At 40.8% G+C, this 71,211-nt stretch overlaps 5 protein-coding genes across 5 annotated transcripts; 2 read left to right on the top strand and 3 right to left on the bottom strand.

Moving 5' to 3' along the window:
• Positions 1-15,463: 15,463 nt before the first annotated feature.
• On the bottom strand, positions 15,464-20,962 carry LOC115785837 (eosinophil peroxidase-like). Its single transcript, XM_030737739.1, is given in 14 exon segments — positions 15,464-15,879; positions 16,009-16,041; positions 16,236-16,450; positions 16,559-16,796; positions 18,049-18,219; positions 18,292-18,550; positions 18,630-18,790; positions 18,898-19,258; positions 19,348-19,554; positions 19,665-19,794; positions 19,992-20,124; positions 20,219-20,391; positions 20,522-20,606; positions 20,896-20,962. Coding segments are annotated over 14 exon segments (2,649 nt in total).
• Positions 20,963-43,650: 22,688 nt separating this feature from the next.
• sftpbb (surfactant protein Bb) lies at positions 43,651-47,702 on the top strand. The gene is made up of 11 exons (XM_030737794.1): positions 43,651-43,807; positions 44,048-44,100; positions 44,338-44,412; positions 44,522-44,644; positions 44,755-44,886; positions 44,998-45,078; positions 45,164-45,347; positions 45,453-45,595; positions 45,792-45,872; positions 46,201-46,311; positions 47,206-47,702. Exons 1-11 carry the CDS (start codon positions 43,756-43,758, stop codon positions 47,248-47,250), a joined length of 1,080 nt encoding a protein of 359 aa, XP_030593654.1. The 5' UTR covers positions 43,651-43,755; the 3' UTR covers positions 47,251-47,702.
• Positions 47,703-47,753: 51 nt separating this feature from the next.
• On the bottom strand, positions 47,754-54,033 carry usp39 (ubiquitin specific peptidase 39). Its single transcript, XM_030738481.1, has 13 exons — positions 53,837-54,033; positions 53,453-53,531; positions 53,262-53,356; positions 53,043-53,179; positions 51,693-51,845; positions 51,378-51,603; positions 51,194-51,268; positions 49,977-50,044; positions 49,549-49,737; positions 48,706-48,848; positions 48,415-48,550; positions 48,206-48,292; positions 47,754-48,050 (listed from the first exon to the last, which is right to left on the bottom strand). Exons 1-13 carry the CDS (start codon positions 53,895-53,897, stop codon positions 48,000-48,002), a joined length of 1,500 nt encoding a protein of 499 aa, XP_030594341.1. The 5' UTR covers positions 53,898-54,033; the 3' UTR covers positions 47,754-47,999.
• Positions 53,985-57,009, top strand: c9h2orf68 (chromosome 9 C2orf68 homolog). Its single transcript, XM_030738482.1, has 4 exons — positions 53,985-54,475; positions 55,921-56,036; positions 56,127-56,269; positions 56,356-57,009. The coding sequence occupies exons 1-4, from the start codon at positions 54,366-54,368 to the stop codon at positions 56,476-56,478; spliced, it is 492 nt and encodes a 163-aa protein (XP_030594342.1). The 5' UTR covers positions 53,985-54,365; the 3' UTR covers positions 56,479-57,009.
• An 8,032-nt stretch (positions 57,010-65,041) lies between these two features.
• mat2ab (methionine adenosyltransferase 2Ab) lies at positions 65,042-70,240 on the bottom strand. Its single transcript, XM_030737222.1, has 9 exons — positions 69,997-70,240; positions 69,212-69,289; positions 69,004-69,126; positions 68,802-68,914; positions 68,419-68,562; positions 68,075-68,293; positions 67,815-67,997; positions 67,349-67,482; positions 65,042-66,850 (listed from the first exon to the last, which is right to left on the bottom strand). The coding sequence occupies exons 1-9, from the start codon at positions 70,088-70,090 to the stop codon at positions 66,766-66,768; spliced, it is 1,173 nt and encodes a 390-aa protein (XP_030593082.1). The 5' UTR covers positions 70,091-70,240; the 3' UTR covers positions 65,042-66,765.
• Positions 70,241-71,211: the final 971 nt, after the last annotated feature.

Genomic DNA, 71,211 nt, shown 5'->3' with positions numbered 1-71,211 from the left:
CAACATACAAGTTCCTCACTTAGAACTATACTATAATGTCTATGGAGTGAATCGCTCTGCGTCCTGGAGGGGGACAGGGTGTGAAATGTCTCATTCACATTTAAAGAGACCACACCAAAACAAGTGGCTCTAAGACTTGCCTCAGTAAAGGTGTGGAGCTACTATCCGGTTGTTAAGTGATGACGTAGAATTCCATTTCCAGGTCCAAATTGTCACATGATCAATATGCTGCAATGCTGTGTCCCTGGTTGTTTTAATCGATCTGACTTGAAAAAAATACACTCAGCTGTCATTTTACTGATGAGAAAGAGAAGCGGAAATGGCTGCAGTTAGAGAATGTATGTTACAATCATGTTTATATTTGACGTTAGACTTAAAGACCGGATAGACCCTTTTACTGTTTGTAAACAATGATGATGTAGGTAATGATTCGTGTGCATTTTGGAAATGGAAGTATGGCAGAGTTCAACAGCATTTCAATCTACGAGAAGGGATTATCAACGAAAGATCGTGAAAACTAGCTGCAAAAATTAACGTTGACCACCAGTAACTGACTCCCCAATCCCTCTGGTACGTTAGCAAGTGGCCCAATATCTGTGGGTGGATATATACATTTATTTGGTGGAGAAACCCAGCATATACACCAGACAAGTTACACATACAAGTCACTGGATGCTTACAATTATGTTGTTTGCAGCCGTGTACCAAACACCAAATATCATGACACAGACTCAGAGTTTTGTGTCTTGAAAGCAGAAGTTCTTCCAAGTCAAAGACAAAGAAACACAACTGCTGTGTATGAGGCTCGGGTGTTGGCAGATATGCTCTCAATTGTGCAAAAGGCATGTTTGTTTCCTGTTGTCTACAGACAAATTATTTGTGTTAAATATTAATGTGGCAGAGGACGCCGACAGCCAATGAGGCGTGTTGTTTTTGACATGTGGTATACACTGGTGGGCATCAGGGTTATTATAGTTAACGAAAACGAACGAAATAACGAAAACTGAAATTGAAAAAACATTGTCGTTAACTGAAATAAATAAAAACTATAATTAAAAGGAAAAAACGATAACTAATTAAAACTGAATTGTGAGTTTACAAAACTAACTAAAACTAACTGAAATTATCGATAAACTGACTTTCATTTTAAGCCTTGTGGATTGATATGAAATCATTGTTTCCGCTCTCGGAGTTTAAGCTGGGAGCGCCACAGGACAACTGTGTGTGTGAGTGCGCATGTGCGTGCGCTCACCGCGCTGGTCCGCAAAGTAATTGCTGCGGTCTGCCGAGAAAGCGGCAGAGTCCCGTATGGAGGTTCTTTGAGTACAAACACCTGCACACGACCATAAGGTAATTAACACACACAATCCAGCTACACAAGCATAAATGCGGACATGAGGTCGACAACTTCCGTAGGTTGTGTACAGAGGCCGCAAAGACCCTGCAGGTTTAATTAGCGAGCATCTAACCAAGCTAGCTCCAAAACAGAAGCAGCTTCAGGTGGTGAGAACATCAGGATGCAGCTGGATTTGAGCTTTGACTCCTTCAAAGAGTTTGTTTTTGTTTAACACCACATGTAGGCGTTATTAATCTGCTGCACTGATGCTGAAGTTTATTGTGGAGTTTATTGTAGAATTTATTGAGTTTGGGAGTTCATGTTTTTCTTTGTTTCTCCCTGTTGATGTTCATGTGTGTCCTTAATATTACACAAATTTAGCATGTCTTGTGAACAGTTGGTTGTTGACTATATTTCTTTAAACTGTATCTTTTGTCAAGTTTTCATTACACAATAGTCACTTTTGCGCCTTGAATCTTGCACCTGATCAGGTATGAAAATACTAAAACTAATACTGAAACTAACTGAAACTAACTAAAACTAAGCATGAAACCAAAAATAAAAACTAATAAAAACGAGCAAAACCACTCTGAAAACTAATTAAAACTAACTGAATTAGAGAGAAAAAAGTAAAAACTAACTAAAACTAAACTATAATGTAAAATCCAAAACTATTATAACCCTGGTGGGCATGAATAAAGTTTTTCCCTCTCGCGGGAAGTTGTTTCAAGTCTGGGAAACTGATGGCTGGTGTGTTTTTATTCCTCCTTGATGATCGTCGGTAAAGTCTAGGCTTCCACGCCAGGATCTCTGCGCATCTTGTCTCTGCTAACAGGTTATGGGCCCAGTATAGCTTAGACTTGCCCAGTGAAAGTTGTCAAGTGATTTTCCACCGGAAGAAACATCGCAACTTACAGCGTGTCCGGTGAGAGTTAGCATGCTAACACCATGAGTCGACGGGTCACCGAGTCAAATAACCACTGGTCTCGGCTAGTTTTTGACGGAGATGAAAAGAACTATGAACTGTGGGAGACGAAATTTTTGGGCCATCTTTGATTGCAAGGATTGAAAGATACCTGCCAGCGTCGAGGGAGAAGAGGACACAGAGGCATATGCAGAGCTGATTCAGTTCCTGGATGACAAAAGTTTGTCTCTAGTGATGCGAGAAGCGGCGGACAATGGGCAGAAAGCGCTGAAGATCCTAAGGGACTATTATGCAGGTAAAGGAAAGCCTCGCATAATTAGTCTGTATACAGAACTGACTTCACTCCAAAAGTCTACCAGTGAGAGTGTGACTGAGTATGTAATACGGGCAGAGGCCGCCATCACTGCCCTGAGAAATGCTGGTGAGACATTGAGTGATGGGTTATTGGTAGCAATGGTTTTAAAGGGACTGCCAGATTCATTCAGACTGTTTGCTATCCATATCACACAAAGTGAAGTGACAGTGACCTTTGCAGAATTTAAAACTAAACTGTGGAGCTATGAGGACACTGAGAAAATGTGCACCGTAGCATCGGAGGATAATGTCATGAAAGCAGGAGCACGGCCGGGTGACAAATCCGCGTCTGAAATTCCAAATGACCGGGAAGCCGGGAATACAGACATTGTGTGTTTCAGATGTGGATTAAGGGGACACAAAGCCAGAACGTGTCAGCGCAAGCAGTGGTGCAGTGAGTGTAAAAGCTCTACACATCGGGACGCAACCTGCAGATGGAAACAGCGACGGGACAACGCGTGAAAAGTTTCTGAGGAACAAAGTGGCAAGGATTATGCATTCCGGACGAGCGATGAGGATCCAGGGATCCAGTCAGGGCAGAGGTTTGCTTGATCGACAGCAGGGGGCAGTGCTCCAAAACAACTCTGAGGCAGGCACTGTACATTCCTTCATACCCACAGGACATCTTTTCTGTAAAAGCAGCTACCTCCAGCGGAGCGACTGTTATCTTCAAGCAATACAAAAATACCCTACAGCACAAAGACGGTACAAAGTTTCCCATATATGAATATAACAGATTGTACTACTTGCAAACAGTGAACAAAAGTGATGACCAGTGTAACGGTTGCTATGACATGCAAACATGGCATGAAATATTAGGGCACTGCAATTATGATGACATTCAAAAATTACAAGGTGTTGTCAATGGTATGACAATCAAAGGTAAAACTGATAAATCAGCCCTACATTGCCAGGTATGCACACAGGGGAAGTTTATTCAGACTAGGAACAGGGAGCCTGATGTAAGAGCCAAGGCTGCTCTAGAACTGGTGCACACAGATCTAGCAGGACCAGTAGACCCAGAATCCAAAGATGGATATAGGTTTGCATTATCATTCACTGATGATTATTCCAGTGCACTGTTTGTGTATTTTCTGAAAAGTAAAAGTGACACAACACAAGCAACACAGAAATTTCTGGCTGATACAGCCCCATATGGGCAAATTAAATGTATCAGATCTGACAATGGAACGGAGTTTATGGAGAAGGATTACCAGGCACTTCTCAGAAAAAATGGGATCAGGCATGAGACTTCAGCACCATACTCACCACATCAGAATGGTACTGCCGAGCGAAACTGGCGCACACTCTTTGACATGGCCAGGTGTATGCTAATAGAGAGTGAGTTACCTAAGGAGTTATGGACATATGCAGTACAAACCGCAGCTGTGGTTGCGCTGCCACAAGGTTAATGTCCCCGGTTTCACTCGTGTCCGTTAATTCAAAGAGGAAAAACTTCCACAGTACTCCAATGTAGAAAGGAAAAAGAAAAAAGTTTATTTACAGGTTCACATCCTTTTACAAGAGCCTCCAGGCCTAAGTTTCCTCCACACTAAGCAAGACTATGGTAGCAAAACCGTGTGGCTCTGTCTTACGCTACAGCGCTATACTGCCCTCCTCGCTCCCTCTCCAGTGCTGCACTTAATTTGCATAAACTCACGAAGTGACGAGCTTGAACTATACCCCAGCCTTTACTCAAACCCTATTCACAACAAGATCCCAATACGAAAACATGAATGTAATAAAATAATTTTACTTAAATTTTAACCTTAACGTTACTTATTAAATTACTATTTAAACAAAATAAGGTTTACAGGAAAATAAATACTATATATATATAACCTAACTTACCTTAGCTCCCACATACCGGCCCCTAATTGTGACACAATTGCACAATTATCTATTTAAACTTGTGGAGCCAAAGTACCCAAATGTACTTCATAAACAACATGAACAAACTTAACTGTCTCTGTGAGTGATTGATTCAGCTCGATTCCTGCAAAAGGCAAATCTTTGTGATGGGTCTGTCCAGTGTACTTGTCCTGGTTTTGATTCTTACTTGACGCACCATTCCTGTCCTGTCTGAGATGGTTTGGGTTACTTTTCCTGCAATCCAGGAGTTGCGTGGCGCTGTTTCGTCAACGATAAGCACGATGTCTCCAACGGCAAAGTTGCGAGATGGACGGGTCCATTTTTGCCTTTCCTGAAGTAGTGGCAAATATTCTCTTGCCCAACATTTCCAGAATATTTCGGACATATATTGCACTTGCTTCCATCTCCTCCTTGCGTAAAGATCTTGTCTGTTGAATAGTCCAGGAGGAAGAGATGGTTTGGTCTTGAGGAGTAAGAGGTGATTGGGAGTGAGTACTTCCAGATCGTTCGGATCACTGGACACTTTAGTTATCGGACGACCATTAAGAATGGCCTCTGCCTCACACAGGAGTGTGTGTAAGCCCTCTTCATCTAGTGTCTGCAGTCTCAGGGTGACATTTAGGATTTTCTTCACCGACTTTATTAATCTCTCCCATACACCTCCATGGTGGGATCCTGTGGGAGGGTTGAACATCCACTGAACAACTTCTGTTATCAGGAATTCGGCTCCCCTGCCGGCCTTGGGTTGGCAACCATATCTCTCTCCAGGGCACTGTGTGCGGCTGCTCTCCCCCCCACTCCGCGTTGTGATTTGTGAAGCTGGGTCTGGTGTATCACGGCCGCTGATGAAATTCCACCACTATCAGCAAACTGTTTTGGCTGGAACCTGGCATCTGGCTCCACAATGCCCCCACCTCTCGTCTCCTTCTGCATCCCCTCCCGCCCTGACCTCACCTACCGCCGCTGTCCTTGCTTTACATGTGCAAATGCTTTGCTAAGGTGGTTTTTTTGGACCCTGGTATAGTGCTCTTTTTGAGCACTGTACCAGATGACTTTTTTTTTTAACCTAACTTCCCCATGATGTGTTGTTTTCTTCTCCTGCCAAAGGTAGCGCCGTAAGAAACGGCTGCATGACCCAAGGACACATATCCCCCTATGTGTGTTGTGTTTGTGTATTTGGATGGTGTTCTGTAACTGCAATTTCCAATGTGTGAACTTGTTCACCCACATGGCAATAAAACTTCATTCAACTTCAACTTCAACTTCACTGAATGCCTTGTTGTTGTAGATGGTCTTCAATACTGGACATGTTCCATTCATTAATGGCTCTCCTAAGCTGACGCTCTGCTCCAATGAAGTTAGTTCCATTGTCAGAATGAAGGATCTTTACCTGGCCTCGTCTGGCTATGAAGCGACAAAGGGCATGAATAAAGGAATCTGTGTCCAGTGAGGCTGCCATCTCCAAGTGTATTGCACGAGTAGTTAAGCAGGTAAAAATAACACCATACCCTTTTAATACACTCCGTCCACGTTTAATCTCGAATGGGCCAAAGTAGTCCACTCCAGAGCTAGTAAATGGAGGGTCGTCTGGCAGAACTCTGTCTCGAGGAAGGTCGGCCATTTGTTGCTGTCCTACAACTCCATGTGCACGTCAGCAGACAATACACTTAGAGAGTATCTGCCTTACTGCAGAGTTGGCACCAGGAACCCAAAATCTTGTTCTCAGCTTTGAGGTGACATGATTACGACCACAATGTCCCAAGTTCTCATGAATTTCTCTGAAGATAAGCTTGGCGATGTGAAGATCCTTACTTAGGATTGCTGGGCGCCTTGACTCCTCCGGTAGGGCAGCTTTACTGAGTCGTCCTCCGACCCTGAGAATGCCTTGTTCAAGTACTGGATTCCGTTTGGAAAGACTACTAGTCCTCTTCACACTTTGACCTTTAGAAACTGCTGCGATCTCTTTGGAAAATGTCTTTGCTTGGCAAAAGCGAATGATTGCTTCTTCAGCTTCTGCAAGGTTCTCCACAGTTAGTTTGTTGGTGCCCACCTGAAGCAGGCTGTGCTTGAAACCTCTCATGGCCTTTTCAACTTCAGACTGAGCTTTAACTGCGTTCAGCTCTTTCCTTTTGCGGCACAGATGCAGCAGAAGACTCTTGATTTTGAGCATCCATGCAACCGCCCTTTTTAGTCGAAACCAGGATGAGAAGTGCTGTAGGAATTCCAGCACTACTTCTTCGCATTCCTCAACTGCGTGAGCACAGACCAGTGTGTTCTTAACCTCTGGGTCGTCTGTAGTCAGGTCTCCGACGGGGTGCGTACTTTCTGGCCATTCATCCTTGGACTTAACGAGAAAGTCCGGCCCCTGTAACCATACGTGATGGTGAATGAAGCGCTCCGCCTTGAGTCCTCTTGACGCAAAGTCAGCAGGGTTCAAAGAGGTGTTGACATACCTCCATTGTTGTGGACTGGAGCACTTCAAGATGGCATCCACGCGGTTAGCAACGAAGGTGCGGAACCTACTTGTTTGGTTGCAGATATATTTAAGTACCGTGGTACTGTCTGACCAAAACACTGATGGTTGGAGTGGAAGATGCAACTCTGATGTCAGAAACTTGTCTAAGCGCGCTGCCATGGCTGCTGCAGTAAGTTCCATACGGGGAACCGTCATGGGCTTCAGTGGGGCCACTCTTGCTTTCCCCAACATGAATGCACAATGAACTTCGTTACTGCTGTTCCTCTGTAGCAAGTAGCTAACTGTACCATAGCCCTCTTCGCTGGCATCGGCAAAATGGTGCAGCTGGTTGTATACTGACTTTCCAAAGCCTACAGGTTTAAAACATCTTGGAACACTAATGCTCTCCAGTTGATGTAGCTGGGTCTTCCACTCCAGCCATCTATGAGCTAGGTCTTCTGGTATGATGTCATCCCAACCAATCTTCCGCCTGCAAAGCTCTTGCAGAATTTTCTTAGCTTGAAGCGTGACTGGTGACAGGATACCCAATGGATCGTAAACAGAACTCACAATAGAAAGAAGGTTCCTCCGAGTGGGAACTTTGTCAGGCATTATAATCTGGAATCTGAAGCTGTCAGACTGAATACACCACTGAACTCCCAAAGCTCTCTCTATGGGAAGCATATCCCGACCTAGGTCGAGCTCCTTAACTTCCGATATCCTCTCTTCTTCTGGAATAGCAGACAGCACTGCTCTGCTATTACTAATCCATTTGGTAAGTTTGAATCCACCTTTGTGACATACTGCTCTCAGTGTGTGGTACAGCTGCACGGCTTCATCTTCTGAGCTAACGGACTTTAAACAATCATCTACATAGAAATTGTTTAGTACTGTGTCAACCGCTTGACTGTTAGCCTGGTCTCGGTTGTCTTTGGTGCATTTGCGCAGAGCAAAGCTGGCGCAGCTTGGTGACGAAGTCGCACCAAAAATGTGAACCACCATCTTGTACTCCACCAGTTTCTGCATGATGTCACCAGATTCCCACCAAAGGAAGTGGAGAAGGTCAGAATCTTCATCAGGCACCTTTACTTGGTGGAACATTGCTTCCACGTCTGCCATGATGGCCACTTCTTCTTGTCTGAATCTGATAATTACTCCAAGTAGCGTACTGGTAAGATTCGGTCCTTGCAATAGCTGGCTGTTTAAGGTGGTGCCTTTGTACGATGCTCCACAGTCAAAAACCACTCTAAGCTTGTGTTTCTTGGGATGGTAAACTCCATGGTGCGGCAGGTACCAAACCTTACCATTGTCGCGACCAAGGTCTTCTTCTGGCACCTTTACTGCGTAACCTTTGGCTATGATGTTACTCATAAAAGCTGAGTATTCTTCGTGGAATGAAGCATTCTTCTCCAGTTTCCGCTTTAAATTTAAGGCACGTTGCTCGGCCACTTTACGGTAGTTGGGCATCTGTATATACTTGTTCATCAATGGCAGGGCGATACTGTAATGTCCATCCACAATGGTAGCTGACTTTGTTGCTATTTCCAGAAACTGCAAGTCCTCCCTTGACATTTCTTGCTTCTCATTTCTCTCGCACTCAGGGAAGTCAGTTTTAAACTGTTGACTCCAGAGTTCATCCAATGTGCTAACTGATATGCGGTTTGCCGAAACTTCAATCAAGCCATGTGTTGCACTTCGAGAAATGGCTCCTTGGAGGGGTTCACTGATGGTCCAACCAAGCCTCGTCTTCACAGCGTACGGACCACCATTTTCGCTGGCTATAACCTGCCAAGGTTCGATCGCTTTACGAGCATTAGTCCCTATTAGAAGTCCAATCTTTGCTTCAATCTTTGGTATAGACACCTGCAGGAGGTAGGGCCACTTGTTCATGTACTCTTGTGAAGGAATGTGGTCAACAGAAGCAGGAATGCTGTTGTGACTGTACATTTCTGGCAACTCAAAAAAGTCATTATTGTCTAAGCTGCTTTTCTTCTCCCATTGTTTTCAGCAAAATGTTCATCTTCCTGCCAGAAAGGTTGAGCTCATGTATTAACTCTTCTGTACAAAAACAAGCAGTACTGCCTGGGTCGAGAAAGGCATATGTGTGTGTCACCTTTTGACCCCTTTTAGGTTTGACTTTGACTGGAACTATTGCCAAGATGTGCTTGGTTATCTCTGCATCATAAGCGGATGCATTCGTTCCCACAAATCCATTTACGACTGACTCTGCCGGTTGTTCTTCTCTTCCACCTGTTTCCACTTCAGGCCCTGCCTCCTTGTTAACTCCACTAAGCTTTGTCTTCATGTGTAACACTGTGGGATGTGGTTGTGCACAAACCTGACAACTTGCCTTTTCTTTGCATGCATTACTAATGTGTCCCTGTTTAAGACAGCTGAAGCACAGTCCTTTAGTTCGCAAGAAATCAATCTTTTCCTTATGAAGCGACTTCCTCATCCTCTTGCATTGCTCCATAGTGTGCTCTTCACCATGACAGAAGAGGCAGGGTTTGGAAAATGCACACATCTGATTTCCGCTGACCTTTTTCTTTGCCTTAAAGTGTGTGTCCTGTGTAGTGGTGATAGTTGCAGCTGTGGTGAATCCCTTTCTGATACCACTTCTTCTTTGCAACCTCTCATCCACTTGTCCTTTAACTTGGACCTTTAAGGTGCTGTAATTTATGTCACCAAACAGTGGGTGAAAAACTTCTTTGGCCTGCTTATTGATAAAATCCACCAGATCTGCAAACTTGACTCTTCGTTTTTCCTTCTCCAATATGCCACAAGCAAGCGTTCTCCACCTTTCCCTCAGTTTGTATGGGAGCTTGGCAATGATAGTACGCATGTTGGCTGTGTTATCCAACTCCTCCATGTACTCTACTTCTGCCATGACATTACAGCATCCAGTGAGGTAGAGACCAAAAGCATGAAGAGCCTCCCCGTCGTCAGACTTGATGGTTGGCCAATTAAGAGCCTTGTTAATGTATGCCACTGCTATCTTGTAGGATGAACAGCCGATACTCCAATGGGTCCCCGTTAAACACAGAAATGCTCTGCGGGGGCAATGTGGCTAACTTCTGCTGCTTTGTTAGAACTTCGACCACATCCTGTAGGGCACTGGGTGTCTGTGGTGACTGGGAGGTAATGCCGTGTGCTTGTTGTACATTTTGGAACCTAGTATTGTTTGGTATTTGTCTCTCCTGCACGTGGAATGAACTATTTGACTGCTGTTGAACTAACAAATCTTCAACTCTGTGTGACGCCACATAAGAATTCATTCCATTCCGTTTGGAGGTACGACTGGATGCCTTGGATGCGTGACCTTCATATTCTGAAAGGATCTTGATCTTTGCCTCATTTGCTGCCAGAGCTGCTTGTATTTCTAGCTCATCCTTTTCAGCTTTGAGCTTAGCCTCTCTTTCCTCCAGCAAGCGTTTCTGTTTCAAGGATGATGCCTTAACCAACAGTGCAGCTCGTTCCAACTCTATCTTCATCCGTGTGGAAGATGCTGTCGATGATGCACGAGAGCCTCATTCACCACCTCTGGAGAGTGAGGCATTAGACACGGTGTCGGATGGCTTAATCTCCTCGTCGCATTTTTCAGCCTCTGCAATGCACTTAGCTTTCTCTTCAATCCAAGTCAAAGCCGTCTCCGCAAAAGCCTTAAAAGAATCAGCCTTAGGTTCAAACCATTTTTCTTGATCACTATTTAAATCCTCTTCTGACGTATGTTGGAGCAGCTCCTTAACCTTTGTGTTCAAACCACAAAACTCTCCAAACAGCTCATTAAATTCTGTCATTAACTGCCCTGCTTCTGTTAGGCTGGTATCACCTTCCTTTTCCATCAGCTGGCACACCCGCTTTACTGTGCCTGTTAACTTGGCTAACTTGGCTTTTCGTAAGTTAATAGCACGGTGCAGATTTTCCTCCATACCTTTAGGTGTGACTTTCACTGCCCTATGTTCCATTGCAGCCATACTATCTTCATTTTCAATGTTCATGATGTTAATCTTCCAAATAACCACAGTAAAATCCTCCTTTAATCATCCAAAAGGCATGCAAGTTGACTAGAAGCTAGCTCAGCATCCGCGATGACTCAGCAATTTTCTACTGTATACTTCCATATACTCACGTTTCTTGCCGCTGCAGCAACTTGTTTTTTCTTTCATGGTTGTTTGAAATCCGTTCACGGGTGTTAATTTATCCACAACGAGTTGGTTTTGCTACTATTGTGCTGCCACAAGGTTAATGTCCCCGGTTTCACTCGTGTCCGTTAATTCAAAGTGGAAAAACTTCCACAGTACTCCAATGTAGAAAGGAAAAAGAAAAAGTTTAATTACAGGTTCACATCCTTTTACAAGAGCCTCCAGGCCTAAGTTTCCTCCACACTAAACAAGACTACGGTAGCAAAACCGTGTGGCTCTGTCTTACGCTGCAGCGCTATACTGCCCTCCTCGCTCCCTCTCCAGTGCTGCACTTAATTTGCATAAACTCACGAAGTGACGAGCTTGAACTATAACCCAGCCTTTACTCAAACCCTATTCACAACAAGATCCCAATACGAAAACATGAATGTAATAAAATAATTTTACTTAAATTTTAACCTTAACGTTACTTATTAAATTACTATTTAAACAAAATAAGGTTTAGAGGAAAATAAATACTATATATATAAAACCTAACTTAACTTGGCTCCCACAGTGGTGAGGAACAGATGTTTTAACAAACGCACAAAACAGACACCATATCTAATGTTGACAGGAAGAAGACCAAACCTTTCTAGGATGCAGAGATTTGGGACAGTGTGTTATATTTACAGACAGAACAAGAGGAAACTAGACTCGAGATGTGAGAAGGGAGTTTTTGTCAGCTATGACAAGAATAGTCCAGCTTACATGGTCTACTACCCTAACAGTGGGAAGGTACAGAAGCACAGACTGGTGAAGTTTGTTATCAGAACAACTGTAGAGAGAGAGACACAAACTCACATGATGCCAGGTGATGATGATGACTTTGAGGTACAAAACAGGACTAGCAAGACTAGAGAAAATACTGATGCTCAATGTCAGCTTCCAGTAACCAGTCACAAGAGTGTGAGACAAACCATGAGGCTGCACGTTACCCTTCCAGAGTGAGGAAAAAGCCAGAATATTTGAGTGAATATGTAACTGGTGAAGACAGTGGTGATCAAGTATTGACTAACATGGATTATTGTTACAGAGTCATGTGTAACATACCCCTAACATTCAGAGAAGCAGTAACCTCATCTGACTCCCAGAAATGGGTAGGTGCAATGGATGAAGAAATGGAGTCACTGAAAGAAAATGACACATTTACCTTAACCACCTTGCCAGAGGGTAAGAAAACAGTGGGGAGTAGATGGGTTTATGCAATCAAAAACAATGTAGATGGAACTGAAAAATACAAGGCACGATACGTAGCCAAAGGATACAGTCAGAAGATGGGTGTAGATTATGAGGAAACATTTTCTCCTACTGCTAACCTGACCAGTATCAGAGTGTTGATGCAAAAGGCAGTGCAAGAAAACATGATTTTACATCAGATGGATGTTAAAACTGCCTGCCTACATGCACCGGTAGATTATGAGATATACATGGAACAGCCAGAGGGTTATGAGGTGGAATCTGACACAGATAAAAGATTGGTGTGCAAGTTGGAAAAGTCACTGTATGGGCTAAAGCAATCAGGCAGAAATTGGAATAGGATGTTACATGAATATTTGTGTGAAAACAACTTTGGGCAGAATCCTGCTGACCATTCTGTTTACACAAGGGTGACAGAAAATGAGAAAGTGATCTTGATAATATGGGTAGATGACCTGCTTATCGCAGCCAGGGATGTGAAAGCATTGACTATTGTGAAAGAAATGCTCACAGCAAGGTTCAAAATGAAAGATTTGGGTAAACTGAAACATTTCATTGGTATAGATTTTGACCAGAGTGATGACTGTGTAAGAATGTCACAGAAAAAATATGTTGAAAGAATACTTACAAGGTTTGACATGCAAGATTGTCAAGCCAGAGTGACACCCTGTGAACAGAAAGTAAGCTACACGGATGGTGCAGAAATGATGGACAATGTCAGGAAATATAGAGAGGCAGTGGGTAGCCTGCTTTATTTGGCTACATGCACAAGACCAGATTTGAGTTTTGTAGTAAGCAAACTGTCACAGTATTTCACTGAGCCAACTGAGGAACAATGGACTACAGTAAAACATATACTGAGATACCTAAAGGGGACATCTGAGAAAGAACTGTGTTACAGAAAATGTGATGAGAAACTGAAGGTCCAAGCATACAGTGATGCAGATTGGGCAGCGGATCTAACTGACAGACGGAGCACAACTGGATATTGTGTAAGTCTGAATGAGAATGGTCCTTTGATCTCATGGAAAACCTAAAAGCAACCCACTGTTGCTTTATCTACCTGTGAAGCTGAGTACATGGCATTAGCTGCAACTGTGCAAGAGTGTCTGTACCTGCTACAACTATTAGAAGGTATTGATGGACAGCAATATGCACCGTCTAAGGTTTATGAAGATAACCAAGGTGCGATAGCATTGGCAAAGAATCCTGTTACCAGACAGAGATGTAAGCACGTTGATATAAAGTATCACTTTGTAAGGTCAACTGTGAATGAGGGAAAAATTATTTTGAGTTATTGTCCAACAGATGAGATGGTAGCAGATGTGATGACAAAACCTGCCACAAAAGTTAAGCTGGTTAAGTTTGAAAGGTTTATTTTTGGAGGTTGATTGTGTATCAGTGTATACAGTGTAAGGAAAGAAACCTCATGTTTTTGTTATTTGAAAGAATGACAATGTGAGAGCAAGTGGGGGTGTTGGCAGATATGCTCTCAATTGTGCAAAAGGCATGTTTGTTTCCTGTTGTCTACAGACAAATTATTTGTGTTAAATATTAATGTGGCAGAGGACGCCAACAGCCAATGAGGCGTGTTGTTTTTGACATGTGGTATACACTGGTGGGCGTGAATAAAGTTTTTCCCTCTCGCGGGAAGTTGGTTCAAGTCTGGGAAACTGATGGCTGGTGTGTTTTTATTCCTCCTTGATGATCGTCGGTAAAGTCTAGGCTTCCACGCCAGGATCTCTGTGCATCTTGTCTCTGCTAACATCGGGTCACAAACAAATATAAACAAATCAGAGAACTACGTCCTCACAGCGTATTGTACCTCCATGGCAGTGTGAGTACTTCGTCAAATTGCTTTTCTAGCTTGCTAAGAGTTTTCTGGCTGCAGATATTATTGATTTACAAAGGAAAAACTATATATACTGTTCCAGTCAAAAGTTTGAACACATTCAACTATTCATATGTGAGTCTGCTCATACTTTTGACTGGCACTGCATATTGTAATCTATAGTGCGATTAAATATTAATTTAAAAATCAGGACTCTCTGAGTCCTGTAAATAGCCAGCCACACTACAGTTTAAAAGACAAATAACTTACCAGCTAATGCTGTTTACTTTAGATTTTAATATTTATCTAAACCTGACATCTCACTATAACCAGATTAGATAAATAACTTTACCTGATATAAAATAGGCGCTTCAAACGCGAGCATTTCTGATCATGTCCTCAGTCTATTTTTATCAATACATTTGATGGCTTACAATCACAGACACCCCCGTTTTCTCTCAAACAGCCATGATCCCGTGGTAATCTGGTACAACTTCAGTCCACTTTTGGTAGAGTAGATATTCTAACAGCCAACCATGCAACAGCCAGACATTTTGATGTTGATATGGCTTTTAAATCAAGTTTAAACGCTGTGCAGTCTCATTGCTCTTATTGATTTGAATGGAGTAGCAGTTCACTTCCATTGCCAAAATGCGCATGCATCCTTTGATGACGTAGGCTGTAAAAGGTTCTATAACAAGGAATTCAGACCAAAACATTACAGTTCTACTTTATATACAGTGGGTAGATCACAACTGAATGATATACATATGAAAAGGAAGGATTTAAAAGCATATGTGCCCTTTAAGCTGTGATTTTCAAAGTAGGCAAACAACCAAACAAAAGAACATTTAAAAAAAAAACAAAAGTAAAAAACTTGCTTTATATTATAATCTCCTGCATCATCATAAAATTCACTCAGAGACAGAGGTCTGCTCATGTTCATTTATTAGGAACTCAAAGGCTTACACTTAAACTCTATATAAACAAAAGCATGAATCCAAAAATCATTTTAAAACTAAAAGTTTACCTTATTTCATTACCAAGAAAAGGCTAAAAAAATCACATTTAAGAATTTTTGATTAACTAATCAAACGAACATAGAAAACCTTCCTTATTGTCTTACCAGTGCAGGTATCAGTATCATAGAGTGGGGTGACTATAGCCTTAGTAATCTAACTAACAGCAGCTAACTGCTGGCTAATAATCATAACCTACAGGCAAGCTGCACATTAGAAAAAATAAGTGGGGAAAAAATTATTTTGTTTCAGTGTTTCGAAGATGTTGTGTGTCAGTGGACATCTTACAGTTAAAACAGCAGATGCCCGTTGAAGTAGCTGTCACTACTGATGATATTACCACCCTGGTTTATAACCAGCCAGACCTTGTCGCTCTTGCTAAGCCGAACATTAATGCTGCCACTGGCAATCAGGTAACCAGTATGCTTTGTGGTGTATGCGTGCAGAACAAGCTGTCCGTTTTTCAGCAGATCAACAGCAGCAGCATTCTTGTTGATTGTGAGGCTGAAGTCAAACTCATAAACACCTGGCTGATTACATGTAAACTGCCCATTCTTAGTGTTATAGCTGTTCTGTCCATTGTAGATTACATCACGGAAAATGATCGGTGAGTGAGCTTTGGGGGAGCTGCTGCCGAGTTTCACTGAGAAAGCAGCTTTCTGTTGGTTGGCAGGAGGTCCAGTGTGGCCCTCGGGGCCAGGTGGTCCTGTTCGTTAAAGAAGACTTCAGCATTATTACTTCAAAAGAACCTTTCCACTGCAGTATAACTTAATAGTAATACATTTATATTAATTTAAATATGTATGGACAATAGAACAAGAAATGGTAGATTTACCTTGAGGCCCTGGAGGTCCACATGGGCCTTGTGCTAGAAAAAAAGAGATAAAAATTAGTATGTTCAAAATGTTTCTATTAACATGAGCTAGAATTACAGGAAGCAGTAGAGTTACCTGGCGCTGGTTGCGGTACTGGGCCTTGTGCTAAGGAAATGAAAGGGGAATCATTATTTCTGAAATAATCCAATACCAGCACTGACTTTCTTGAGTCTAACATGTCAGAAACAATTTCAGAACTTACCCCCCTCCTTCCATGGACTGAGGTCAAAGGCGGGAATGCAGTGGCACTGGGTGTAGCCAGACCCTCGAGGCCGGTACAGGAAAGGTTTTTCAGGGACTTCAGTGATACCAGTGTTGTCACAGATTATACGGGCAAGTGATACGTTCCTCAGTGAGCTCTTCTGAGCCTCAGTAAAGACTCCTTCATTCTCCCACCAAAGTCTGAAATGGGACAGTGTTTTTAAAGTTTAAAGCCTGAATGTAACAGTGTGGCAAACACAGATCTCTGAACCTCAGCAGTGTTGGCTGTGTAATCTCCTGTGTGCTTACCTGTCTCCCTGGCGAATCCTTTGGAACTGATTTGTAATCAGGCAAGCAAACAGGGGTCCCACTCTTCCTCCATGGACAAATGGCTCTGCTACGCCTCCCAGCCACACATCAATGTTGTCAGGGGTGCCATAAAGATGCAGGAGCTTCCTGGCCAGATCTGTGTTTTTCAGCACTGTAGCCAGTTCATTAAGATTTTGTGGCTGTGACAGTCCACAGAACTTGCGCCACTGGTTGTAACCTTAAAATGATCAACACAGTTTAGGAGAGTTAAGGCATGTGCAGTAGAGCCCTTAGATGTGTAACCAAATTCAGAAATTATGGGAATAATAGATGCAATGCTAGATACAATATAAAAAGTTTAAAATGGCAAAAAGTAAAATAAAATAAAAAATTCAGATGAGTTACAGTGAAAAACGGAAATAAATGTAAAGCAAGCAATGGTGATAAAGCATACGCAATCAAATGCCAGGTTAAAGAAGTACAGGGATCCAGCCAACGGTTGATTCTCCTGCGCTGTGCTATGCTGTCTTTCACCAGATTGAGAATTTCAACAATTTGCTATTGGAACTGTTCTATCACTGCAATTAGCCAGCAGGCATGCACCTCACACGCCACCCCATCGCCAGTACCAGACTGATTTTTTTTTTTTCCTCTGGATAGATCCCTGCACTATAGTATTTTTCACCACATTTTGCAATTTACCACCAGGGATGGCATGTGCGATCATGCAACGGTCCTATTCATGCTCGATTTTGCAGGGCAAAATGGCAACCAGCATGAAACAAAGGGGGAAGTAGAGGACAAAGGAAGCATAGGACAATTTTAGGCTTCTTATTAAACGTAAAATCCCAGGAGCTTGTCTTGTTTCTTGTCTTTGTAGACTCACAAGGAAAACACACTAATGTGTTGCTTACTGAATGTTTATTACCAATAGCTGCAGGTAAACAGCATTTTATTTGCAGAGGATTATAACACAGACTAGAGGGATCCACAGAATTAGCCATCTGTTTACCGTCAAGGAATTAGCAAGCTGGCACAGCATTTAACATTTAGCATTAGCAAGCCAATGGGATTTTAAAATCAAGCTGACATTGTGCCAGTGTAGGGATCTTAAAACAGGTCATAATAAGAAGCCTTTGAGAATACTCTTCACTGAATTGCTTGAGATGACTTGGTGAATCAAGAAGAAGTGTGAAGGGAATCAACGCATGACTACAAAAAGAAATGCTTATGATATCTAAGTGCATTCTTATGTCATTGCCTAGTTTTAATTAAGAGCTATGGTTTGGCCATTAAACAGAAAAAAAAAAATTTTAATTTACTGGTTAAACTTCTAAAATATATTAACTGAATATGTATCTATTTTTCAAAAAGTTTACTTTACATGGATACCTAATGTTGATTGGATAACAATATGGTATCCGTGTTATGTTTCATTAAGGACGACAAACTCTAGACCTGAATTATATGTACAAAGATTAAATTAATACCAGGGAGTCCATGGTCTCTTCCTCTCTGCATGTTCAGCGAACCCAGATCCAGAGCCAACCTAGCGGAGAATTTAAACAGCCTGTCCCTCAGCTCATCGCTCAACAAGTGCTGCTGAGTCCCCAGCTTAGCTGGGCGACCCACCAGTCCTCTTAAGATAGGGTCCACACCACCTGACAAACAAACAATATCATTTATTCACTCTGTCTATGATAGAACTGAGAAGGTGAAGGTTTAGGCACTACCTTCAAAGATGACCCTCCATGGTGCATTGAAGGATTTGTGCAGCAGTGGGCTGGGGTACTGAGGGTGATCCTGGTACATCTCATTAAGACGGAAAATGAAAGGCTGAATCATGATGTGAGCAAAACGGTAAGCAGCTGTGGCAAACACGTTGGCGATGCTGGGATCCACATTGCTATTATAACCGGGGTAGGTGGACAACTGCCTGGAAATGAAGTCTGGGCCTACAATGTGGTGTAAGAAGTCTCTGTATGTGATCACCTGAAAGACAAAAATAAACTCAACAACTCCATAAACATTTTGAATATGATAATTAAGATACTTCACGCTCCTCTCTAACCTGCATATATCCACCCACGATCTTGCGGGCCTCCTGGTAGAGTCTCTCTCCATTCCACTGTGGATTGAGGAGGACCAGAGCGCGTGCCAGTCGGTTGTGCTCACGCAGCAGGAGTGTGTGCAGAGAGGTCAGTGCAATGTTCTCATTTGAGCGGTCATCACCTTAAAAATCACATAAAAAAAATCAAACTTCTGTCAGCTCTGTGCAATGCTTAGACTCAACTGAAGACTTTAGAAATGTGAATGTCAGTAAATTTGATAGTTCTTACCAGCGACAAAGCAGGGCACCTCCTGGGCAGTGGTATCATCGGTAATGCGAGCTCGGGTGGCACACGGATTGGTGCTCCCTGTGGCAAAGGGCAGAAGCTCACGGCCGTTGTCATTGAATTGCCTGTTGACTCTCAAAAGACCCTCATCTGTGGAGAAGTCCCGGAGGGAGCGAGCTTTGGCATCATCTGAACCGTAGACCTGACTTGCATCAACGAAGGCCGTGAGAGTGTTGATCTGCTGACGGACAGTGCTCGCGCCGAGGTTCAAGCAATTGTTTCCGGAGCCACACGCTGGTGCTGACCGAGTAAAGGGCAAGCACTCCTTTGAATTAATGCCAAACCGGGGGTCACTGCTGGGAATCTGTTTGGATGACAAGAGGCACTCAGTACTCACCCTGCATGCATTTGTATGTAAATGTGTCTTTTCCTGAGTAATGCAATGGCACTGACTGGAATGGGGAAGCAGGGGTCTTTGCGCACACAACTCATTTCACAGTTGATGCCGTCACTGAATGTGGTAATAGATGGAGAGGTAGGGGTGAAGGTCAAATCGTGGTCACTGAGCTGGGCAAAAATTGTCACCAGGAAAGTGTAGAGTGGGTCGTTCTCCACTTCAGAGTTCGCTGTTGCCAAAATGCGGTTGGACACGTCTCTTACCTGTGGATAAGGATGTGGAAAATGAGCACTTTGGTGAGAGGATTTGTGCACATATTTTCCAGAGCATTTCGCAGTGTGACCAGGAAGGATATTATTCTAAAGTGTATTACCAGGGGAAGAACATGACCATTGATAGGACGCTCAGGGGTCCAGCCTTTAGGTGTAGAAAAACCATTCTCATACACAGGAGGGAGCAAGCGGAGAAAAGGTATGTTGGAGGCCCCCCAGCGGGTGTTTCTCCTAAGTGAGAGGAACAAATACACTGTATTCTATGGTTTGAAAGGGACACAGTGTGCAACAAAAGTCATCATCCAAGACCCAAATAATGGATATCATAATTAGTACCAAATAGGGATTTGACTTGCTCACTCAATGAAAGCTCACTGTGCAGGCAGATATTCTTTTATAACTTGAAAAGTTAGAAATAACTGCCTCACCTGTTGTTGCAGACACCGCTTGCACTGTGATACGCCTGCAAATTTTGAGTCGTCTCACAAGCAGGGATGCGCTGACGTGGAGAACAGCCTGTCAGACCAATGAGGGTCTGCAGATCTTGATCAGAGAGCAAATCTGAATAAGACAGCCAAGGTATATAAATTAGTTTTAAGGCTACATGTATGGAAAATGTAAAAAATAAATAAAAAGAAACATTTCAGATACACACCTGTGGCATTGATGGAGCGTTTGTGACGCCTTTCAAGATTATCAGTGATCATTTGCAAAGAGGTAGCCAGGTAATCAGCAGAGCGCACAACAATGCGGGAGACTCCTCTGGGCTGCTTCATTAGCCGCACGACATCCTCGTAACGTGCGTCCCTCCTCACACGGTCCACGCTCCTGTGATGTGTGGGGAGGTCACATTTATAAAATCATTCATTAAGACTATTCTACACTTTGATAGATTTTTGCTGCTGTGTCCTTCAGGGGCTGAAGAATGTACAGTAGTTTAAGAGATCTGTGCACTCACTGTTGCCTTGAATACCGATAGGCTGCGTCCACTTTGGCCTTTGCTGCCAGCACAGTTTTTTCAATGTAGCTCCGGCTCAAATGTGCTGAAAAAAGAGAAAATGTTTTGTTTAATTTACTCCTTGATTCACTTTTAATGTCGGGGGACAATGACACTACACTTAATTCATGAAAATGTTTATGTTTCACATAATTTCTGTATTTTACACAAATTAAAATTAAGCCAGCATAAAACATTTACATTTTTAACATCTAATCAATTATGTAGAAAATACATATTGCAGATGGTAGAAGAATGTGATTATTTAAAATAATTTTAGTGATGAATGCATCAAAAGTTATTTACAGCTTTCAGAAGACTGAGTTGAGGCTCACCTTCATTAACCTGGCATTGCAAGCACAGGTAGAGGCCTACAGCCAGTAGGCACAGAAACCGATTCATCTCTGCAGAACAAAGACAAATACTTGCCATCACATAAATACTAGTAGAAAGATATATATATATATATATATATATATATATATATATATATATATATATATATATATATATATATATATATATATATATATATATATATATATATATATATATATATATAAAATCCAAATGTATATAATATAATTTTATATATATATATATATATATATATATATATATATATATATATATAAATCTTTTAAAAACTGATTATTTATATATGTGATGCAAAATAACAAGAATTAACCTGTGAGAGTAAGGTATCTGTATTCTTTTTCTCTTCTGAGTTCTAATATCCTGGCGCATCCACCTTGATCTTCCAGCTGCTGTAGGAAGTCTGAGCTGCTCAGATTCACGGCTCATTTTTATAGAGCCAGCAGCAAAATGTAATTTCATCTGTAGAGAGGAATTCTGCTCAGATAAAACATGAATTTTCTCCTTCCTTGTTCCTCCACTGGAGCATCTTTGCTGGAAATGTCTTTTTCCATTGATTAGTCATGGCAAGAAAGAATATTTTTGACATAATGTAACTTATAGAATGTAATTTTGATTTAATCAGGGAAAAGAACATCTCAAATATAGTGTTATAATTTCAATCTATTATTCTTGAATTCATACATTTGTCTGTTTATTTATGCACTTGTAAGCGAATTCTGCACTTAAATTGAAGTTTTAGATTACTGTGGATATATTGTATCAAGTGTAATCTTGATGGACACAGTTTCTTTCTTCAATCTTTACATTTAGATCGGTTGTTTTTACAGAACCACAAAAGATGATAATGTTTGCATATCCCTGCATAAACTGCAAAAGTTCTGCTCTGTAAAAATATAATTTACGTATTTTCTTTTTGAAAAACTACTTTTAAACTACTACTTTTATCTCATTTTATTTTATTTTTATTTTATTTCAGTCTGTGGTTGTTATTATCTACACAATGCTCAACAAACAAAGGAGCACAGCAATGTCACATATGTAGGTGTTGCTGGGTTCGCTGAAAAGAAATATTGTCCAGATTTTATGACAAGATGCGCAAAGGATTGAAATTCCCATCTTGTGCAACCACTTAAGGAAAAAAAGTTCTGCTTAAACTCATTGTAGCTCTTCCTGTTAAGATTTACATCAAGCCAGAAAATTTCTAAACTGGCAGAAGACGTGACTGAATGTAGGTTAGCTTTGTGGATTTAAAACGGTGTTGCATACTCGCATTCCCATTTACATTAGTGTTTTTCATCCTAGTTGCCACTGTCCGACAAAACATAGGAGAAAATTGTGTCCTGGTGAAACCACATTTCATGTTGTATAGTTTACAAACAAGTAACCTAACATGTAGTTGTGACAACAACTGTTCTTCTCTGTGCGGAAAAATGTTTTTCAGCACAAACAGCATTTTTATACAATTGACATTGTAAATGTCTTGCTACATATAGGCTTCTTACTCTTTTCGCACTCACACAGCCACATAAACTACACCAAAACAATACCTATAAATGAATAAGTAAAACTGGCTTTTATAAAGAAAGTAAATATGATCGTTTGCTTCGATAATTGCACAACTGTCTATGTGTTAACATGGTATCGTGCATCTTTGGCTGCCAGGATCTTAGAAAAACACAGCTTTGAACCTGTTGCAAACTCCTGTATGGGAGGCACAGCTCAGACATCTCAAACTGACAGTTTGCGTGATCCAGGAAACTCGTGGAATGCGTGTCTTGAAAAAAAAAAGTGAGGCATGTCCGTAATGTTCTTTTCATCACAATTTCCCTATTTGGCAATGAGATGATGGTTTAAGGTGTCTACACCTTGCCAATGAACTGAATGTGAAATATCATTATTACTAATAATAATTCCAAGGCTTTTAAATGTATCTTTATCTTCCATATTATATTCACTGGCTACAATAAAGCATGAACATGAGTGATGCTTTACTTTTACATTAAAGAAAGTTTTGACCTATAGATCTGTGATCTATTGTAGTCACTTCAGTCATTTTGGTCACTTCAAATAGCTTAATAGAGCTGCTGTTATATTTGTTGCAATTTCTGCTGCTGTCTTAGACAGACTGGCCTTGAAAGACTCTTCAAAGTCCTTCCGCACAGAATCTCTACAGACAGGTATGCAAAAACATGCACCACAAGCTAAAATTGTAAATCTACATTAACTTGGTGAGGAACTCCTGCTGCCCACACACAAATACACACACAGAGACAGAGAGAGGATGCAACACCGACATGAGGAACGCAGTCATCAGGATCCACAGACACTAACACTAATTTAATTTTTTTTTTTTTCCTCAATTTCTTTATTAAAGTTTTCCAATATAGCAAAGTTACAAAAATAGATAAAAAGGGGAAGGGAAAAAAAGGCACTAAAAAGACAAAGAACAGTGGACAGGTAAACATTTGGCAACTAGTCGAAATTGACATATGCAGGTGGACTGAAAAAAAAAACAGGCAAATAAGGCACTAGTTGCCCCCACCCCCTATTCCCCTATATTGTAAAGAGAATTATTAAACATGAATGAAACCTATGGAACATATAAATATACGTAAACAGATAAAAAAAAAACAACGCAAGAACATTCTACACATCCCTCCTCCTACGTACTACACACACACACATACACACATATATGCACGAAAGTGCACATACATACAAAAAAAAGAAGGTAAAGTAAATAAATAAGTTAAAATTAAAATAAAATAGGAAGGGTCACCCAGGTTAGACAGGTTGGTCACAAATAAATAAACAATACATAAACAATAGACATAGAGATAATCTCGCCCATTCACCTCCCCCAACTAGTCTGGAATGATATCGTACTCCCCTATGTGCCTGAGAACATGCAGCCATGTTTGGTTAAATGTCTTTAGAGAGCCTGTCCTGAGTGCACGCAGCTTCTCTAGCTTAATGCAATTCAGGATCTCACGAAGCCACCAGTTGTGGGTGGGGGGAGAGGAATATTTCCATTTTAGAAGAATTGCACGCCTGGCCAGCAGGGTGCAAAAGGCCACTACATGCTGCTTTGAAGATGGGATCGGGGGGCCAAAGGAAACTCCAAAAATAGCTAGAGAGGGATCCAAATCTAAAGTAATCCCCAGTGCCCGACCAAGTATAATGAAAATATTCAATTCAATTTGAATTCAATTCAGTTTTATTTATATAGCGCCAAATCACAACAAACAGTCGCCTCAAGGCACTTTGTATTGCGGGTAAAGACCCTACAATAATACAGAGAAAACCCAACAGTCAAAACAACCCCCTATGAGCAAGCACTTGGCGACAGTGGAAAGGAAAAACTCCCTTTTAACAGGAAGAAACCTCCAGCAGAACCAGGCTCAGGGAGGGGCAGTCATCTGCCGCCACCGGTTGGGCTGAGGGGAGAGAAAAGACATGCTGTGGAAGAGAGCCAGAGATTAATAACAATTAATGATTAAATGCAGAGTGGAGTATAAACAAAGTAAATAAGGTGAATGAAAAGAAACAGTCTATTGTGGGAACCCCCCCAGCAGCCTAGGCCTATAGCAGCATAACTAAGGGATGGTTCAGGGTCACCTGATCCAGCCCTAACTATAAGCTTGATCAAAAAGGAAAGTTTTAAGCTTAATCTTAAAAATAGAGAGGGTGTCTGTCTTCCGAATCCAAGCTGGAAGCTGGTTCCACAGAAGAGGGGCCTGAAAGCTGAAGGCTCTGCCTCCCATTCTACTCTTAAGTATCCTAGGAACCACAAGTAAGCCAGCAGTCTGAGAGCAAAGTGCTCTGTTGGGGTGATATGGGACTATGAGGTCTGAGATAAGATGGGGCTTTATTATTCAAGACCTTGTATGTGAGGAGAAGAATTTTAAATTCTATTCTAGATTTAACAGGGAGCCAATGAAGAGAAGCCAATATGGGAGAAATCTGCTCTCTCTTTCTAGTCCCTGTCAGTACTCTAGCTGCAGCATTTTGGATCAGCTGAAGACTTTTCAGGGAGCTTTTAGGACAGCCTGATAATAACGAATTACAGTAGTCCACCCCAGAAGTAATAAATACATGGATTAGCTTTTCAGCATCACTCTGAGAAAGGATGTTTCTAATTTTAGAAATATTGCGCAAATGCAAAAAAGCGGTCCTACATATTTGTTTAATATGTGCATTGAAGGACATATCCTTGTCAAAAATGACTCCAAGATTTCTCACAGAGTTACTGGAGGCCAAAGTAATGCCATCCAAAGTAAGTATCTGGTTTGACACCATGTTTCTAAGATTTGTGGGGCCAATTACAAGAATTTCAGTTTTATCTGAATTTAAAAGCAGGAAATTAGAGGTCATCCAGGCCTTAAAATCTTTAAGACATTCCTGCAGTTTAACTAATTGATGTGCGTCATCTGGCTTCATTGATAGGTAAAGCTGAGTATCATCTGCATAACAATGAAAATTGATGCAATGCTTTCTAATAATACTGCCTAAGGGAAGCATGTATAATGTAAATAAAATTGGTCCTAGCACAGAACCCTGTGGAACTCCATAATTAACCTTAGTGTGTGAAGAAGACTCCCCATTTACATGAACAAATTGGAATCTATTAGATAAATATGATTCAAACCAATGCAGTGCAGTACCTTTAATACCTATAGTATGCCCTAATCTCTGTAATAAAATGTTATGGTCAACAGTATCAAAAGCTGCACTGAGGTCCAACAGGACAAGAACAGAGATGAGTCCACTGTCAGAGGCTCTAAGAAGATCATTTGTAACCTTCACTAATGCTGTTTCTGTACTGTGATGAATTCTGAAACCTGACTGAAACTCTTCAGATAAACCGTTCCTCTGCAGATGATCAGTTAGCTGTTTTACAACTACTCTTTCAAGAATCTTTGAGAGAAAAGGAAGGTTGGAGATTGGCCTATAATTAGCTAAGACAGCTGGGTCAAGTGATGGCTTTTTAAGTAGAGGTTTAATTACAGCCACCTTGAAGGCCTGTGGTACATAGCCAACTAATAAAGACAGATTGATCATTTTTAAGATAGAAGCATCAATAATTGGAAAGACTTCTTTGAACAGTCTAGTAGGAATGGGATCTAATAAACATGTTGCTGGTTTGGAGGAAGTAACTATTGAAGTTAACTCAGAAAGATCAAGTGGAACGAAAGAGTCTAAACAAATACCAGCAGTGCTGAGAGCAGCCGAACATGAAGATAAATCTTTGAGATGGTTTATGTCTGTGTAGATTCTCAGTTATCCAGGTCATAGTAGTCTCTGGAGCTTGAAAAAGGCGACTGGACTTCTTTTTGTTTCTTGAAGACGTTTCACCTCTCATCCGAAAGGCTTCTTCAGTTCTCAACCAAATGGTGGAGAGACCCAGGTATTTAAACCCCTGTGGGCGTAGTCCCCTGGAGGTGGTTATGACCCTCTATTGATCATGTGCTGGAACACATGTGCCCAGGTGTGAAGGGGGCGTGGGTCATATTTAATCAGTGGTTTCAGTTGAAACCAACTTAGGACTCCGCTCCATTGTTTCCTGTGGCCTATTGAGGTCACTGGAACAAAGGTGTGAATGGGGGTTGAGACGTCTGGGAAGGGAGCTCAGGACAGCACTGTAAGCGGGGGAAAGTTGGTGACGTAATCCACCTCCTCTGTTCAATGATGGTTGTTCACAGTGGACATAGATGGCTTCTTTCACTCCTCTTTCAAACCATCTGTTTTCCCTGTCCAGAATGTGGACATTGGCATCCTCAAAAGAGTGCCCTTTTTCCTTCAGATGCAGATGTACTGCTGAATCTTGTCCTGTCGAGGTGGCTCTTCTATGTTGTGCCATTCGTTTGTGAAGAGGCTGTTTGGTTTCACCAATGTAGAGGTCCGAGCACTCTTCACTGCACTGAACAGCATACACTACATCGCTGATCTTGTGTTTGGCGGGTTTGTCCTTGGGATGAACCAGTTTTTGTCTTAGGGTGTGACTTGGTTTGAAGTATACTGAGATGTCATGCTTGGAGAAAATTCTTCTGAGTTTCTCTGACAAGCCTGACACATATGGGATGACAATGTTGTTCCTCTTGTCCTTCCCATTCTCTGTAGTTTGTGTTTGGCCTTCATTCCTGTGCATCTTAGCTGATTTGATGAAGGCCCAGTTGGGGTAACCGCATGTTTTGAGGGCTTTCTTAATGTGTGTGTGTTCCTTATGCTTCCCTTCTGCCTTAGAGGGAACACTTTCCGCACGGTGTTGTAGGGTCCTGATCACCCCAAGTTTGTGTTCCAGAGGGTGGTGGGAGTCAAAGAGGAGATACTGGTCTGTGTGTGTGGGCTTCCGGTAAACTTCAATGTTGAGGCTTCCATCTTCCTCGATAAGCACCGCACAGTCCAGGAATGGTAACTTGTTATCTCTGGTGTCCTCCCTGGTAAAACGTATGTATTTATCCACTGAGTTAATGTGACGAGTGAAGGCTTCTACTTCTCGGGTTTTGATTTTGACCCAGGTGTCATCTACATATCTGTACCAGTGGCTAGGTGCCGTCCCTTTGAAAGAACCAAGAGCTTTACTTTCCACTTCCTCCATGTAAAGGTTGGCTACAATGGGAGACACTGGGGAGCCCATGGCACATCCATGCTTCTGTCTGTAGAATCCATCATTGTATTTAAAATATGTTGTGGTAAGGCAGAGATCTAAAAGTGCACAAATCTGATCTGGGGTGAAGCTGGTTCTGTTCAGTAAGGAATCGTCTTCCTGTAGTCGTCTTCTGACGGTCTCCACTGCCTCAGTTGTAGGTATGCAAGTGAAAAGTGAAACCACATCAAAGGACACCATGGTTTCATCTGGATCCAGTACAAGATTCTGGACCTTGTTAGTAAAATCTGTAGAGTTTTCAATGTGGTGGGGTGTGATGCCAACAAGCGGGGATAAGATGGTGGCGAGGTGTTTGGAAATGTTGTAGGTGCGGTTACCCCAACTGGGCCTTCATCAAATCAGCTAAGATGCACAGGAATGAAGGCCAAACACAAACTACAGAGAATGGGAAGGACAAGAGGAACAACATTGTCATCCCATATGTGTCAGGCTTGTCAGAGAAACTCAGAAGAATTTTCTCCAAGCATGACATCTCAGTATACTTCAAACCAAGTCACACCCTAAGACAAAAACTGGTTCATCCCAAGGACAAACCCGCCAAACACAAGATCAGCGATGTAGTGTATGCTGTTCAGTGCAGTGAAGAGTGCTCGGACCTCTACATTGGTGAAACCAAACAGCCTCTTCACAAACGAATGGCACAACATAGAAGAGCCACCTCGACAGGACAAGATTCAGCAGTACATCTGCATCTGAAGGAAAAAGGGCACTCTTTTGAGGATGCCAATGTCCACATTCTGGACAGGGAAAACAGATGGTTTGAAAGAGGAGTGAAAGAAGCCATCTATGTCCACTGTGAACAACCATCATTGAACAGAGGAGGTGGATTACGTCACCAACTTTCCCCCGCTTACAGTGCTGTCCTGAGCTCCCTTCCCAGACGTCTCAACCCCCATTCACACCTTTGTTCCAGTGACCTCAATAGGCCACAGGAAACAATGGAGCGGAGTCCTAAGTTGGTTTCAACTGAAACCACTGATTAAATATGACCCACGCCCCCTTCACACCTGGGCACATGTGTTCCAGCACATGATCAATAGAGGGTCATAACCACCTCCAGGGGACTACGCCCACAGGGGTTTAAATACCTGGGTCTCTCCACCATTTGGTTGAGAACTGAAGAAGCCTTTCGGATGAGAGGTGAAACGTCTTCAAGAAACAAAAAGAAGTCCAGTCGCCTTTTTCAAGCTCCAGAGACTACTATGACCTGGATAACTGAGAATCTACACAGACATATTGCCTTGCACTTTGGGAGGAACACCCTTCAATTGGTGCGGGAGTATGAAAGGGACTCAAGAAAGCTAGCGGACTACAGGAACCACCTTCGTTTCAACTTGAGATGCAGACAGTCCAGACTGGTTCCCAAGAGTTTGCACCTTGGGTCCACAGTAAAAGGACATAGAGCTGACCAAATTCTATGGAGAGCACAGAACCACCTTTTAAGTGAAAGGATAAGACAGGTCCATTTCACCATAGATGCACTCCAGAACAAAATCCACCAGACTCAGCAGAAACTCTCATCACTCTTACCTCACACCATCGCAGAAGAAGTTTCTACATTTGTGGACAAAGCCCAGCTCGCACAACACATCAAAGGCAAGGAAAGACAACTACGTAAATTTCAAACTCTGCAAACCAAGGCATACCATTCATCTGTTAACAAACAGGACGACACGATAAGCAATGGAAACCAAGGAAAGTGGGTGAAGAACCTATCAGACAGGGTCCTCACCAAACCAGAAGAAAATGTGCTAGCCAAAGGACTCAACTTTGCCATAGCCCCACAACAGCTTCCTATAGTAGACGTCATCACAGCAACAGAAACCGCTATAAGGAATAACAAACTTTCTCATCCTGTAGCAGAACAGATCAGGATGAAAGTTTCAGCCACTCTTTCCAGTGCAAGACTTCCTCCATCCAACCTCACCATTCAGGAGAAGAAGGCCATCACAGCCCTAAGCAAGGATCAAAACATCACCATACTGCCAGCCGACAAGGGGAGGTGCACGGTTGTGCTGAATTCATCGGATTACCACAACAAAATTACTACACTCCTCAGTGACAACAATACTTATGAGGTCTTGAGACGTGATCCCACAAGCAACTACAAGAAAAAAGTTGTTTGCTGCCTGCAACAACTTGAAAAGGAAAAAGCCATTGACCGCCCCACTTACTACCGCCTGTACCCTGGAGAAGCCACTCCATGCATTTATGGACTCCCAAAGATCCACAAAGAAGGAGTCCCACTTCGACCCATTATCAGCAGTATAAACTCGGTCACCTACAACATTTCCAAACACCTCGCCACCATCTTATCCCCGCTTGTTGGCATCACACCCCACCACATTGAAAACTCTACAGATTTTACTAACAAGGTCCAGAATCTTGTACTGGATCCAGATGAAACCATGGTGTCCTTTGATGTGGTTTCACTTTTCACTTGCATACCTACAACTGAGGCAGTGGAGACCGTCAGAAGACGACTACAGGAAGACGATTCCTTACTGAACAGAACCAGCTTCACCCCAGATCAGATTTGTGCACTTTTAGATCTCTGCCTTACCACAACATATTTTAAATACAATGATGGATTCTACAGACAGAAGCATGGATGTGCCATGGGCTCCCCAGTGTCTCCCATTGTAGCCAACCTTTACATGGAGGAAGTGGAAAGTAAAGCTCTTGGTTCTTTCAAAGGGACGGCACCTAGCCACTGGTACAGATATGTAGATGACACCTGGGTCAAAATCAAAACCCGAGAAGTAGAAGCCTTCACTCGTCACATTAACTCAGTGGATAAATACATACGTTTTACCAGGGAGGACACCAGAGATAACAAGTTACCATTCCTGGACTGTGCGGTGCTTATCGAGGAAGATGGAAGCCTCAACATTGAAGTTTACCGGAAGCCCACACACACAGACCAGTATCTCCTCTTTGACTCCCACCACCCTCTGGAACACAAACTTGGGGTGATCAGGACCCTACAACACCGTGCGGAAAGTGTTCCCTCTAAGGCAGAAGGGAAGCATAAGGAACACACACACATTAAGAAAGCCCTCAAAACATGCGGTTACCCCAACTGGGCCTTCATCAAATCAGCTAAGATGCACAGGAATGAAGGCCAAACACAAACTACAGAGAATGGGAAGGACAAGAGGAACAACATTGTCATCCCATATGTGTCAGGCTTGTCAGAGAAACTCAGAAGAATTTTCTCCAAGCATGACATCTCAGTATACTTCAAACCAAGTCACACCCTAAGACAAAAACTGGTTCATCCCAAGGACAAACCCGCCAAACACAAGATCAGCGATGTAGTGTATGCTGTTCAGTGCAGTGAAGAGTGCTCGGACCTCTACATTGGTGAAACCAAACAGCCTCTTCACAAACGAATGGCACAACATAGAAGAGCCACCTCGACAGGACAAGATTCAGCAGTACATCTGCATCTGAAGGAAAAAGGGCACTCTTTTGAGGATGCCAATGTCCACATTCTGGACAGGGAAAACAGATGGTTTGAAAGAGGAGTGAAAGAAGCCATCTATGTCCACTGTGAACAACCATCATTGAACAGAGGAGGTGGATTACGTCACCAACTTTCCCCCGCTTACAGTGCTGTCCTGAGCTCCCTTCCCAGACGTCTCAACCCCCATTCACACCTTTGTTCCAGTGACCTCAATAGGCCACAGGAAACAATGGAGCGGAGTCCTAAGTTGGTTTCAACTGAAACCACTGATTAAATATGACCCACGCCCCCTTCACACCTGGGCACATGTGTTCCAGCACATGATCAATAGAGGGTCATAACCACCTCCAGGGGACTACGCCCACAGGGGTTTAAATACCTGGGTCTCTCCACCATTTGGTTGAGAACTGAAGAAGCCTTTCGGATGAGAGGTGAAACGTCTTCAAGAAACAAAAAGAAGTCCAGTCGCCTTTTTCAAGCTCCAGAGACTTTGAGATGGTTATGAATAATTTTTTCTCTAATGTCTAAAATTTTATTTGTAAAGAAATCCATGAAGTCACTACTAGTCAAAGTGAAAGGAATACTCTGCTCTACAGAGCTCTGACTCTTTGTCAGCCTGGCTACAGTGCTGAAAAGAAACCTGGGGTTGTTCTTATTTTCTTCAATTAATGATGAGTAGTAAGATGTCCTAGCTTTACGGAGGGCTTTTTTATAGCGCATCAAACTCTTTTTCCAGGCTAAATGAGCATCTTCTAATTTAGTGAGACGCCATTCCCTCTCCAGCTTTCGGGTTATCTGCTTTAAGCTGTGCGTTTGCGAATTATACCACGGAGTCAGGCACTTCTGATTTGAAGCTTTCCTTTTCAGAGGAGCCACAGTATCCAAAGTCGTACGCAGTGAGGATGTAAAACTATTGACGAGATAATCGACCTCACTGGGAGCAGAGTTTAGGTAGCTGCTCTGCACTGTGTTGGCACTGAAGAGCATAATAATGAAGGAATTAGATCCTTAAACTTAGTTACAGCACTTTCAGAAAGACTTCTACTGTAATAAAACTTATTCCCTACTGCTGTGTAATTCATTAAAGTAAATGTAAATGTTACTAAGAAATGATCAGACAGGAGGGGTCTTTCAGGGAATACTGTTAAGTCTTCAGTTTCTATGCCATATGTCAGGCAGTGTTGATTTTGTTGACGAAATATTTTCGTCATAATTTTCGTCGACGAACCTTTTTTTCATGACGATAACGGGACGATAAGTAAATAAAAACTACCTAAAATGATGAAAACGATAACGAAATTAATCGACACTTTCATCAACGAATGAAAACGAGATGAAAATGCTTGGCGGGGACGAAATCCAATCAGAACTGATTACATTTTGTGAAAGGGCGGGTTAAGTTAGGAAAACATCCAATCAAACGCACAGATGCACAAATTTGCTCTAAATCAGTCGTTCCTTCCGATTGAACAAAGTTATGTAAACAATGTCAGCAGGGAGAAAGAGAAGAGCCGATGTATGGACACATTTGTCTTTTGATACCGTGACAAACAAAACCATGTGTAAACCATGTGGGGTGACAATCTCAGGTAAAAACACGACAAATGCAAAGTTAAGCATTTTAATGTCATGCAGGGTAAAGTGTTTTTCCCAGTTTAGCATTTGTGTTTAGAGAAAATCTCCACACCACGGTGGATTAGCCTTTCCTAATCTTAGTCCTGAACACTGCCCTGTACCTTTCAGAGTGTGTCCTGCTGTAAAACGCTCATATTATCTCAGTAAGGTGGTGTTAATGATCAGATGTGTGGGAAGCAGGTGAAACGCTAATGTTAATGTTATTAATAATATTGCATAACTTTAAAAAAATGTATAATTTTGTGTGTGTATAATGAATAATTCAAGGGAACTGAAGAAAAAGCATTACATTTTACATCCTTTATATTTTAGTCGACTAAATCCACTGTAGATTTAGTCGACTATATTCTTACGATAATTTCCTCGACTAAAACTAAAACTATTCAGATGACTAAATTATGACTAAAACTAAATTACATTTTCGTCAAAAGACTATGACTAAAACTAAATCAAAATTTGCTGTCAAAATTAACACTGATGTCAGGACAAAATCCAGAATTTGATTAAAGTGGTGGGTGGGCTCCTTTACATTTTGAGAGAACCCAATTGAATCTAATAATAGATTAAATACAGTGTTGAGGCTGCCATTTTCAGCATCTACATGGATATTAAAATCACCCACTATAATTATTTTATCTGAACTGAGCACTAAATCAGATAAAAATTCTGAGAAATCAGACAAACTCCAGGTGGACGATAGACAGTAACAAATAAAACAGGTTTTTGAATTTCCCAATTAGGGTTTACAAGACTAAGAGTCAGGCTTTCAAAGGAATTAAAACTTTGTCTGGGTCTTTAATTAATAAGCTGGAATTGAAGATTGCTGCTACTCCTCCTCCTCGACCTTTGCTTCGAGCATTCTGACAGTTACTGTGACTCGGGGTGTTGATTCATTTAAACTAGCACATTCACCCTGCTGTAACCAGATTCCTGTAAGGCAGAATAAATTGATCAATTATTAACTAATTTACTAACAGGGACTAGGAAGAGAGAGACCTAATGTTTAATAATCCACATTTAATTGTTTTATTCTTTGGTGTAGTTGATGAAGCTATATTGTTTTTGAATTTTTATGCTTAAATAGTTTTTTTGCTGGATTTAGGTTTGTTTTTTGGTGGTCTGGGAGCAGGCACAGACTCTGTGGGGATGGGGTTTTGGGGGGATGGCAGGAGGAGAGAAGCTGCAGAGAGGCATGTAAGACGGCAACTCTGCTTCGTGGTCTCAACACTGGGTAGTCAGATTTTAGGAGAGTTAATAAATTTGGCCAGATTTCTAGAAATCCATCCAAAGTGGGATGGATGCCGTCTCAACTAACCGGGTTTTTCCCAGAAACTTTCCCAATTATCTATGAAGCCCACGTCGTTTTTTGGGCACCACTCCCGACAGCCATCCAGATAATGGAAAGATACCCTGGGTATCTGAAGAACTGATGAAGCCTTTTTCAGCCTGAGAGGTGAATATTATCAAGAAACAAAAAGAAGGCCAGTCACCCTTTTTTCAAGCTCCAGAGAGTTCTATGACCTGGATAACTGAGAACCACACAGACATACCCTGGGTATGTTGAAATCATTTCTCTGTCATGTTTCAATCTCCCTGTAGCTTCAGTTTACCTCTTGTGACAGCTTTTGTGCTGTTTTTTTTATGTTGTGGGCTCATGTGACTCCTAACTTTCGTCTTTGCACTGGCTCTTCACGAAGTTCAGACTTCATTTTAAGATCTTGGTGATCACATTCAGAGCTCTGCATGGTCAAATATTTGTTTACAGTAGTGAACTCCTGCATCCACATAAGACACGCAGGTCACTGAGGTCTTCTGACCAAAACCTGTTGTGGTTCCTCGTTCTAGACTGAAAATGTGCATGCATTAACTTGTCAATTAGGCATGTGTTATGATGTTGAATTATTATCTATATTCTTGTGTACCATTGCTGTATAACTGCACTGATTGTGAAGCCTAATGTTTGAAAAAGCTTGCTGTCTAAAGAGCACTTTGATTTCTCCTCTGTAGAGATACTTACATCTACATGTAACCTGGGGAGTGAGACAATTACCGAGTATATTTTTGTGGAGATTATCAATTAATTGTCTTAATGTTTTACTGATTGTTGACCTTCAAAAGACCCTCATCTGAACTGTAGACCTGACCTGCATCAATGAAGAATGTGAGATTGCTCATCTACTGACGGACAGTGCTCTCGCCGAGGTTCAAGCTCTCATTTCTGGAGTCACAAGATGGAGCTGAGCAGGTGAAGGCCAAGTACTCCCCCAAAACTGGGGGTGATGGGTTTGGGTGACAAGAGGCACTCAGTATTCATCCTGCATGCATTTGTATGTAAATATGTCTTTCACTGAGTAATGCAACGGCCCTGGCTTGAATGGTGAAGCAGGGGTGGCGTGCACAACTCGTTCCACAGTCGATGCCATCACTGAATGAGGTAATGGGTGGAAGGTAGGAGTGAAAGTCAGGTCATGATCAGTGAACTGGGCAAAGACTGTCACCAGGAAAATGTAGAGTGGGCTTCTTTCCTAATCAGAAAACCAATATGATTTTCTGTGAGGGGTTTTTTTCTCACCAGAGGCTAATCACAGGTTGTCATCAAACACTGACTTCATTAGTCATAACCAAGTATTTCCTTTTTCGGATATAACACTACTAACTAAAAAGAATCTTATAGTAATAAAATATTATACCTTTAATTGTTTTTAAAAGTGAAAAACAAATTGGCAGATCAATAACCAAAGTGTGATTTATGAAAGCAGATATCTGTTAGAAAAAATTCCCCTTCTTTCTTACTGGGAAAAAAATGTATGTAAGAGGGGAAAAGCTTAACTTTGCTTGTAACTTTTAGTCCTGCTCGATAACCCTTCTTCTGCTGACTGATGTACGTTTTTTGGGATTTTTTTCTTTATAAAGGGTAGATATGATATTTCAGCAGGCTTGAATGGTGAAGAACAGTATACATTTACTCATCTATAACAATCTGAAGATTAACATCATTAAGTCCATGAAGGGAGGTTCTCTTACAAAAAGAAATGCAATTTTGACAATGATCCTGATGCATGATAGCAAGCTTGGTATTTACTGTCTATGTGATCATGTTTTATTGCATTTGTTTACAGAGCTATCATTTTGAAGCTCTTTGGTTATCTGTCTTTTTCATTATAGATCAAGTTAACACTAGGTTCCAAGACTGAGCCTTCAAAATTATCGTGTTAATTCTTAAACTGGAGGAACTGCTTTCATTTACTGTACCCGACACAAGTGGAACAATTTGCAGAAAGTTTTAAAATAAGATAACATAATTGTTTCTAATTTCAGGTGCAAGTCCTCCATGAAGCTAGGACATCTTACTATTCATCACTGACTGAAGAAAATAAGAACAACCACAGGTTTCTTTTAGGACTGTCGCCAGTCTGGCAAAGAGCTCTGTTGTTCCTTTAAATTTCACTAGTAATGACTTCATGAATTTCTTTACAAATAACATTTTAAACATTAGAGAAAAATTATTCATAACCATCTCACAGATGCATCTTTATGTTCAGCTGATTTCAATACTACTGAAATTTATTTAGACTGTTTCTCTATGATTGATCTTTCTGAGTTGACTTGAGTAGTTATTTCCTCCAAACATCAACATGTCTATTAGACCCCTTTCCTACAAGTCTCCTCAGAGAAGTCCTAGCATTAATTAATGCTTCAATCTTGAATATGATCAATCTGTTTTTATTAATTGGCTATGTACCACAGGCTTTTAGGTGGCCCAGCTGTCTTAGCGAATTATAGACCAATCTCCAACCTTTCTTTTCTCTGATCATCTGCAGAGGAACAGTTTATTTGAAGAGTTTCAGTCAGGTTTCAGAATTCATCATAGTACAGAAACAGCATTAGTGAAGGTTACAAATGGTCTTCTTATGACCTCTGTGCTTGTTCTGCTAGACCTCAATGCAGAATTCGACCATAATATTTTTATTATAGAGGTGAGAGCATGCCATAAGTATTAAAGGTACTGTGCTGCAGTGGTTTAAATCATATTTATTTAATAGATGCCATTTTGTTCGCCTTGAGGCGACTGTTTGTTGTGATTTGGTGCTATATAAATGAAATTTAAATTGATTTGAACTGGGGAGTCCTCTTTACACACTACGGTTAATTATGGAGTTCCACAGGGCTTTGTGCTAGGATTCATTTTATTTACACTATACATGTTTCCCTTAGGCAGTATTATTAGAAAGCATTGCATACATTTTCATTGTTATGCAGATAATACGCAGCTTTATCTATCAATGAAGCCAAAATATCTTAATTAAACAAATATGTACGACTGCTTTGTTGCATTTGCACGATATCTCTAAAATTAGAAACATCCTGTCTCAGAGTGAGGCTGGACTATTGTAATTCATTACTATCAGGCTGCTCTAAAAGCTCCCTCCCATACTGTTAAAAGTCCCTTTAACATTATGTTCTTAATCAGTGTATTTTCATTTTTCTTTTTTTTAATTTCTTTGTACGTTTGACCATTTAACTGTTGCTGTTAAATGTTTCTCCCTTATTACTATTATTTATTGATTTTTCTTTGGTTTATTTTCTTTACTCATTTTCTTCTTCTCTCTTATACGGCCCAGTTTCCCGTACAGGGATTATGTCTAATCCTGGACTAAACACTTTTTCCTATTGTGGTCTTCATTGACTTTTTCCTTTTAGTCTAGGACCATGCTTAATCCATGACTGGGAAATCGGCTGTATGAGTATATGTTCTGTAAAATTTGTTTCCTTGGGAACCAATAAAAATTAAAATTAAGAAAAGCTCCCTGATCCAAAATGCTGCAGCTAGAGTACTGACAGGGACTAGAAAAAGAGCATATTTCTCCCATGTTGGCTTCTCTTCATTGGCTCCCTGTTAAATCCGGAATTGAATTTAAAATTATTTTTCTCACATACAAGGTCTTGAATAATCAGGCCCCATCTTATCTTAGAGACCTCATAGTACCATATCACCCCAATAGAGCACTTTGCTCTCAGGCTGCTGGCTTACTTATGGCTCTTAGGATACTTAAGAGTAGAATGGGAGGCAGAGCCTTCAGCTTTCAAGCCCTTCTTCTGTGGAACCAGCTCCCAATTTGGATTTGGGAGACAGACACCCTCTCTATTTTTTAAGATTAAGCTTAAAACACCTTTTTGATCAAGCTTATAGTTAGAGCTGGGTCAGGTCACCCTGAATCATGCCTTAGTTATACTGAAATAGGCCTAGGCTGCTGGGGTTCCCATGATACACTGAGTGTTTCTTCACTCACTCTCTGTGTTTATACAACACAAATAAAGGATAATAAATAAAGGATGCTCAACTTCAAAATGACTGAGTGTCTAAGCATGTGCATTCATCCTTTGGCTAATTTATTCCTTAATATTTTAATTCCTGAGCAGCTGCTCCAAGGCACTGGGTGAAGGTCATTATTGCTGGAGGCATGATCAGGTCCTCAAGTCCATCACAGAGGCAATCAGGAAAGGGGTTGCGGATAGTAGACCCACCAAAGATATGGCCACTACTTTCAGGTTTCTCGGGGCAGGTGGATTAGACCCAAGAGGCCCGTTTTCCATGGCACAGGACTGGGTGATGTCAGTTGATCTAGATCAGCAACTAAAAATTTTATCTTACATCGCCCAGTCTGCCTTGAGACCAGACATCATCCTGGTGTCAAGCTCCACAAGACGGCTTATCCTTTTGGAACTGACAGTGCCCTGGGAGTACAGGATGGAGGATGCACAGGAGAGGAAGAGGGCAAAATACCAGGAGCTGGTAGAGGACTGCTGCAGGAAAGGGTGGAGAACCATGTGCATGCCAGTTGAGGTGGGCTGTCGGGGGTTAGCAGGCCACTCACTCAACAAGGCCTGTGGAACCTTAGGCATCACAGGGCAAAGAAGGAGGTCAACTATTAGAACCAATGTAGAGGCAGCGAAAAAGGCTTCGAGATGGCTGTGGCTAAGGAGGGGGGAGAAATGGGGGATGCAGTTAGCCACTTGGATACAGGCTGGGGGTTGATCAACCCCAGTTGGGTCACCTGGCAGAGGGCGTCTGTTGTAAGACCCGAAACAAACGATGAAGCCAGGATACAACACTGATGATGTGTCCAAGGTAGAGCAGCAGAAGATGTATGTTAAACTAATATCTCCATTCATCTGTCAGCTCTTACCAGTGAAGTGGACTGTCAGAACCTACCACGTCTGAGTTCTGCAGAAGATGACTTTTAAAAAGGCATTCTGCATTATCATTAAAGATTGCATCGCAAAGAAATTTCTTTTGATGAAGTGAAACAATTACTTAGTACTCTTAAGGCCCCAAGAAAAGAGAGTTAAACCCTAATTGTCATAAGAGATTCGAGGAGGTTTCCTCCTCTTGGAATCATGAGAAATTATAAGAAGAACTCCCCTCAGCATTTATCTAATGTCTTTCAGTTGATTTTGACTTTCTTAGAGTATGAGATCAAGTATTAGAGATCAAATTTCTTCATAAGAGCGAGCAGAAAACCCAGAATTGATTCCTTAAACTGCAGGGATAGTGCTGACAGGAACTAGCAAGTGAGATTTTTCCTGCATTAGTTTGTCATATTATTTGTTTAAAAATATATATATTACTGTAAAATAACAGAATAGAATTAATAATGCTTATTCTTACATAAAAGCTCCACCATATCAAAGCACATGAGCACCTCTCTTTTACTGTCCTGCCTTTTAATTCCCATTCATTTACATATTAGTTTGCAGTTTTTGAAAGGGATATTTGTATGTGTTTTGAAGTGAAAGAAGGGAATAAGAATGCATGCATGGCATTAACTTTGCGTCTTCTTGTCCTCTCTGCCCTTTCTCTCTTTGTACCTTTGTTTTGACATTTTTTGTGCTGGAGCTGCTGCTTCCTGATCTGCCGTTGCTGGGCTTTGCCAACATTCTCATTGTTTCTTGTTACATTATTTATTATCTCTAAAAATTTTTTCTGTTTTTGCTTTCCTTTCACCCCAACCGGTTGAGGTGGATGATGTTCTACTGAGGCATTTTTCTGCTGGCAGTTTCTTCCTGGTTAAAGGGAATTTTTACTCTCCGCTGACTTGGTGTTGGCTCACTGTGGCATTGTGTAACTTCACTTTCTGTTACAGAACACAGTGGTGTTTTTGTGTAGCTTAACTTGTTGCTCAAATAATCTTGATAACAACTTATTCCATAGTGTAATCTTTGTGTTGATTACCAAACTGATTTTCTGATGATTTATTGAAAGAGAGTAAAGCTTTGCAAAGGGATCAATGCAGCACTAACAATCTCCACACTAGCATTGGCAAAAAGCAAAATAATAACAGCTCCTTTATACCCACTGTGTGGATTCAATCTTCTGTTCCCACCATCATGAATGCATCAGCATGATAATGGCCTGTGTCATGACCTTGGACATGACTTACATTTTAGCTGTTTTATCATCTTCGCATACTCAGTCTTTGTACAAGAAAAATACAATTCCATACCCAAACAGGTACACAGAGGTTATTAGAGTTGAAACACAAATTTTCCATTACAGTCTTGACGTGCTTTATTTAAGGCACACTCTCTGCTGACTCACTTGTAAATTTGCTTGTATATTCAGATAAAACTGAGGTTAGTGTACTCGCCTAGTGGTTGCTCACAGGGGCTCGTTTTGTTTGTTGGGTAATTATTGTATAGTCTTTACCTAACAGTATAAAGCAACTTGAGGCAAGTGTTTGCTGTGATTTGGAGCTAATAAACTGAACTGTTGCAAGTGTTTGCTCACAGGGAATTGTTGGGTTTATAATGTAGAACATTCATTTTTATGGAAAGCATTGTCAAGAATTTGAGCAACTTTAGAATAGAGAATGTCAGATGCCTGGGTGGCTTAGTGGTGAAGCCAGCAACCACATACACATGGTGCGGCGGCGTGGGTTCGCATCCTGGCCCGTCGCCAATTTGCCCGCATGTCTTCCCCTGTATCTTTCCCCCATTTCCTGTCTCTCTCCACTGTCGATAAAAGCTGCTGTGGCAAAAAAAAAAAAAGAATAGAGAATGTGAATTTATCGATTATTCACCAAAATTATTTGGATTAATGAAGAAAGAGTAATCTGATGATTATATTATTGTGGAAAGCAAAATGCAGCTTATTTAATCTCTAGATTCTAGACAGAGAAAGCTATTATTTCTATACTTTACATCAGATATATCTGGGTTTTATTTGTTGTGTAGACAGTAGGTTAAATTAATGTACAAAGAGCCACAAACCACTGTTTTTGTAAACATGATAATGTTTACAAAAACAGTTAAATTAAGACACAGAGAACTCTCTCTCTCTGGATGATTAGCAATTGCTTTATAAAAATTGTATAAATTAAAATGGAGATAAGTCTTGCTTGGTAGAGAAAAATATTCATAGATGGTGATAACTGTTGGCTTGATGTCAGTCTTTTTTTCTAGGAAATCCAGTCTTTTTGTCTGGATTATCATGACTTTGTATCAAGTTGTTACAAGACAGCTGATTTTTGCTAGCCATGGGTACTGACTGGAATAATTTTACAAATTATAATTTTACGGACTTTCATGACAGTACTTTAAACTGTATGCCTTTGACTGGATTTTTCAAATTATGCCTAATTCTGTTCATTGGTAATACTTCATTAATATCATTTGGTTATTCAAAAAGTTCAGTGAATGCTATTAGAAAAGCTCGCAACAACTTAACATTAAATCATTTTTTAATTTGTACAAGTCAAAAGAGTGAGACTGGTGATATTTTGCTTTGTTCTTGTTTGTGTTTGTTTTAATTAAGAGTATGTGTATGTGCATGTGATCATAGCGAAATGTGGCAATAGAAACAGGTTCAACACAAAGGCAGTACTGAGATAAAGGAGCAAAAGAGAATAAAGGATTTAATTACACTGAAGGATATATGATACTCAAAACACTTCTAGGAACTTCTGCAAGTTTAAAACCACAAACTTCCAGGAAGAGGTTTAAATTTTTTTTTTTTTTTTGGGGCCTGTCATGTCTGGCAATCGGAATGATGATCTGACTGCACTATCATACCAAACATATTTGCATTTACAAGAAGAGGTTTTCTATAGTTCTTAACTTTATTTATTCTTGTCAGATCTGACAGGCAGGAAAAGAAGAGAAAAGATAGAGAGCGTAAAGAAAGAGAAAAAAAAGGCGGGGAGAACAAAAAAATAGAGGATAGATAGCTACACATACATACACATTCACATATACATACATGCGTATACATGTACAGTCTTGCTGTAGTTGTAGTAATGTGTGAGTGTTTCTCTGTCATGGAATGTACTAAATAATGAGGGCAAGAAGCCGCAACCACCTAGCCAGCACCTAGCCAGCGGCGCCCCGGAGAAGCAGCCAACCCAGCCCCGAACCACTACCCAGTCGCTACCCCCGGCAGGGTGCACAAAACCTGGGTGTGGGAAGACCCACCCACCCACCCCCTCCTCCCACTCAAAGTGGTTGGGATGATGTGTTAGGTGTATGTAGTGAGAGGAATGTGTATGACTGTGTGAAAGCTGCAGTGCTATTAAAATTGGGAGGACAGATGTAACATGAGCACTGAGCAACAGCCTGCTCCTCATGTCTTTGAGGAGAAAAGTTCGCCTGCCCCCCCAAGGCCCTTTATGTACTATGATGTGTTGTGAGCTGTATGATGTAATTAAAAAGGAGGGGTGGGACATCATGCAGCGCAGCGAGCAGAGCCAAGGGAGTAGCCCTACTCACTATGGCACACCCCATATAAACATGATATTCATCTCATTAATTGCAACCACTACATCCTATGCAGCTTTAGTTCCCAAAAGGATTGCTCCACCTCCAGATCAAAGGTCAAACTTCTACTCCTCATTTTATTGAACAGTGACATATCTCAAGTCATTAAATATGAATAAATAGGGATGGCGTACATAGCCAAAAGTGTAGTGTGTTGGCAGAGGACAACAGCACATTTTAGAGAGTTAAAAGGGTTCAAATCCAGAAAATTATTTATTGTTTGGTAGTTCTGAGTAGGTTTGAAGTTGATTAATTGATTTATGAAAAAAAGGCAGAAAAAATATTGTTGTATGATGATTTAATAGCAGTTTTTTGGTGCGTGTACATTTTTGCCACGGTGTTCAGATGGTGCAAAATGCATAAATAGAGTGTAAATGACATGTAAGAGAAAAAGAAATTAGATTTCAAAAATTTAATGAAAAAGATGATTTCCTGCAAGAAAATTCAAGCTTTAACATGGCCAAAATTATCACCAAATGAAAAAGAAAAAAAAAAGTTGAACAAAATGTACAAAAATGCCCACGGAGGGGATAAGAGTTAAGTTCACACATTTACTCTGCTCTGCTGCCATCTGCTGATCATTTTAGATTTTTTCATGAGAAAAGACAGAGGCATGTGATCAGTGCTGTTTGCTTGTCTGTCAGCAAAATGACGCACAAACTACCTGGCTGAATTTGATGATACCTGGTGCAGCGGTGGAGGATGGATAAAGGAAGGACCAGGTTATTGATTCAGATAACCTGAAATAAAATTGCAAAACGTTGGCGTGGGTCTTGGCGGACACTCCCTTCTGCTTTCCAGTGATGTGTGAATAGCTGCAAGTTTGTGCACTATTAAAAGAAATGCGCCTGCGCAAGAATGAGAAACCTCCGATTAAGGTTCAAACTCTGAAAATATTTGATCTAAATACAAAACACGTTTTGTCTATTTTGCTATTTTTATTTTTAAAAACATGCATTTTATTCAGTTGGTTTTACATACAAATGATGCATACATACATCTTGCAGTGTAGGGTTATGTGTATACATGTAGATGTATACATATGACCACAATGATGCAGTGACTTAAAGCATAAAGCCTTTAATGGTAGAGGCGCCTGCGCATTACGCACACCGCCCTGATAGGGTAAAGCCTACAGACGACCAAACTGTACTTCCGGTGCGACCCAAACAGCTGTTTTTTTATAGTCGGAATCATCTGCGCTTTATTTTTTGCCGTATTTTTTCTTGAACCATGTCCGCACCGGGATTTGTGCTCGTGATCTTCGCGGTGTCTGTGTGGCCCGGTGAGATGGAGGTTTTCTGACAGTCTTATTAATGCCTGCACCACTGCACTCCCACTAGTCGCCGTTTATTCTGCTGTTTTTAATAATGCAATGTAATGTAAGCCTATATCAGACTGTTGTTGGGTTTTTGTAAACTTGCAATACCTGTTGGAACTATAGTCTAACCAGTACTGAAGCCATTACGTGCAAGCTTCTGTCTTATTTTCTGTTTCTTTTCTCATGTGGGTGATTTAACTGAAGGAGCCTCCAGGTTCATTAGTGGCCCGATGGCATTCATAAAGCAGGAATCTCTGGTAAGCCTTTACGAGACTACATTCCCCAAAAACAGCACATCCGTACAAGAATGCTGTATCTATTTAAGTAGCATATAAATAATCAAAAGGACTTATTAAATGGTCTTAAACACATACCACCCTGTCCTTTAAGAGTTCAAGGAACATGCTCACAAGGTGTAAATGTGGGATTTAGCTTTTTCATTATTGATAAAATGTCATACAAACTAAGCAGTTCTGTTACTGTGGCTTTGGCAGACATTGGATATCTGTCCAGAATGCAGCCAGATCATCCAGCTGTCTGCCAACATGATTTCCAGCAGGGACACTAAGGTAAAGGGCAGTTTCACTTTACTTTCACTTGATGCGTTCACTAAGCACAGGATCCAGATTGAGCAAATGGATGCCACACTCTTGTAAAATAGCTACTGTGCTTTTGCAGGGAACTGTGTATGAAAGTTTACACACTTTGTGCCAGCGCCTCCCTGAAGAGCAGGCATCAGAGTGTTATTTACAGGTGAAGGCTTATCTGCCCAAAATCCTGCAGCAAACTCCTGATCATCTGGTGAGTTTAACCTTCAGTAAGGTGTCTTTTTAGACTCAAGGAAAACAGTGAACACTGTGGCCTTCAGAGAGGCCTTTTACATCGAATATTGTGCCTGTGTGTGTTTGTAGAACCCAAGAGAGCTTTGTGCAGCTTTTGGACTTTGTGCTCCACACAAGGAGGCGAAACTGCAGAAACTTCCCCATCATGTGGCTGATGAAGATAAATCCAGCTCTGCACTTGCCACAGAAACAAAGACCGATGTTCGTATTAGAAGTAGAAGTTGAACATAAATTGAAAAGTGAAGTGAAACCCGAGTTAAACTGTTTGTGCATTATAAAAATGGTGGTCTTATCAACTAATTCTCCCTCCAGGAGCAGCTCAACCCAGTTTGCACCCTGTGTTTGTTTATTATCAAGAAGCTGGAGAGTCTGCTGCCCAAAAATATGACTGAGGTAATCTTTTCTTTATTTCAGTTTATTTAGATAACTTTATCACCATCCATCATATAAACTCTGTCTTCTCCTTCTTGCCCTGCAGGATACTATAAAGAAGCTCATGGGAGAGGTCTGCGACCTTATACCCAAAAGTTATAAGGAGCAATGTGATGATTTCATCGACAAATATGGCGTAGAGATTGTCGAATTCCTTTTGTCTTCTGCTGCACCTCACACGATATGCACTCTTCTGCATCTCTGTTTGTTCAACGAGCAGCCAGTTCCAGGTTTGTCTTATTTGTAATGAATGAATTTGGTTATTATTGGCCTGTAGGTTGGACCTGGGCCACTTCCTCAGTCACCTAATTTCTATACTGATACTGATTCCCCAGAGGTGTTCCTCCCCTCGGACTGCGAGTCATGCCGTACACTGGCTGCGCTGAGCCGACTATACCAGGGCCTCAACACCACTGAACCTCAGACTTCTGCTTTCCTGCACTCAGTGTGTGATTACCACCCTAATGCCATCCCCAAGGTCTGACTCAGCTTCTACTGATGCTTTTAGAACATCATTATATGGAACTTTAAAACACTTTGAGCCAGCAAACATTTTATGTGATTGCTCAGCTGATTATACTGTATCTAATAGCCTTTCTTTTACTTCATCCCGAACTATGAAGGTGAAATCTTTAAAGTGTGAAAGCACGAAAACCTTTCAATTATCTTTTCAGTGTGAAGCCTTCACCCATATCTACGGCTCGCGGCTGCAGAAGGTTTTGGGAAACCAGATGGAATATCCCCATGCATGTGAAGTAAGGATAAACTAAAGGTCGTATATACCCGTCCCCCACGGAAGGACACAAAAGTAACCCTTTATGTCTAACTGTCTTCACAAATTATTACACCTCTACAAGATGAGTTCTCTAAGTAGTCAGTGGGTGTACATCTGACTAGCAACTCACATCCTACTTCATCAGTTTGAATATCAGCACTGACACAAATTCTACTGTGGCCTGCAGCAGCACACTTTTTTCCTCAGCTAGAAACTGCTGTAGTCAGTTCAATACCCATCACAAACGCAGAGTAGCCACGTCAGTTCTCATGAACACCTGTCATTCTTTGGTTCTGTCTGTCCTGCAGAGAGCCGATCTGTGCGTCACCTCAAAGCAGGTGGAACCGCTGGGAAAGAATCGTTGTACCTGGGGACCAAGCTACTGGTGCAAAGATGCTGAAACTGCTCAGGAGTGTGGTGTACGTGACATTCCTTTTATTATTGGTAGTTTAACTGATAAAAAGAAATGAACATCCATGTGAAAACTACAATACACATAGTTATTCAATTAGTTCAGCCACTGGCTGCCTAAGGTTATGCATCCTGACCCAGGATTTATTCTTCTATACACTTGATAAATTCCTGCTCACTTGTTAATGAGTCTACTGTATCCAGTCTCTCTTTGGTAATAATTTAGCCTATTGATTCAGAGGGGGTTTTTTATGTTTAGTCCTTTGGTCATTAATACTACATTATAGAAATTATCAGGGTCTGTGTGGAAGGACATCAAGCTCTGCAGTGAGTTTTAGTTGTGCCACTCAAATGTCACATAATGTCATTTCTGACCAAAATCGATTAGATGAGAATACATGGAAAAGTTATTTCCATTCTTCCATCATCTTCAGTTTATCCAATTTAGGGTCATGGTTTGGCTTGAGCCTATCCCAGCTGCCATAGGGCGAGAGGCAGGGTACACCCTGGACAGGCTGCCAATCTAAGGCAGGGCTAACACAGAGATGGAGACAACCATTTATGCTCACATTCACACCTACAGTCAATTCAGAATCATGATTCATCTCTAACATTCGTGTCTTTGAATGATGGGAAGCTGGAGTACCTGGAGAGAACACATGCAGGAACAGGGAGACTGCACAAACTCCAAAAAACTCAATTTTCTTTAAAGGCCATGCATGACAGTTCAGCACGAGTAATTGTCTCTTCATGTCCTCTGACATGCATAGAGAATAGAATAGAATAGAATAGAATGCCTTCATTGTCATTATACAGGATGTACAATGAGACGACAGAAGGCTCTGACTTTATGAGCCACTACAATTTGCATTTCAAATCTACTTTGTGTTTTCAATCTGCAGAATCGAGTCTACTGTGAGAAATACATGTGGAAGAAGAATGAGTGAAGCCTGCCAGACTGACTGCAGCCATGTGCACACAATGGCCTACTTTCTACAAGTTGATTAAATTGTTAAATGTTTAATATCTATGATGCACTGATTACATTTTTTAATTTTGTTGTTGCTATTTTACAAGTAAATTTTGCATCGCATATACCAGGACAGTCAATCAGCCATATGAACGTTTCACATAAAGTTTCCGTTTTGCATGAAGTTTTATGAAACTGAAGCTGGGATTCATTAGTTCCGTGAGAAGTATTATTCTGTATATTATAGTTGTTTTATGAATGTGAAAAACTGCAAACTCTTCGTCCCTGTGCTAGTCACACACTGAGCTCAGTGTATACTTCAGACAATTTCAACAACTGACTGTTCAACACAACTGGAAAACTGCTTCTTCTGTAATATAATTGCTCTTGTGATGACTCCTGTTGCAAATGACTACATACAAATAAAACTGGTATAATTAAATTGGTGTAGTGTAAAAATTTAACCCACAGACACGCACGTGTGCTGGAGCTGGTTTATTTAGAAACTTCCACATAGTAAAAAGATAAAACTGTGAAAAAAAAAAAAAAAAAAAAAAAAAACCATGTAGACATTTACATGCATTTGCTTCTTGTGGTTGTAAAGAATGCCCTGATGGTCTCTTGTCACTTTGATTCAATATTCTGGTACTGTTTTAGAATACCCAGTCATTTCCAAAACAACCTCAAGACCTCTGGTCATTCACAATGAGCACGACTCTGCCTCACTTACACCCCCGTGTGGTTGTTTGTTTCATTACTTTCTTGCCTCTTCCAAATCTGTGGGGGGGGGGAGAGATTGCAATCAGGAAATTGGACTCCTTGTTGAGTTAAATTATTTTTTACTTTAAGATAGGATTCAGACAATATTTCATACAAGCTCATTAAGACATTTGTTTTTTATTGTGCGTGCAAAAACTGAGTGGTTGACTTGCCTGGATGTAAGCCTCTGACAGTGTGATCATTTGAGGAAGAATGTCAGTCACCTGCAGGTCCTGCATCTCATACCACTTTCCAGTTCCCTGATTAAACACAAAGGCACATGGATACTGTTTATGACAAACCACATTTCACAAAACCTGAAGTCTTTCATTTGCATGGTTAATTCCAACAGTAATATCAGAAACTTGTAGATGCAATTTACATGATGCAGAACATGTATTCTGTACGCTCCCTCATTGGGTTTCCCATCATGCACTACATTTGCAATAAGGTCATAAGTTGTGTTCTTCTCAGTGACTTGAGCTTCTTCTGTCAAGTATTCACGAAGGTCTACATTCCTGTTGAAACACACAAAGTGATGACATACCAAAGACACAATGTACATAAATACAAGAGATACAACACATAATAATAATAATAATAATAACAATAAAATCTTTGATCAAGGCTATATACTTTGTCTGAATACTTTGAAAATACGAACAGCACTTACGTGATCGGGAAGTTGACGATTGTGGGATTCTTTTCCACAAAGAAGTTGTTCTTGGTGAATCTTTTGATGCAAAAAATGAGGTACGGGGGCAGTTTGGTCAACTGGAACCTTTTGAGAAAATTCTCTTTGTAGGTTTTGTATTCCTGAAATTAAATACAGGGAAAATGCACAGATTTGTTCTCACTGTTCAATTATTAATGCAACAAACTCATAGCTAAATAAAACTGTTGATTGGATAATATTTTGAACTTTAAAGACTCCAACTGTAAATTTAAATATTTTACACCCTCATAAAATTAACTAATGCTAGCAATTGAATTTTATGATCTTTAAGTGGGCCACAACACTCTTGACTGCATTTGAGGAAAAAATTTTTTTTGTTTAAATGTAAGTGTGGACACCTTTAGACTTCTACCCAAGACGACTGAATGATGTGACTGAATCAAAGGTGCTTCAACAAAGGTGCACACTTATGAAAATCAGCTTACTGTATCTTTTTTAAAAAGTTTTCCCTAACACATCTGCTTGTTTTTCAACTGAATTGTTCAAACACCTGTTATGGGTCACAGTAAAGGTGGGAAAAGTTTTGAAATGATTTATTGTGGTAGTTTAAAACCCACTTCCATTTTCTTGTGTCAACTACACTAACCCTTTCTGGTAAAACACTGTCATCTAGTGCTGAAACTTTGAGTTAGATTTTGCAAATTCTGCTTAATATTACTGCAGGGTCAACAGTAGTTCAGATCACTGCACTGCAATATTGAAACAGCAGTATTTGCGAGCTGTTTTACTTTTAGTTTGTGTTTGATTATCAAAGCCAGTAGGATTAAAAGAAATCAGTACCTTTTCTGTGCTGCCATTGAACTTGCCCAGGATGTTGAAGAGAGGAACCTGTGGGATTATAAGCTGTTCTTTCTCATCCTTGTACAGTGGCGCAGTTGGGAGGTCAAGGGTCAGGAACAGGAAGGTAGACTCAGACATCTGTTCCTGATACTCCTCTGTTGTAAGCAGTGCCTCTTTTTCCTCTGGTGGCTGTAATATTTCGATAAACACAATATAGATTCTCAAAACATAATTACCACTTTATTCACAGGAAATATGCTACGTATTTACAGAATATATAGTACATATATAGACACTTAGCAAAGCTGCATTTTAAAGGCATGCAGAAATAAAGAATTTTTATCAGATACTTAAATGAATCTGATCTTTTCTATTACTAAAGTTAATCAAGTTCCAGATGATTTCAAAAACACAAGCAAGAATCTCACCAAATCTGGGTGTGGAAGTTTCTTGGAGAAGATCCGCATGCAGCCTTGAAACGCTTTTGTAATGATTGCTATGGGAGAAGAGAGAAAAGAGGTTTGATGGCTTTTACTGACTGCCATGATCTTTTTCCTTTTCCCATTAGGGATCATCTGCCTCTATCTCACACTATCTCTAGCATTCTCTTCTGTTACACCAGTGGTTCTCAAATCCAGGCCTCGTGGCCCAGTGTCCTGCAGGTTTTAGATGTGTCTCTGCTTCAACACACCTGAGTCAAATATAGATATTAGCAGGACTCTGGAGAACTTGACCGCATACTGAGAAGGTAATTCAGCAATTTGATTCAGGTCTGTTGGATCAGGGACACATCTAATACCTGCAGGACACTGGGCCACGAGGCCTGGATTTGAGAACCACTGTGTTACACCAACCTCCTTCATTACATCCATGAATCTTCGCTGTGGTCTTCCTCTTTTCCTTCTGCCTGTTATCGTATTCAATTGTGCAATATATCCACTATCCCTCCTCTGCACATGTTCAAACCACCGCAGCCTTGCTTCTCTAACTTTGTCTCCAAACCACTGAACCTGAGTTTTCCCTCTGACATTTCTAATCCTGTCCATCGTGGTCATTTCCAATGAAAATCTTAACATCTTCAACTCCAAACCATACATCACAGCAGGTCTCACTACCATCTTGTAAACCTTCCCTTTCACTCTTGCTGCTGTCACAAATCACCCCTGACACTCATCTCCACCTACTCAACCCTGTCTGCACTCTCTTCTTCACCTCTCTTGTGCACTGCCCATTGCTTCTGATGGTTGACCCCAGCTATTTAAATTCATTTACCATCACTTCCTCTGCTTCTTTCAGCATAACTGTTACACCCGTCTCCCTCCTTATTCACACATATGGATTCTTGCTTTTATTGACTTTCATTCCTCTTCTCTCCAGAGCATACCTCCACCTCTCAATGTTCTCTTCCACCTGCTATCACTACAGATTTACAGTGTCATTTGTGAACACCATATTCCATGGAGACTCCTGCCTGACTTCATGTGTCAACCTATTCATCATCATTGCACAATCATAATATGATGTAATATAATAAACATGTTTAATGCAGATATTGCAGATTCTAAATGAATAGAAATGTAATTAACCATTAATGCCATTAAGCTCCTTTTAATATCACTTCCATTAACGCATCATAATCACTCACATGACTTCTTCTTTGTGCCTCCGAGAGCACCATGCAGGGCATTTAAGAACCATGTCATGAAGTCCACAGCATCACCTGCAGAATAGAAAACAACAAATTAGGACTACAACCTATTTTCCATAGAACATGTGTTATAAGCCTTCCTGAGGCCAGAAAGTACAACTTAGTCAATTTAAAGGAATACCTTGCTTTGTAATTTGGAAGTTCTTCTTGCTGCACAGCACTACAGCCTGCAGCATCTCGTGGGGAGACACGTGGGCCTTAAAGTTTCTTGGATTCCAAAGTTTGCGCATCAGCTCACCAAACCTCTGCACCAAGAGAAACATGATGTCTCCTGGAGGCCTGCGGATTCCTCTGTAGTTTTCCTCCTCCAGGAAGTAATTTCGCAACGGTGGAACATTAGAAAAAGCCTTAAAAGGAGAGACACAAATGAGAATGGATGATATTATTCAGAAAATTTACACCAACTAATAAGATCTATAGTCACAGATGTCCATACCTGTAACACCACATTGGCATAGTCATTGGCTTTAATGTTGTTGAGCCCTACAATGCCCGGTAGGTATGTTGTACCATCATAGGCTCTGTACAGTTTACCCTGCTTGTCCAGCCCTGCAATGTGCTGCTTGGTGAAAGTTGGTTTCAGGACATACTGTAGAGAGAAGTGTCAACAAATCAACTGTTTGTGTTATAACTGATACAAAACCAGAGTAAGAAAAACTGACAGAATCAAACAGAACATTGTTAGTATCACATTACACTGTAAACGCTGGTGCTTTACAACAACTTCAATCAATCCTATAACAGTTTAGTCGAGTAGTTTATTCACTGAATTCAGCTTAAAAAAAAAAAAATCACTAAATTAGGTATGTTTTGACTATGAGTTCATCTCCTGCTATCCATCAGAGTTCACATAACTACATAACAGTGCTATCTGTGCAATATCGTTTACATCACCTGACTCATCGGAGGTGGTTGAATGTGCTTGGGCTGAATTGATATCAATTCGCTTACTGGTGACATTTGTTGCCATGTTTCTAATTTTCTGAACAATTTCCTTGAATGGCTTTCCTGTCCTTACACTCTGCTGAGCTGCCATAAAGCTGTATCAGCTGTAGTTGAGTTTGGAGACTTGATCAACTTTTTGAAAGTATGTCTACTCTGCTCATCTTTCCGTAGCCATTCCGAAATGTTCTCATTCGCTCATCTTTCGTTTGGTACTTTTCAGCAAATGCTGAGCGCTTGTTGTGGAAATGTCTTTCAATGTTACATTTTTTTGTTATTTGCCGATTTCTTGCCGCGTATCAAGCACACAGGTAAGTCAGCATCATTCGTGGTAAATTCAAATTAATTTGAATTCAGTGAGTTCACTGTACTCAAATGCCCTCCCCAGTCACCAGAGCTCAGTCCAATAGCACACTTTTTGGGATGCTATCATATCGATATGAACCAAAATATCCAAGGAATATTTCCAACACCTTGTTGAATCTATGCCATAGGCCAGGGATCCTCAAATCCAGGCCTCGAGGGCCGGTGTCCTGCAAGTTTTAGATGTGTCTCTGCTTCAACACACCTGAGTCAAATACAGAAATCATTAGCAGGACTCTGGAGAACTTGACTGCATACTGAGGAGGCAATTCAGCCATTTGATTCAGGTGTGTTGGATCAGGGACACATCTAAAACCTGCAGGACACCGGACCTTGAGGCCTGGATTTGAGGATCCCTGCCATAGGCAGTTGTGAAGGCAAATGGAGGTTCAACCTGGTAGTAACAAGGTGTACCTCGTAAAGTGGCCAGTGAGTTGTACATGAATTCCAGTTTTAGAGTGAAAAGCAGTCCTTTACTTACTGTGATGTCTTCTAGTGAAGAGTCAATGATCTCATAGTTATCTGGCAGACAGTAAAACTTGAGTGTGTGCAGGTTGAGGAACACATGATGGCTAAACTGTACACTGTGAGTGTATGCGTGAGACTTCAAACCTCTTCCTACAAGAAAGCAAACACGAATCAATCCATGTACAACAGGGCGTCTGATCCCCGGTTAAAATGGCCTCATTAATTTGCCTACCTTGAAAGTATTTCCCACATATAAGGCAGGCGTAGACGTTGATGTGGGAGAGAGAGATGGAGCAGAGCTTCTCAAAGTCAAAGTCCAGCACACTCCTGTAGGATTGAGGCACACATTTGAATTCACCTGCAAAGGTGGACGACAGATTTTAGCGCTCATTTCATTGGCATGCGCAGTCGACTCCGTCCTACCTGTTTATGGTGTCAAGATATGGGCAGTGGCGGCTTCTTCGGTCTTCCACTACATTTCCTCTTCCAACTTTGGCTGCTACTGCAACGTGAAGCGATCCGAGACGAAAAATATCAGCCCAGACCATGTACCATCAATTCAAAGCAAAAAGCTAAACATGCTAACTAGCTTAGCTTAAAGATTGTGAAACCGGTGGGCTGGTTTTCAAACACCGGGTGCTTTTAAAATGAGAGGTATCTTTGTTTTAACTAAACATTGGTGATACTTATTGCGCCATCGGCGTGTTACTGGGCAGACCCGTGACAAAAAGCGAACGCACCACCGGCTAACAACAAAACTAATGGCTAACCAAACGCAGGGCATACGTTTGACGAAAGTCTACTTACCTCCGTCTTCGTTGTCATCATCATCTAAATCCGCCTCTCTTTCTCGCTTCAATGAAACCATAGCAGCAGACAGATTTCAAAGCAACGGCGTCAAAACAGCGGAGAAGCCAAAAGTTTATGTTATTAGGAAAGAGCGATGAATGGGTCAAACACCGTGCGCCTCGAAACTCGCGGCGGTAGCAAGTAGCAGACTAAAACCTAACCCGGAGTTTGAAAACTCAGTAACGCTACACCCACCTTTAGTATGTGACCAAACCTAAAGTTGTTAATGGCAGATTGCTAACGTGTAACCTGATTTTTGGTGTGGTTTTTTTATATGTAAAAACGTTTGTCATGCGTGGGTAATCTTGTTTATGGTGCGTAGTTTAATTTTTATTATTATTATTAACTCCGGGAGCATTATGATTGGACAACCAGTTATCGTTAGCAGTAGCTATATAGCTTTCTGAGCGTTCACAGTGTTCTGATAGGGACTTGTTGCAGTCATTAGGGCATAAATATTGTCGTCGTTTGAAAACGGTTTGCTGAAATGGATGTTTTAAGAGAAGAAGGGGTCCATGAGCTGAAATACAAACCGGGTGGCCGTTTGGACATGAGCCACGGCTTCCTGCACCATATCCGGAGGAACCAGATTGCTAGGTGAGTTCCTCGGCTACTATTAGCTTAGGCTAGTAGGCAGTACACCAGTTCATTCAGCTGACATTATCATCATTATCATAATTAGTGAAAAGTAATTTTATGATGGAGAAAACGTTATCATGTTAATAACACACGCTTTTACCTCTCAAAATACTTTGAGAGGTCGCAGAGGCCTGTTGGCCAGTTCTCTTTGATTTTAGGACACTGGAGAGCAAAATAACACAATTGTATGTTGCAAAAACTTAAATCAATGCACGCATCCGTTGCCAAATGAGAACAATCCAGTTTGACCTGACAGAAGACCCCCAAAATAGTAGGAAAACAGTTATATACATAGTCAAATATTCCGTTGTATTTTCATAGGTTGTATTTGTAGAGTACTTGGTTGAGGCTAGTATTTTTAGGGGTGTGTAGTGTACGACCTTAGATGGGCAAATATAACAGCATGTTTTACACTAACTGGGTGGTGAGTATAGATTTTATTTCAGTTTTTGAAATGCATTTCACCAAAACAAATACTGAGGAATAGCCTTCTTTTATGATTCATTTCTCGAAAAATGCATCAAGTAAGGATACGCAGATATACAGCTGTGGTCAGAAGTTTACATACATTCATCATGGGCATGAATGTCATGGTCATTTAGGGCTTTTAAGGATTTCTTTGAAATGTTATTTTTCCAGGGTGGAAATATTGTACAGCATACATCTTTAATGACTTTAATAAAACGTAAAAAGTTTGAATTTATTTTGGATTTTCTTTGATCCACAAAAGTATACATACAGGCTCAAATATATACATTTAGATTAGAATAGGTTCAATTTATTGTCATTGCATATGTTACAAGTACATTGCAACAAAATGCAGATTGCATCTAACCAGAAGTGCTTGAGCGGTGATTTTAAAAAAAAAAGAGAGAGAAAGAGAAATTAGGAAATTAGGGCTTATTGGTAAAAAGGACATTTCTGTCAGTGTGGTAGTGTTTGATGTTTATCAGTTGTCATTTTGCGCTGGTTAAATATTCTAAGATTGTATAAAAACTCAAAGACTTTAAAATTGTTATTAATTTATAAATAACTCAGCCACTGTCCTGAGGTACTAAGAATCTTTTAAAACCTGTGCCATTAAAGAACAGATCGTAACATGCATCATTTGTGAGAAATCCAAAAATGTGCAGGTTTGCGTCACAGCTTTATGTCAGTGCATTAAAATAGCAAAGATTTAAATTGTACCATTTACATTTTGCTCAGATACACAAAATATATCAGGCTGATTGCTGTTGACATTTAAGATAATGAGACCTATAATGTTGGATAATGGTTGGTCAATTTAAAAATCATAATCGAAAAAGGGGTCACTCCATTAACGCTTGTGTTTGACCAAACATGTGACTAACACATCACGTCACATTTTCTGCATTAATAAAATGTTGATTCCTTGGCTCAAGAGATGACTATGATAAAGAAGTGAAGCAAGCCAAAGAGCTTCAGCGGCGGAGACATACCACAACCCCTAGAAGACCCCGTCGACCTGATATGCAAGTGTACCATCCCCGAAGAAGACGTAAGACTGATGTGCTTTCTCTTAACGTTTGCGCCGACGATTGTGCATCCACTAAAGAGAAAATAATGTAAATGTGTGCTCATTTTCCAGATGGTTCAGAGCCAGGGGCCGGTGCTGATGCTGAAGAAAATGAGAGTGGGTCAAGCACAGAGACTGACGGCAGTGGTACTGAACTCTTCTGGCTTGAATATGAGGCAGATTCTGGTACCGTTACATCCATCCTTGTGCACAAGGTTAATGCAGACTCCTCTTTCTGATGTTTCTGGCTCTTTGATTGTTTCCTGTGTGTAATTCCTTTAAATTACATCTGTTTCTAAAGGAGGATAAGCCTGAGAAGGTGGTAGAACGTGTTGCAGAGAAGAACATCCTGGATGCGGCCATGAGGGCAGCTCTAAAGACTCGAATTCGAAAGGAAATTGACAAAAGGCGAGACAAACGCTGAGTAATCATCACATTACAACCACCAAGGAGCTTCAGACAAAGAGGAGTAATGCTTCAATCGCTCCTCCAAAGCACTGTTGTGTGTTAAGGGTATAAGAAGGATCATTTAGAGTGATTGTCAGCAGAGATCTAATATGGTGACTTGCATTCAGGCCATTTTTTTTGGAAGAAGGAACGGTGCAGATTATGGTTTGGAGTTGCTTTCAGGTTTATTTATTGCAATTTCTAACCTTGGGACAGTTACAGTACGCCCTAATTCACGTATTGGGGACACATTCAAGTTGACTGGACTTTTTAAAATTATGTTACTTTCTAATAGTTACATTCAGAAGGAGCAGGTACTCTTGAGCACAGAGCCCTAGAAATGTGTGTCTTCTGTGTCCTGTGATTCTTGTGTTTACAAAGATCCTTTTTTAATTGAGATTTTAACTTTCTTTGTTTTTTGGTAAAGTGCTTTCAGATGTACGTCAATCTGTCAGCAATCCCATGTTTGGAAATAAGGGAAATTAGTTTGGAGTTGGAGAGTTTAGTAGATGATTTTTTTTTTTTTTTTTTTTTTGGGGGGGGGGGGGGGGAATCTATGTTTTGTAGTTTTCAGTGCTCTGATTTACTTTGGATTGTTGAGAGACTTATTTTTGATACTGTAATATTTTGAGGTTGTTTTTTTAGGACGGTACACTTTCCATATAAAATGCATAAAAGCCATGTATTGGTGCTGACGAGTCGTGTGTGGATGTGCACTTATGGAACTGAACAGATAAAATCTGGCTGTTTTTTTACTTTTTACTTATCTTATAGGACACATTTAAAAATGTATATAATACTGGACTATAGAAAAATACTACATCAGTTTTATTTGACAGAAATGTTTCAACATCAGATCTTCAGCAGGTGGCACTGTAAGACTTAAAAACCCTGCAGGCATCTTTGCTTTAGTTTCTCTCCTCCTGTTTAAATCAGATTTCACTCTGTACAAAAACGTGCTGTACACTGTCGTTTCCATAAAAAGAGCGCTTTGAATCTCTTTTTTTTTTTTTTTTTTGCTATAAAGTACTGGGAAAAAGTGGAGCTGTGGATGCTTAGGTGATAAGTTGCTGCACATAGTCTATCACCCAAAATGTATCCATTTGAGGGCCTTTGCACACTTCAGTCAGAGCTTCTCTGTCCTCTGCTTTGTGTCAGTAATCTCATATGTTATTGGGGGCTGCTTTGTCCAACAATGATCAGTGGCCTCTGCACACAAGAAAAACTCTAACTTGCAGAGTTCAGGCCAAATTAAACATTTTAAAGTTAAAAGTAAGTACCAAGTTTAGACTTTACAATGCAGTGCACAAGAATATGAACCTTTTTGAAGTTTTGTGACAAATCATCTTGTGACCAAAAGGAGCTTTTTTTTTTTTTTTTTTTTTTTTTTGCATGTTGCATCTGTTTTTATATTACTCAAGTGATTTTGAGTTTATATAACATGTTTTTCATTTTGTGATTTCATTTCCCATCTTTCAACTTGGTGCAGTTTATGATTTGTTTTTATACCATGGATCCACCAAGCAAGTTTGAACTCGCTAAGGACGTAATGTGAAAAGGCCTCGAGTCAAATTCCTATGATCCATGAAACCTCCACCTGATGCCTACAGCAAGGTTCGTTTTAAGAAGATTATAGTTTAAGTTGCAAAAGGCCAGCGGCAGTGCACAGGTTAAATGTATCTTGTGTCCCATCAAACTTGAAAGTGAAAACAGGAAGTTCCACTACCCCAGCTGTGGAAAAATACAAAATTGATTTGACATTTGGACAGACGAGCTGTTGAGCCGCACCATAGTAGGAGATTAAATCATTGTTTTTATTAATGCATGAAAATATGCAAACTTGATCCTCTGACCGCAGGGCGGGCCACACATTACACAAAGCGTTGTCGAGGAGGAGTAGGCTCTGCAAATCGATTGGTTGGACAGAAACACTCCCCTTCAGACTGTCAACACCCTCCAGCTTGCTTTCATTCCTCAAGCAGCATGTGACTGAAGGAGGGAGACACATTCACATGTCAGCTACTCTGCTGCTCAACAGATTATCTCCAGTTACACAGATTTCCAGTTGGCTGAAATGGCCCAATCACAGCTCACACCTTAGCACCTACCCATGGTGTAGCTTATCATTAAAAATTATATAACTCATAACCTTTAATTCTGCACTTTGTCTCTAGGAAACAACTGTCAAAAGTTTTTAAAGCATGAAATTATGCAATTCAGGAAAGCACCAATTGGTTAAATGTTGTGAATATACTTAACTGTTTGGACTCCTTTCCCATCTTCTGCAGTAATTTTTTTTTTAAGTCAATCAAGAAAATGCCATGGACACTATAAATGATGTTTCTGTTTGCAAAAATCTGTAGATTTGCATTAAAATATATTTTTTCATCTACAGTAAGTGCTCATACACTCCTATAATAAACATATTCATCCTTTGCCAGCCATTCAGATGGCTTCTGTACTATCAGGGCCTCCATCACATTGTTTTATTTATTGTGGTATTAAACATTTGAATTGTTACTGAAATATTGCAAACAGCAGCACTATTGTTAAACACAGAACCCAATATCTGACCTCTCTGTGTTTACACAGTTAACAGTTCTGCTTGCTTTGTAGACAGAATCTTTATGATGGGACTCCTGAGCCACATCACCTCACCTTGTCTCTGAATTTCTGTTTAGATTTTTTTTCTTGTTTTTAACCAAATAGGAATCCCACATCATTAATATAATCTCCTATAATAAAATACATCTTGAAATTTGTAATGAGATCAACATTCTTGGATTTTTGTATTTGGCTTGTGAATGTTTCTCAACAAAATGAAGAAATCTCTGAGACGGCTGTTACAAAATACATACAGTTTAGGCTGGGTTGGGCACGATGACAGCCTGAGATTAATATTACCCTAATAACAGTTAGGAAATGATTTTGAAATAACTTCCGCACCATCAAAAAGACAATTGCATAACTTGGGAACTGACAACTCAGATTCAAAAGCACCTTGTTATCTTCTGCACCTTTGTAACTGCTCTTTGCCGTATGAGATACAGTAAGATAAGGTATTATGTTTGCACAGTTAAATCATGTGAAACTATGGACTACTGGCTGATTATGAATTTAGACTTAAATAGAAAAAAACAGTGAGTTTTCTTGTGCTTTGCAAGTTCACATTTTATTTTGCCCTCTGCTAATAGGTTGAAGCAAAATTAAGTAGTTTGTCTTGTGCAGAAAGTTAAAGGCGGAAGGGATGGATTATTTTCAGTGTCCTGCAAAAGTACAGTAGAGTAACAGAAAGCCCCTACAAATCTTGCATCAGCTGTCACCTAATCCTGACAGTAAATGCCAGTGACCTCAACTGAACAGCTGACCTACTCCTACCCTTCTCACTATGACTGTACTGCACTGGCAGACTGCTTATGTGGATCACCAATAAAAGACTAAAGCTTCATCAGCACATTGTTGTATGAAAAAAAAAATCAGCTTAGTGTGTGTGGTGGACTTAGTGAAAAACACCTTCCAAGCTCTTTTCTTTTAATTACAGCTCATTGCATTTCAGTTGCAACAGCCTCTGTCGGTACCACGGTACTGTTACAGGGGTGAGTTTTCTTGCCCATTCAAGGCTTTGCAAGTGGAACTTCCTCCCCACCAACATTCAGTTAAATTTAGATGCTTGGCTGAGCCAGCGTGGTAGTGGAAATACACAGCTGCTGTAGTACAATCAGCAACCAGGGTTTAGGTCCAAGGTGTCTGATGCTGTTACTTGAGTATGAAAACTTGGCCTAACATATTGTAACTATAAGTGCAGCTCTAAATTTCAGAGTCAAGAAGTGCATCCAGGCCTCACTAAAAGGCCTTCATGAGGGAGAGTTATTCCCAAGTGGGGCTTCTTCTACTCGTGGTATAATAGTTATGAAGTTCGAAAAATGCAGTTAAGTATGGCCTTTATTCAAATAACCACTCATTACAACCAAGGTATGCAGGAAGAATATCTCTTAAAGAAGATGGAGAAGACCACACCAGGTGCCACTCCTGTTAAGAACAGGAAACTGAGACTACAATTCACACAGGCTCACCACAACTGGACAATAGTTTTGGTAAGCCTGTGTGAATTCTGGCCTTAGTTTCCTGATGTGACATTCGGATGGTAAGATCAGAATTTGGTTTAACAACATGAAAGCATGGATCTATCCTGCCTTGTATGAATGGTTCAGGCTGGTGGTGGGGTAATGGTGTGGGGGATATTTTCTCAGCACACTTTGGGGTCCTTAGTACCGATAGAGCACTGTTTAAACACCTCAACCTACCTGAGTACTGTTACTGACATGCCCATTCTCCATTCCTTTATGACCCGTGTACCCTTCTGATGGTTGCTTCCAGCAGGATAACACACCATGTTGCAAAGCTCAGACCATCCCAAACTGGTTTCTTGAATATGACAGTGAGTTCACAAGTGGCCTCCTCAGTCACCAGATCTCAGTCCAATAGAGCAATTTTGAGATGTTGTGGAATGGGAGATTTTCATCGCAGATCTGAATCGCTGATGAATGTTTCCACCACTTTGTTGAACCTGACACAAAAAATGAAGGCAGCTCTGAAAGGAAAAGGGGGTCAAGCCCAGTAGGAGAAAGGTTACCTAGAAAAGTGGCCAGTGAGTGTTTAAATCTGTGCTGTATGTCATATTTTAGTCCTTTTATACATATTTTTAAATAATTAACAAAAAACACGCATAGCTACATGTAGCTCTTTCAAATTTTTGGTCTCCTCATTATTGGCAAAAGTATGTTTAGAATCTTGTCTCATTCAACCTTTAAACATTTTAACTGGATCAGTCCAAACTTTTGCATACACCTGTCTCTGTAGGCAAATATTTTCCCATAACATTTCTTTGTTACCTCCTGTGGGTGCTGAGTGGTGAGCACTGCCCAAACTTGTCTTTGACATCAGGAGTGAAGCCTCAGGAATAAACAGAACCTTCTCGTATCATGTTTGGCTTCTTCTTTTTTTTTTTTTGGACATTAACGTCATACTTTGTGTGGGTTAATGCTAGTGTCATATTTCATCTATCACAACAGAATGCCAAGAGTAGAAATAACAAAAATATTACATCATGTAAGTTCATGGTTGTTTGTTAATAAACAACACATGCACAATAGTTCCATGCTTTTAATACTGCTGAGTTAGTATTTTATGTGATTTTTATTGTGTATTACTGTTTTTGAGATATGATCTCATCAATCCATCTGTAGTAGTTTACTGTGGTTAACTTCAAATGCAGCCAAAACACCAGTTTAACATTTCCAAATGACTAAAGATTTCTAAGATTTGCCTGGAAACATTATCTTTGGGTTAAGAAAGGGTGGGGCATGTTTTTCCCATTTTAAGCTCAAGCTGCAGTGTTTTGAATTTGCTTTACAGTTTCTCAGTTCAGTTCAATTTGATTCATACAGCACCAAATCACAACAGTTGCCTCAAGATGCTTTAAACTACAAGGCAAAGACCATACAATTATAAAGAAAAAAAAATCTCAACCTTTAAATGGCTCTATGAGCAAGCACTTGGTGACGGTGGGAAGGAAAATCTCCCTTTTAACAGGAAGAATCCTCTGGCAGAACCAGGCTCAGGGAGGGGCAGTCATCTGCAACAAACAGTTGGGGGTGAAGGGAAGGAGACAGGACAAAAGACACACTGTGGAAGAGAGCCAGAGATTAATAATAACCAGTGATTAAATGCAAAATGGTGTATAAACACTGTGTGTGAAAAGAGTTGAGTAAAGAAGAAGCATTCAGTGCATCATGGGAACCCCCCAGCAGCCTAGGCATACTGCAGCATAACTAAGGGGTCACCTAATCCAGCCCTGATTATAAGTTTGATCAAAAAGGAAATTTTAAGCCTAATCTTAAAAATAGAGGGTGGGTGTCTGTGTCACAAATCTAATCTGGGAGCTGGTTCCACAGAAGAGGGGCCTGAAAGCTGAAGGCTCTGAATGGGTGAGTGTGTCCAAACTTTTGACTTGTACTGTAATATACAGAGACACCCCACCCCACTCCATGTCTCCAAAACATTTCTGACCTATGGGTGTGGAGACAGGACCACTTCGGGTGTTCTGTGGTGTCTGGCACTGGTTTGTTGGTATTGGATCCTTTAGGTCTTTTTCTGGCATAGTCTCTATGAATGTGTCTTGTGCTGGTCCATCCTGCAGATGCTCAAAAACATGTTTAGAGGCTGGGTCACTGCCTTTTCTAATATATTCTATATTTTCCTGCTAATCTTTTGCTTTAAATTATCCCAGTTTAATACCCTCCTTGCCAACTACATGTTTCCTGCACTACCTTTATATTGTACTGTATTTTTCTTTTAAGTGCTTATTTACACCAATATCAAGTTTTCCAAGTTTCCCTTTAGGCTTGAGTCACAATGATTACACATCAGATTACCAAAACACACTGACTGAAGGGCTCTGATATGGTCACAGTGTCACAGAGCAAGCTGCTCTGCTATCAATTCAAGGTTCACTGTGACATGTAAATGTCACTGTCAACCTAAATAAAATTTCAAGAATCTAGTTATTCTGAACTGACCATCTTTAAATAAAAAACACAAACACATGGTGTAGTGTTAGAGTTGCTCAAATTAAATCATTAACTGAACCCACATTTAAAAAGAACAGAAAAGTAAATCAATAAAGATTTTAACCAAAAATAACAGAATCATTACACAAACCTTGCTGTGTTGCAGACTTCACAATCACTGGTTAGTCATCAATAAATTCAACCTTTAACTGTAGGATCTCCTGATCTTCTTGGAAGTTGACTTAGTAGGTAAGAGGTTAGTTACATTAATGTGCATTTTATCTTGTGAAACTTAGATATGAAAATTTCCTTTTGGAAGCAGAAGCAATTTGAAAACCAAAATACTTGAAAAACATGTGCCAGACCTCCTATTAATTTTATATTTTACGGGATCACTAACATGTTAGACAACAAGTTGGCTGTAGTCCAGCAACAAGCAAGGTGATCAAAACAAAACATTTTTGTAATCAGACTGTTTTGTAACTGTTACACAAATAAGAGAAGATAACTCCTCCCTTTCTGCCACGCAGGTGTTGCATGGCAAAAGAAATTGCTTTGTCTGTTAGACTACATTACGCATTTCTCACATGACTGCCAAATGTGAGCTAAACCTGACTGAAGACTTGCACAGAAATGCATCTTGGGATAAACAGGTCATGTTTGTTAAAGGCTCAGGCAGCAGGAGTTACGTGGAATTTGCTTTGCTTTAACCAGACCTTCATCTTTCGGTTGCTCCCTTTAATGACCGCCACAGCGATAGCTCCATATTCAACACCCTTTGTCTAATATACTGTATCTACTGTCTCTCCTCTATACATGTCCAAACCATCTCAGTCTTGCCTAACTTTGTCTCCAAACTGCTCCACCTGAGCTCTCCCTCCGATATACTTTCTAATCCTGTCCATCCTGGTCACTGGCAGTTAAAATCTGAGAATCTCCAACTCTGCCTCTCGTCTTTATGTTTACCACCATTTCCAAACCACACGTCATACCAGATCTCACAGCCATGTTGTAAACCTCCCCTTTCACTCTTGCTATCTTTTTGTCACAAATTACCTGCCTGCACTCTGTCTGCTGCTTTTGATGGTTGACCTTATGTATTAAACTCACTCACTTGCACTACCTCTGTTCCTTGCATCTTCATTGCTCTAACGAGACTGACTGTGTCATTGTCTGATGGACACCCTCCCCCAAATACCAGGAGCTCAACCCATACTTATGTTACCAGTCAGGTCTTTAGACAAGGGTATCCAGTGAGTTCAAACTCCACCATTCTTTGGAGCAAATGCAGCACTGAAGTTTGTTGGGGCTGAGGTTAAACACTGCAGCAAGTGCTGCTCAAGGCTGAAACTGGTCCAGTAGCTCCATGTAAAATGATATCCCTGAAACCTCCTTTTGTTCCCTCCAGGAAAGTCACCCTATCCTTAACGCTAAAAGTCAATCCAACCAATCTGTAGTAATGTTTATTTGGAGACGCTCTTAACACATTCTAATTATCTAATTTTATAGATGTGCAAATCACTGTTAATAATCAAGTTTTTACAGCTGCCTTCTTACGCAATCCAAATGGTTCCATAACGTAACGCTTTATGGTCAAAGTCACTTTGAGACTTGCACCTAAAAATTACAAAAGTTCTTTAATTTCACGGTTTAAACTTGAGCTCTTTAAAAAGTATTTTAAAGTTCATTATACTTATTAGAAATTTTAAAAGCTTGTAGATGACCTACAATTTTGTATGCCTGTTGTGTTCTCAGTAAACGAAACAGGAAGTAGGCTTTAAGGCTCCAACACCACCTTTGGACCAAAGTTTGAATCAACCTTCTGTAGGATTTTTAAAATGTCAGAATTAACTTGTTTTACAACCCCTCGTCTCCCACAGCGGCAAACGTCTTAAAGCAACTCTTTTGTTGTCTGTACAATAAACACTCAAGAAGAAGAAAAAAAAAAAAAAAAAAAAAAGGAGTCAAAGCTATTTGAGAGGTGAACTTGTTATTACAGAGAATAAGGAACTACCCAGTTCAGACATGAAGATTAATACAGAATGAGCTACGTGTTCCTTTGGAAGTTGAATGGATGTTGGTGGAAGGGGAGAAAAGCAAATGGGGAGCAGAGGAAATAGAAAAGGCACTCTTACACTTACTATAGCCAACAGGATGCCCGAGTGGTAAAAGGGGACCAAAACCAAAAATTCTATCCCAAACGAGATGGCCATGTAAACCAAGGCTGGTTTCTCTGTACTACACCAACCAAATGTTGCCATCACAGTAAAGAGGATAGGCAAGAGCCAAAATAATTGCACCAGATATTTTAAAAATGGGATTTTTTGATTACTAACCTGCCTAAAAAAATAAGTTCTGCAGTCCAAAAATAAAACAACGGTTGCAAAATAGTCATTTACAGTTAGCCAGTGACATTATCTTGCTGAGGCAGTCCAAAGCTTTCTGTACAACACTCTGGTGCCTCAAGCCAAACACCAAAATGACCAAGTCACAAGAAATTCAAGATTTAATACCCACGTTTGTTTAAAGCTGCCTTCTGAAATCTCGGCTTCTCTGTATCCACGCCGAGTTTCAGAGAACAAATAAATAGTGTTGAGGTTCAGTTCCTAGCCAATAAGACTGTGGCAAAGAACACACCCCTTTAAGGATAAAGATGAAAACAGGTTTCTCTGTAGCCACACCTGCCATCAATAACTTAAGGAGGAAAAATTGAGAGTCTTTAGGTCACTTCAAACCATACAAAAAGCAGTGTAACTAGATTTTTTTTTTTTTAAAGGACTAGTTTAAAATTGAATTTCAATGCATAAGCAATTCAATTTTTCCCCATCACCTTCAAGTATAACCAAAACCTCTGCAGACCAGAGCAGTGACAGCAGCTTCTGACTTTTCTGTATTACGTCAGAAAACAGCAAAGGTCTGTAGGGGCGTCTGAGGCCTAATGCTCATTTAAGAGCTTGAATTATTAAAATTTGGCTTGCCCCTTAGCCTGCAATGCATAGCATTTTTAGTGAAAACAGCAACAACCCTTGAATTTTAATTGTGCCATTCTAGCATCCTCCACAAAGACGAGGGGGAATTGAGCTAACAAAAAGGATAATGAACACTGGGTCAAGGAACAACCTTACCAGGCTGACAACAGGAGGAATGTTTAGAGAGAAGCTAAGCTTTTGTGGGGACAGAGCCAGATCACACAACTCCAAATTATGCATTTAAGTGGACTGAACTTTTTAGATGTCATGCAGACTCGTTAGTAGCACCAGTAAATTAAGAGTTTCACATACAACCTATTATGCTACCGACATGACAATGAACTGAAGACTGACAATAGTGATGACTGCGGAATGCCAAAAACAAGAACTCAACACAGCTAATCACCATATCACAATATGAAGCAGGGGAACCTCGAAATGTGGGAGAACAGCAAATACTACGGTGCACGAGCTCATGGAACCCATCTAGCTCTTTAAAACATCAAGTTTCTGAGGCATGCCTCCTGGGACCCAGCACGATACTGCAACCAGCAGAAAAACAGTAACAAGACAAAAGGGAAAGATGGAGTGAGGAAGGGGGTTATGTGTAAATGGTACCAATATGAGAGATAAGGGCATTTCACCCCCGGGATCTTGGAGGCTTCTCTGTAGTATACACCAACAAGCCTGGGGGGAAAAGCTTAACAGGTTTAGTATTTGAGTTTTTTAGGGCTCTCCCAAGGGAAGGAGTCTCGGCCAAATGGCCATAGGCTGCAGTCCTCTGATACAGGGTTTCTTCAGATCCAGATCCCTGGAATACATAATCAAAATCTTTAGCAGCAGTCACATTCAGTGACCTCAGATGCACACATACTCACACAGGCATGATGCCTGCATTAGCCAGTGGGGAGTGTCGAGAACTACACAATAAATACAAAAAACAAGACTGGCTGGTAAAGAGGGGAGAGTGAAGCTTCGACACTTACCCTGCAAACCAAAGGACACTGCAGCTTGCAGATGAAACCAAACTCCTCCCATTACAAAACGCTCATTAACTGAGGTAATTAACCCAATATAATAACTCCCAATAAATGAGACCTTTGCCCCTACTAACGTGATTAGTTTGCCGCAACTTTTCTACCCAATAACCAAACAAGGTAAGAGCTGTAACTGTCTCTGTAGTTTTCACAAATAAACTGAAACTAAACCCTGAATCCAGCAACTGAATAAATAAAGGCACAGCAATCCTGCAGGAGCCAGGAGCTGTGGTTTCAGGGAGTAGCAGGTGGCTTCAAAGGTTATACATTACCTGACGATGACTCCAGGCCGAAGATCAAAGTTCTTCTTCACGATGTCAAGCAGCTCCCTCTCACTCTTGTGGGAGGTCCCATAGTGGAAGATAGAAATGGACAGGGGATGGGCAACTCCAATGGCATAGGATACCTAATACAGCACACAGATGTGTTATATCAAGCAGGAAAACAGAAAACTTCAGGCAGGAGCCTGCTGCAGCCTTTGGATTTTAGCTGCATTTCCACCACAGAAACTTTCCTGAGACTATGAGCCTTTCAAATAAGGGGCAGGAGGTTATAGTAGCTTTAATTTAAAAAAAAAGAAAAAGTTTTCAGGAGACAGAAGGGCCTTATCTGCACGAGCTTTTAGAGCACTGTGGACCCACAACCAGCTAAAAATCTGATGGAACCCGTTAGTTGCCAGGACAAAAGGATATTCTGGACACTTTGGGTGGAAACACAGCTTTAACCACTACCACTCACCTGGACCAGCACCCTCCTGCAGAGCTCAGCCTTCACCAGAGACTTGGCCACCCAGCGTGCAGCATAAGCAGCAGAGCGGTCCACCTTTGTGTAATCCTTCCCAGAAAAGGCTCCACCACCGTGGGCTCCCCAGCCACCGTAGGTGTCTACAATGATCTTACGTCCAGTAAGGCCAGCATCTCCCTGCAATGGAGGAATCAGGGTTAAATAACCTGGGGATGAATAGTTCCTGAAAACCCACGCCATCCAACAGTCTTTACCTGTGGACCTCCAATGACAAAACGCCCACTGGGCTGCAGGTGGTAGATGGTGTCATCATCCAAGTAGATGCAGGGCACAACAGCCTTGATGACCTTCTCCTTTAGAGCATCTCTCATCTCCTCTAAGCAAATATCCTCATCATGCTGGACAGAGATGACAATAGTGTGCACACGCACAGGCAGCATGGCACCCCGGTCCTGGCGATATTGTACAGTAACCTGAGAGGGAGGTGAAAATATGAAACAAATTGTTAGAGTAACCCATTTCCCCAAGTTTCCTGCCTCTTGCTACTACAGTTTATTTTAATTAATAAAAATAAATGGCTACATGATGACAGGCCTACCTGTGTCTTTGAGTCTGGTCGGAGCCATGGAAGGGTGCCATTACGCCGCAGTTCAGCCATCTTAGCATTCAGCTTGTGGGCGAGGACGATTGTTAGGGGCATGCACTCCTCAGTCTCATCAGTGGCATATCCAAACATCAAACCCTGTAGAGCAAGACATTTACCATTTAAAAAGCCTTTAAGAACAATAACACTCTGGTATTTGCAGTTTCAGAACACTTAGGCCCAGTGGCGGTGCCAGGGGGGCGCTATAGCTCCCCCTGGCGCATGTGTCTGTGTGTGTTGAGAACTACAAGAACAAATGATCCTTCATAGCACCCTCAGTAAAATACTTACACCCCCCCTTAGCACCTGCAGAAATTATTTCTGGAGCCACTACTAACCTGATCTCCAGCTCCAATGTCCTCCTCATTGCGATCAATGTGAACACCCTGAGCGATGTCAGGAGACTGCTGCTCCAAGGCCACAAGAACATTGCAGGTCTTGTAGTCAAATCCTGTGCAGAGGACAGAAACAGTAGCTAAAGACTAAAAGTAAAGCACAAATCACTTAATTAAAATAAGAAAACAGAAAATCAGTCCACACCTTTAGAGGAGTCATCATATCCAATTTGGCGGATGGTGTCACGAACAATTTTCTGATAATCCACCGTGGCCCGTGAGGTAATCTCACCTGCCAATAGGATCATCCCAGTCTTGGCAACAGTCTCTGCATGATGTAACACAGAAACACTTTAATACCCCGACGTCAACACATGACTACAGCCAATACAAACAAGGAAATATTTTCTTACCACATGCAACTTTGGCATCTGGATCCTGCCTGAGATGGGCGTCCAAAACTGCGTCGCTAATCTGGTCACAGATTTTATCTAAAAGAAAAAAAAAAAATACATCAATATCGTCACGGTTTTAAATATACACTGTGGCTCGTCAGCGACAACGGCCCTTTCATAATCAAAAGGATAGATGGAGTCTGGGCAGTCGCCATTTCAGCATGCGCACATGTGGTGGTGAAAAGAGAGCCCGCGCGACTACACGGAGACCGGAAGGCAAGCGCGATACACTTTTATAAACGTTTAATCATTGAATTGAATCATCTCCCGCGCTGAAATAACATACCATCTATCTAATCTTATGGCCAGAAGATTGCCTTAGAAGTCACCACACACAGCCAGCCGCGTGCTTCATGTATAGTGACGGATGACAGTTTGAGAAAAGACTAAACCAGTTAAAATTAATAATGATGCCCTAATAAGAAACATTCACGTGATGTTTCCACTGAATGTACCCTGACTATTGTGTTATATATACTGCCGGTGGAGTAGACATGTGACCGAGTGACCTATTCAAAGATGAGCTAGCTTACATCAGCTAGTAGCGCGTGGTCTTGAAGCCGGCCAAGCTACAATTAGAAGAAAAGGCCTTGATGTTCTGATTCTGATGTCTTTTATATAAAATGATTGAAATAAAAAAAATAGTGTGAGAAGGGGGGGAATAGGACGTTGTAAAAACATAGCAATAAATGTAACTTATTTCATCAGCCAGGGTGATGAAAGGCCGACGTCTCGCGTCTTACCGGGATGTCCTTCTCCGACAGACTCCGAGGTGAACAAGAAGCAGTCCTCGTCAATGAGGGAGTTATGAAAACCATTCATCTGTCCGTTCATCATCGTTAACGGCTGCTGATGGATTAAAAAAAATAAATAAACGTACAATTATGGTGTCGACGTCGCGTTTAGTCAGGATTACTTATTACAGCTCTTCAGAGGACGACCTCTATCGTCTTGGTGTCCCGGTCCTCAAGCCTGCAGCTCATGGCGCAGAGCTCCCGCATTTATTCGGTGAAGTCAGACACCATGACGTCACGAGGAGGCGGACCGAGCCATTGAGCCGAAGGGGCCGCACCGACCAAGAATGCGGTGCTGAATTTGAGAGCGACCACGTGCCGAGAGGATGTTACAGTGTCATGGCCAATATGCAGCGATTTATTTCTAAACCTAATCCCGTAACATATAAATAATCTCAGTGCGCGTTACTGTTAGACTGAAGGTGTGATACGAATGAAGATCTAATAATCAGTCCAGGGTGTCCCACCTTGTGTTGTAGTTTGTTCAGGTTAGAAGCCCACCCAGAGTTTGATCTGAGTTGACTAGAAAAAAATTGTATTAATTTTACAGATTTTGAAATCAAACTTCTGTTGCTTACTCTTAAATCCTAAAGCTGTGGGGTGAACCCCTTTGGATCCACTGTGGGATGGGGAAACATGGTTAAATTGAATAAGCATTCATTTTTTTTTTTAAATAAAATAGATTTTAAAATTTAGTGCTTCAATCAGAGTGACCTGTCAGTGACCTGTGGGAGACATTAATTTGGTTTCTCCAGTGGTTAAAAAAAAAAAAAAAAAAAAGAGGTCTGCCTTCAACTTTCAAACATTCTTCTTGTATATCTAAATGTCTTCATTTTACCATAAATACAGCATCATTGTCTTCCAACACAAATATCCAAACCCAAGCTGATTTTTTTATGTTACAGCCCCTCAAACCAAGCATCAAGGACTGACCAGCTGGGCTTTATAAAGGTATGCTTTGTTTTGCATAATTGCATGCATAAGATGCAGTTCTTATTGATTTACGCATTATATAAATCTCATATTTTTGTTTTTAAGTACTTGATCAAGGGCTTAAGTGTACTAGATAAGAACGGGGTTTCCTAGAAACTGTTATTAAAGTTTGGTATAAACCAGTAGTGGCATAATTAATCTGATAAGTTGCATTTGTGTTGCTATCATGGG

This window comes from Archocentrus centrarchus, chromosome 9 (genome assembly GCF_007364275.1).
Source record: "Archocentrus centrarchus isolate MPI-CPG fArcCen1 chromosome 9, fArcCen1, whole genome shotgun sequence".
Lineage (NCBI taxonomy): Eukaryota > Metazoa > Chordata > Actinopteri > Cichliformes > Cichlidae > Archocentrus > Archocentrus centrarchus.
The sequence above is the reverse complement of the archived record's forward strand: the minus strand, read 5'-3'. Positions and strand labels throughout refer to the sequence as shown.

Excerpts from the sequence above, each read along its gene's own strand:
- sftpbb (XM_030737794.1), top strand. The coding sequence starts at position 43,756 with ATGTCCGCACCGGGATTTGTGCTCGTGATCTTCGCGGTGTCTGTGTGG. Across the intron at positions 44,101-44,337 it reads TCATAAAGCAGGAATCTCTG|ACATTGGATATCTGTCCAGA; the intron begins GTAAGCCTTTAC and ends TGGCTTTGGCAG. Across the intron at positions 45,348-45,452 it reads CAACGAGCAGCCAGTTCCAG|AGGTGTTCCTCCCCTCGGAC; the intron begins GTTTGTCTTATT and ends CTGATTCCCCAG.
- usp39 (XM_030738481.1), bottom strand. The coding sequence starts at position 53,897 with ATGGTTTCATTGAAGCGAGAAAGAGAGGCGGATTTAGATGATGATGAC. Across the intron at positions 48,849-49,548 it reads TCAATGGCAGCACAGAAAAG|GAATACAAAACCTACAAAGA; the intron begins GTACTGATTTCT and ends ATTTAATTTCAG. Across the intron at positions 48,551-48,705 it reads ATCGTCAACTTCCCGATCAC|GAATGTAGACCTTCGTGAAT; the intron begins GTAAGTGCTGTT and ends GTGTTTCAACAG.
- c9h2orf68 (XM_030738482.1), top strand. The coding sequence starts at position 54,366 with ATGGATGTTTTAAGAGAAGAAGGGGTCCATGAGCTGAAATACAAACCG. Across the intron at positions 56,037-56,126 it reads GTACCATCCCCGAAGAAGAC|ATGGTTCAGAGCCAGGGGCC; the intron begins GTAAGACTGATG and ends CTCATTTTCCAG. Across the intron at positions 56,270-56,355 it reads CATCCATCCTTGTGCACAAG|GAGGATAAGCCTGAGAAGGT; the intron begins GTTAATGCAGAC and ends CTGTTTCTAAAG.
- mat2ab (XM_030737222.1), bottom strand. The coding sequence starts at position 70,090 with ATGATGAACGGACAGATGAATGGTTTTCATAACTCCCTCATTGACGAG. Across the intron at positions 68,915-69,003 it reads ATATGATGACTCCTCTAAAG|GATTTGACTACAAGACCTGC; the intron begins GTGTGGACTGAT and ends TCCTCTGCACAG. Across the intron at positions 68,294-68,418 it reads GACCAGACTCAAAGACACAG|GTTACTGTACAATATCGCCA; the intron begins GTAGGCCTGTCA and ends CCTCCCTCTCAG.